At 39.5% G+C, this 72,089-nt stretch overlaps 1 long non-coding RNA gene across 1 annotated transcript; it reads left to right on the forward strand.

Moving 5' to 3' along the window:
* The first annotated feature begins 6,358 nt into the window (after positions 1–6,358).
* Positions 6,359–22,391, forward strand: LOC121987235. Its single transcript, XR_006113449.1, has 3 exons — positions 6,359–6,400; positions 7,330–7,331; positions 22,364–22,391. It is a non-coding gene; the product is annotated as an uncharacterized LOC121987235 (long non-coding RNA).
* Positions 22,392–72,089: the final 49,698 nt, after the last annotated feature.

The raw sequence follows: 72,089 nt of genomic DNA on the forward strand, positions 1-72,089 counted from the left end.
AGCCAAAGGTTAGACAGTTGGTGAAGGAAATAATAAGTTTAAGCATGCTTGTACTTAGGGGCTCTGATACCGGATCAAATCAAATCTTGACTCATGCTTGGACCTTAGGGCTCTGATACCTTACTAAAAAGAAATGACAATCTACTAAACATTAAGGTTATCGCTTCTCCTTTGCCTTAAGTATTTTTTTAAATTAAGCAGCTTTTCAAAAACTTTTTCAAATTTAAACTTTCAAATCTTTTCTATTAAATATATATATATATATAAAATTTCTGAAATTTGAAAATTTCTGAAGTTGAAATTTTTTTACCTAAAAAGTCTTGAATTTAGAAAATTTTTGATATTGAAAATTTATGAAGTTGGAAAATTTCTTGAAGTTGAAACTTTTTACCTAAGTTAGGCATTACTTTACACTTACTTCTTTTTTCCTCTGGCCTAAATTAGGATTTTCAAACAAGTTCTACTAAAATGAGTCTTAAAAAGTTAAGTTTTTTAAAGAAACTAGCTAATTTTTTGATATATGGCAAAGGGGGAGAGTAGAGAAATTCAAAAGAATAAAGAATAAATAAATCCAAGTGAATCAACCCGAAAGGTTAAAGGGGGAGTTCATATTAAGGGGGATATTATATTAAGGGGGAGCTATGCTATCACCGTCTTCATTGTGCTTTATTGATTTATTGCATATTTTTACTTGACCTTGAATTTCGGTACCATCATCAAAAAAGGGGAGATTGTTGGTGCGGGGAGCATCCGACGATCGAACCTTAGTTTTGATAATAGCAAAGGATTCAAAGTTAAGTTACTTTGTGATCTAACGTGTTGAGCAAGTGCTTCAGGAAAGTCCTAACTGCGGTTAGGCAAAGGAAAACCCTAGGGGGTGGTAACCCTAGGTCATAGGGGGTGGTAACCCTATGCGGAAAGTCTTGGCAGGACGACGGCTTCATGCAAAAGTCCTAGGGGATGATAACCCTTGGTGGAAAGTCCTGGTGTCGCGAACCAGGTGAAAGACTGGACTAGCCGGAAAGCGGATGTCCAGCAGAAAGTCCGGAAGCGTCGAGTGCTGAGCAAAAGTTCAGTCGATCTAGAGGATCGTACTGGCATCAGGTAAATCTCCTGAGTGGAGTAGGTGAGGGCGCGCTCCCTGTAGAGGGAACAGTAGGCGTCGGGTCGACCTAGGGTTTCCGGATAGAAATCCGAAGTCAGACCCGGACACTCCAATGACTGTCAAATTCATTTATATTATCTTTCGTGTTCTAACTTTGTTTTACAGGTAACTAACAATTTTATGCAGGGTTAGAACTGACCAGGATCGGTCGACCGAACCTTGGGATCGGTCGACCGAACCTCCAAGCTACAAGACCAGATCGCCAGAAGTTGGATCAGGTTCGACCAGGGATCGGTCGACCGGTCCTCGGGATCGATCGACCGGACCTGGAAAGGTATCGACTGGATCAAGCCGAGGTGTGTGGGTTAGAGGAGACTGATCGGTCGACCGAACCCAGGGATAAAGTTTGACCAGATCGAAGCGGAGCGATGGATGGATGGATCAGATGCGGTGGAGATTATCTGATCGGTCGACCGAACATCGGGATCGGTCGATCGATCCGCTTCGGGTCAAAACTGATCCCGAAAATTGGGATCTGGATCAGACCTCACTGAGCTATAAAAGGAGGCCTCGAGGTGCAGCTTAAATGATCAACTTCGAACAGAAAACTCTGCTCTTCCGTGTGCTGCTGCTAAACGCCTCGACAACGCTCTGCTACTCCAACGAATCACTCCAAAGTTCTTTATTCTCCTTTTTCATTGTCATAATTTCCTTACTGCACTTATTTGTACTTATTCAATTGTAAAGATTTGCGCTATATAGTTGTTGCCCACCGAAAGCGGTCAAGGACCGCGGGCTTTCGAGTAGGAGTCGAAATAGGCTCCGAACGAAGTAAATCAAGTGTGTCTTTGTATTTACTTTTCTTTTCATTTCCGCTGTGTTACTTTAAATTACTCGAACGATTTTCGAAAAACGCGAAATAGCCACGAGCGCTATTCACCCCCCTCCCCCATCTAGCGCTTTAGATCCATCAATTTTCATCATGAAAACACCCCATAAATGTATACAAATGTGGTCTAAAGGGTTTGGAATGGTTTCATAGACTAGAAATGATTTGGAATGCTGAAAATGAGCTTTCCTAGCCAAAATCAGCTTCCCCAATCGATTGGAGTTGGGTCCCAATCGATTGAACCTTCTTGAATCGATCCACTGATCGATTCAGCCAGTCTGGATCGATCGATGGATCGATCTAGAGAGTTTTTGTTCGTGAGAAACTTCTTCCCAATTGATCGTTTGATCGATTCAGACACTTCAATCGATCGGGTGATCGATTGAAGTTCTGAAAAAGCTGAAATTCCATTTTAGTCAATTTCAGAAACCCCTAAAAAAACTACAAAATTCCAAAAATCATGAAAATTAGTGTATACATTGTTTAGGGCATATATTATCATGGAAAAATAATTTTCTAAGAAAATACTTTATATTTTCAAAGATTGACACAAACTTGAAAACTTGTAAAAACTTTAGTGTTTTCTTCAAATTTGTGCTCAATTATTCAATGATGATTACTATCAAAAGATAGTCTTCATCAAGGTTTTTCAAAATCATTTTAAAATAATTTTCAAAACCAATATCCAACCATGTTCCTTGGGCTCAATGCACATGACTTGTACATTATCTTTCCCAATGATTGGAAAACACATAACTATGTGTTTTGATCAACATAAAACTCAAAAGAATGTACTAAATCAACATCTTGAGTTTTGTTCATCATCCTAACATTTCACTTGTATCTAATGTGAACTAAACCACATACATGCCACCTTATGGGTCTTTAGTGAGATCTAAACTTGGTTTTACCCTAATCTAGGGATCATGCATATCTACCTAGGCATTTTGAGGTTATGAACATCCACCAAGGATGTTACTTGTTAATGAATGCTATTTATCCTTAGTTTGCAAGTAATTAAAAACAATGCATGATGTGTTATGACATACATCAAAATAAGTAATTTTTAAAAGACAATTCGCTAGAACTACATGATGTATGAATGACATGACATGATATTTTTATATTTTTCATAATAAGGCATGAATGCAAGAATAAATATGATGTCATGACATATGATGGACAAACAAAGCATGACATGTTTTAGCATAATAAGATATACCTAGATTACCTATCTAAGTATCCTTAAACCTTAGCTAACTTAACCTTTAAGTCTTAGATTGCCCATTACTTCCCAAAAAAATGTCAAACCCCAATTTGACATTTCTTTGGCTTTTATTAATTTTTGTGCCAATTTAAATTAAGCATATTCCTCAAATTTTGGCACAATTTACTCTTCCAAAAGAGTAACAACTTTAAATTTTAAGCCCAGATTTGCCTTTAACTCCTTAAGAACATATCAAAATCCCAACTTGATAGTTCTTATGATTCTCCAAATTTGTACAAATTTAATTTAAACATAATTCCTTAAGGTTTTACACATTTTACTCTTACAAGAGTAACCAACTAATCCTTTTTCATTTTCAAAGGTTAATAATAACCTTGAAAATGCTCTCCGAGTGTCAATTTTATCAAAGTTGGGTTAACTACCCTTCCAATTAGAATTGACACTCTCTAACCCATCTAAGGGGTAGAGAAAATACTCCTAGGAACCCAAAACCTATTGGTGCTCCTTGGATGTTCTAGGTACTCGCTAGGGATAACCTCCCTAGATACCTTCCTAGTGACCTTGTTAGGCTTCTTAGACGCCTTGGTCATCTTTTCTAGTTCAACTCTAGGGATTTCTTCCCTTGTGACCTTTTTGTGACTTTCTTAGACTTCTTAGAAGTCTTAGTCACATTTGTTGTTGCAAAAATACTTCTAGGGATACCTTCCCTTGTATTTTTGACTTGACCACTAGGACTAGGGTTAGTTCCATAGCTATATGGAACTCTATGGTAAGAACGCACATCCTTTTTGGTTTTAGGTTTGTATCCCAAACCTCTATTACCCTTGGATGACACTTGTTTTCCAAAACCTAAGTTTTGCTCATTTTGCCCTTTTAGGATATTTTCTGTCACGCCCCCAGAGGAGTCCTTATCGAAAAATTTTGGCAGCATCTCCCCTGTACGGGTGACAATCTGAGGCAAACAAACATACAAAATACATCAGCCACATACGGCTGGAATATATATACACAACCACGCAGTTATATAATCAGCCCACTCGACTGAAACAGAAATAAACACAACCACGCAGTTATATAATATATATTAATCAGCCCACACGGTTGGAACAGAAATCAACACAGCGAAAATCACAAACAACGATCACAAAACACAAATCAACTGACTGCGAGTCGGCTCGGCTTGACACAATAATATCAATCCAAATACAAGAGAATACAAATACATAAACAAGTACAAAACCCAAAATACAAATAACGTAAGAAATACCGAAATCGTAAGGTCGTCCTCGAATGTGACGTGGAATTGGCAGACAGGATCTCCAGGCGACTCCATAAATCCTTTACCTGCTACCTGGTGAAATTACCAATATACGGGGTGGGGAGTATAAAGACTCAGCTGGTAATAGACAGATAGTGCATGAGTATAGTAAAGAACTAGAGATGCAAAGGTATACAGTCTCGTATGGAAATAGCAGATACTACAGTGATATCATAATAAGTGTCCATACCTGAAACCATATCCTAGGCTAGTGGTAGAAGGTAAAGTGTAGCAAAGTCCTGCTACAGTACTGCTCATAACTACATGGTATCATGTGAGTTATATACATGTCAACAGTAAGTAGGCCAGTGTCTAAACACATACCACAGGTATAAATCTCAACCTATGTAAGCATAACAGCATAAATAAACAACAACAGTATAATCTAGCAACAGCAGCATAGATAAGCAACAACAGCATAAGTAAACAACCAGCAGATATAATAACAACAGCGTATGTACGAATGGTCACCCCGCCCACCTCTCTGCACCACGACCCCTGTATGGTCGAGAGGTCGGATCGATGACAAACTGTACCACCCAAAGGCAGCCACTACTCTCGAGTGACCGGATGGACAGGTGCATAGTAGCTGAATAGCTACGTCTACGACGGGGGTCCCTGCTGCCGCAACTCCAGCCGGCACTACCCATGAGTGGCCGAGTGTGGCACGACAGGACAAGCGGCACGCTCCAGCTACCACTACCCATGAGCGGTCGAGCGTGCGGCTCTAGCCAACGACCCTCTCAACCACAAGGGAGACATGGTCGACGGCATGCATGCAATGACATGATGCGAATAATGCAACAGTCATCATATATATATAAACATAAACAGGTATGCTACATGAAGCCAGCATGCTCAGCAAGGTGTGTAAATAAACAGAAATCAAAGCAGGTAAACAAGGTATCAGGTGCCCATATATCCAATACCTACTATCTAATGTCTGGTATATGGTATCCAATACCTAATACTATAGTATCTGCTAAATATCATGAATAGCAACGAGAGACTGTATAGATACAGAAACGAGTAGCTCAAAGATTGAGTGGAAGTATCAAGCGCTGGAAAAATACGAGTGGAGTCAAGATAAATACAGTATCTATCTGAATATAAAGCTCATGCACTAGGATCAAAATACTAAAGAGATAAGACAACAAGTACTCGCCTTTTTATGTCGATCATATCAAACGATCTCACGTTAAGACGTTCATCTCGTATCGAAATCCTGCAAATCACACGATGTACAGTTTAGCTAATCACATATGTAATATCTAGCTAAACTCTCAAAACTCAAACTAACTAGGGAAAACCCTAGTCGAAATGATTACCCTCCAAGATCAAATAAGGTTCAGCCCACTGTCAACCCTAGTTTAATCCATCCAATTGATTAAATCAATTTAGGTCATCCATTAATTAAATTGAATCTCTATTATCAATAGATTATTAAAATCCCAAATCTGATACTCATCAAATAAATCCATATCTCCCTCACAAGATTAGATTTATACATAAATCATCCCTATTCCAAAACCAAGCCTCAACAGATTCCCAATCCATCACCGCCAAGAATCAAATCTCCCTTAATTATATAATATGTACAACTCATCCATTCTATAATCAAATAATCAATTTATTACAGAAATGAAACAAACACTCAAAATAATCAACCTCTGATCAGATTTTTACCCCAATGTCATCCATCCACATACTTCTATGGGTTAGTAACAATTAAGCATCCAACTAACTAGGTAAAGAAAATCATCCAAACAATCTATTAATTTCTCTATTCCAATCCTCTTACCTCTTCTTATTCAGCAGCCAGAAATTGACACGGATCAGACGGAGTCAGCCACAAACCATGTTGGGTTTTTCGGGCTGCGAAAACCGCTTTTCGCGTCGCGGAAACCCCGAATCACCCAAAGCCGTAGATCCGTGCAAGGAAAAACAAACGAAAATACGAGTACGAGTTTCATAGACTCTAGATCTACACTAGATAAGAGTTATACCTTCGAAGCGTGCCCTTCGCTTATCCCGCTCGTCCAAGGAGTTGCCGGATCTCTAGACCGTCAAGCACCGGTCCTCTAGAAGTATCCACATGGACATGTAGGTGGAGAAAACCTCACACAAAGGTGTGCTAGCACCTTGGTGAGATTCGGCCAAGCAAGGAGGAGAGGGAGAGGGAGAGGGAGAGCTTGAGAGGAAGAAGGAAGAAGATGCACACCTTGAATGAAAAATGAATTCACATTCAAAAATCAAAGTGTCCGGCCACTATCTCTTCAAGTGTAACTCCCCATTAAATGCAATTAATGTGAAGTTAATAAGAAAATGGCTTTGTAACTTCCATGAGGTGGCACCCATGATGATGTGGAATATCATCATTGGTCCACCTAATGCCAACTCACCAATGAGGTGGCAAAAGGTCAAGTCAAATTGACCTTTGGTCTTCCTTCTCAAGTCAAGTCAAACTTGACCCAATCTCTACCATGGTTGATCTAATCTAACCATTTGATTCGAGCCAACTTAATATAATGAATCTAATTCATTAAATTAAATTAATTCAATGAGTCAAAATCTAAATTATACTCATTGAACACATGAATCAACTTGAGTCGAACTCAAGTTAGCCCAATTAGGATTACTCTTAATCCAATTTGATTCATCAAATGAATCAAATCCTCTTGGTTCATCATATGAACCTAATCTCCATCTAATTGTCCTAAGTGTGTGACCCTATAGGTTCTTGTAACGTTGGCAATGCCCTAAACCCATTTAGGAGCATAAGTAATGAGCGGTATCTAGCAACACATAATTACTACCCAAGTTATAAGAATGTCGAGATCCGACATCACCTTGTGACTACTAATTGTGACTCCTCACAATATGTGACATTGTCCTTCTATCCTAGACATTTAGATAGATCAATGTGAGGCATAGACCGTGTCATCCTCTAATCAATCTAAATCTTGAACTCCAAGTAGACTCACTTGATCAAATGAGCTCAACATCTAATGTTGACTCATTTGGGCATGGCCATGCACTTAGTGGTCTCACTCTATCAAGAATACCGATGTCGCTCCCGTCATAAGGGAGGGATAGATCCCATCTACATCACTCACATCCCTTCGCATAATTTGTTACATACCCAGTAATCGCCTTTATAGTCCACCCAGTTACGGGTGACGTTTGACGAAACTAAAGTACATAACTCCTTATGTAGGGATCTATGGTGACTTCAGGTCTAAGGACTAGTAGTCATACTAATAGCCACATGAGAAAGTATATGACACTCATATAACGATCCATGATACTTTCTCATGGCGGGTCATTCAGTATACATTCTCTAATGCATACCCATGTGTCAGCTTGATATCTCTATATCCATGACTTGAGATCAAGTCATCGAGCTGACCTACATGCTAGTCTTATTGTATTAAAATTGTCCCTGAATGTTAATACTCGACTAGGAATGATTTAGAGTAGTGTTCCCTATATCATCTCACTATCGATTCAACTAATCGATTGATATAGGTATGAACCTTCTACTCAAGGACGCTATTACACTTATTCTATTTGGCACTAATACAAATAAGTATAATAACCAAACAAATGCATTTATTAATATACAAGAATATGATACAATGAGTCCATACAATCATCAAATGATTGGCTCTAGGGCTCTAACCAACAATCTCCCACTAGCACTAGTGCCAATCAGTATAGGCTCTAAGGCCTAATGACCTAGTGTGACCATCATGCTTTCTTTGTGCCAAAGCCTTGGTCAAGGGATCTGCGATGTTAGCCTCTGAAGGTACTCTGCAAATCATCACATCTCCTCTATCGATAATCTCTCGAATGAGATGGAAGCGCCGTAGTATGTGCTTGGTCCGCTGGTGTGAGCCAGGTTCCTTCGCCTGTGCTATAGCTCCATTGTTGTCACAATAGAGCTCAACTGGATCAGCGATGCTAGGAACCACCCCAAGTTCAGTGATGAACTTGCGGATCCAAACTGCCTCCTTTGCTGCCTCTGATGCAGCAATATACTCGGCCTCTGTTGTAGAATCAGCTACTGTGTCCTACTTCGAACTCTTCCAGCTCACAGCACCACCATTTAAGCAAAACACGAACCCTGACTGCGATCGGTAATCATCCTGATCGGTAATCATCCTGATCGGTCTGGAAGCTGGCATCACTGTAACCCTTTACAGTTAGCTCATCATTGCCTCCATATATCAAGAAATATTCTTTAGTCCTTCTTAAGTACTTAAGAATATTCTTGACCGCTATCCAGTGACTTTCACCTGGATCTGACTGGTATCTGCTCGTCATGCTCAAAGCATACGAGACATCAGGTCGAGTACATAGCATGGCGTACATGATCGATCCTATGGCTGAGGCATAAGGGATCTGATCCATGCGGTCTCTCTCCTCTCTAGAAGAGGGACCTTGAGTCTTCGAAAGACTCACGCCATGTGACATCGGCAGAAATCCCTTCTTGGAATTCTGCATGGCAAACCGAAGAAGTACCTTGTCAATATATGTACTCTGACTTAGGCCAAGCAATCTCTTAGATCTATCTCTATAGATCTGTATCCCTAGAATGCGGGATGCCTCACCTAAGTCCTTCATTGAGAAGCAACTCCCTAGCCAGGTCTTGACAGACTGAAGCATAGGGATGTCCTTCCCAATGAGTAGTATGTCATCCACATAGAATATGAGGAAGACAACTATGTCCCCTACAACCTTCTTGTAGACACATGGCTCATCTTCATTCTTGATAAAACCAAACTGTTTGATCGCATCATCGAATCGAAGATTCCAGCTCCGAGAAGCTTGCTTTAGTCCATAAATGGACCTATGCAGCTTGCATACTCTGCTAGTATGCTTTGGATCTACAAAACCCTTAGGTTGTGTCATGTACACATCCTCGAGTAGGTTTCCATTCAAAAACGCGGTTTTGACATCCATCTGCCATATCTCATAGTCATGGTAGGCTGCAATAGCAAGCATGATCCGAATGGACTTAAACATCGCTACTGGAGAAAAGGTTTCATCATAGTCAATACCATGAATCTGCTTGAAACCATTAGCTACCAAGCGACCCTTATAGATAGGTCCATCCATGTCAGTCTTTCTCTTAAAGACCCACTTACACCCAATGGGTTTTACCCCTTCAGGTGGATCAACCAAAGTCCATACTTGATTGGTGTACATGGATTCCATTTCGGATCTCATGGCCTCTAGCCATTTCTCGGAATCTGGTCTCATCACAGCTTCCTGATAGGTGGTAGGCTCATCCTCTATAAGCACAATGTTATCATGGTCAGACAAGAGAAATGAGTATCTCTCAGGCTGACTACGTACCCTATCAGACCTGCGAAGAGGTATGTCTACTTGGACTGGTTGTTGTTCCTCAACTCCTTGTTGAACAACATCATCCACAACACTTTGTGGTTCCAGTTCAACTTCCATCGAGGCATCAGTGCTATTGTTCGGATCTTGAACTTCTTCAAGATCGAACGTGCTCCCACTAATCTTTCTAGAAACAAAGTCCCTTTCTAGAAAGACCCCAGTCTTTGCCACAACTACCTTGTGCTGACTGGGAATGTAGAAGTAATTGTTAGGATCCTTCGTACGGAGGCTAGAGAGGGGGGTGTGAATAGCCGCCCCCAAATTCGCGTTTCTTCCTACACTTAGGGTTAGTGCAGCGGAAATAAAATGGTAGAAAGAAAATGAAGAAGACAAACCTCAAACAAACCGATGTAACGAGGTTCGGAGATTAGGGCTCCTACTCCTCGGCGTGTCCGTAAGGTGGACGAGTCCAGTCAATCCGTCGGTGGATGAGTCCCCGGAGAACCGGCTAATACAAACTCCTTCTGGGTGGAGAAACCTCGCCACAACTCACTCTTGCAACAGCAAGTAAGGAGAGTACAAGGAAAGACAGCAAGAAATACACCAGTAAGAAAACTGTTGCTTGCCTTCTCTTCGACTGGAAGAAGCAGCAGCTCCAAGCGCCTACAACAGCAGGTGACCTAGCCAAAGGGAAGCTCACGCGAAGCTTCAACGCTTCAAGAACTCAGCAGAGCTCAACAGCAGAAAGAAGAAGAAGCAGTAGTACTGTAGAAGACCTCAGCCTCTTTTATACCTGCATCCACCTGCGAAGAACAGAGGCCAAAAACAGCAGAAGAACCTAGCCGTTGTCTCTCAACGGCTAGTGGCCAGACCGATCAGGCATCACCCTGATCGGTCTGGGGCTGATCTGATCGGTCGTGGGGACCGATCAGGCTCTATGCTGATCGGTCCCCAGACCGATCAGAATGCTCCACAGAGAGCTGCCGCGTACCCTGATCGGTCCCGGGATCGATCAGCACCCTTTTCTCCCGAGCTTCTTGCCTTCTGATCGTTGTTTCCTAATCAGTCTGCAAACCGATCAGATAACACTCAGTAGGCTACTGTTTGATTACTGATCGGTCACCAGACCGATCCAGATACCCAGTGTATCACTGGATCGATCCACTGATCGATCCAGAGCTTGGTTTTTGCCCAAACCAAGTCCCATGCCTTCCAAACCAATATCCGGTCAACCTTGACCTATTGGTATCTCATGCTTAGCATCTGGTCACTCCCTTGACCTGCTAAGACTCCCCACCAAGTGTCCGGTCAATCCCTTTGACTCACTTGGACTTTTCTCTTCGTGTCAAGTATCCGGTCACTCCCTTGACCTACTTGACCTTCTCAACACCAGATGTCCGATCACCCTTGATCCATCTGGATTTTCCCCTGCCCGGCTTCACTCACCAGGACTTTCACCTAGCTTCACTCACTAGGTTTTTCACCTGGTTTCACTTACCAGGATTTCCAATCTGCCTGGCTTCACTCACCAGGACTTCCACTTTCACCTAGCTTCACTCGCTAGGATTTTCACCTGGCTTCACTCACCAGGACTTTCCACATCCGGTCCAGAGAACGAGCTACTGAGCCCTCTCTGACCACAGTTCAGAGAACGAGCTACCGAGCCCTCTCCGACTTCCCATGCCAAGTTTCCATACTTGGACTTCTCCGTGCCAAGTCTCCATACTTGGACTTTTCCCGTTTCCCGTGCCAAGCTCCCTGCTTGGACTTTTCACCATGCCAAACTCCCTGCTTGGACTTTTCCCATGCCAAGCTCCCTGCTTGGACTTTTCCCGTGCCAAGCTCCCTGCTTGGACTTTTCCGAGTCAGGTCAACTCACCTCGGGTCAACCAGGTCATCCTTGACCTAAGATTGCACTTACAATCTTCCATCAAAATACAACTCTTCTGTTTTCGTCAAACATCAAAATACAACTCGAGTCAGGTCAACTCGAGTCGGGTCAACCAGGTCAACCTTGACCTAAGATTGCACCAACAATCTCCCCCTTTTTGATGTTTGACAAAACCATAACCTAACTTAGGTTTTCTAATGTTCTTCCTTGAACATTCTCCCCAAACCTACACTCTCCATTCTCCCCCTTTTTAACACACATCAAAAAGAGTGAATCAAAGTCAAGAGTTTCTTCCTAGTGAAAGTCCCATACCTTTCATTGAAACCCTTAATTTCTCCCTTGATACTAAAGTCAATAGTCGATTTAGTGATAATTCCATATCACTCATGACAACTCCCCCTAAAGGTCAACTCCCCTTGACCAATAGGTAAAACTCCCCTTAAAGGTCAACTCCCCCTTGACCATTGCACCAACAATGTCTTAGAGAGTTTCAAGCCGTTAGAAATCCAAACCACCAACTTCCCGAGCTGAAATTTCAGACAACCAGTCGAATTTCAGCAAGTTGGCACGCCCTGATCGGTCACCGGACCGATCAGGCCTTCACTGGATCGGTCCCAATGACCGATCCAGTCCTCCCTGGATCGGTCCAATGACCGATCCATACTCTGATAGTTGACTTCTGAAATTTCTTCTCCCGAAATTCAGAAACCCTTAATAAATTCCAGAAAATTCTGAAAATTGTAAAACTTTGAGGATACATTCCTCATACCATATACTATCATGGAAAAATAGTTTTAGATGAAAATAACTTCCATTTTCAAATCTTGATACAAAGTTTGAAAACTTTGAAATAGTTCAAGTTTAACTCAATCTTTGTATCAACTTTCTCAATGATGAATGCTATCATAAGACAAGCTTCATCAAGGTTTTTCAAATCAATTTTTAAAATGATTTTAAACCCTTTAATTTAGGACCATAATCTTAGGGCTAAATGTACATGACTTGTACATAAGCTTTCCCTATGATCCCCTTTTAGAGTTAGGCTCATCTAGGTACAAGAACTATGCACCTTGATCCTAACTCATAATCCTAATATCTCACACACATCTAAAGTGTATCAAACACATCCAAGTCAATTTTGACGTGAGATATGGGCTTAGGTTTCCTTAGGCTATGTTCTCATGCATTTTCTAAACACCAATTTGATCTTCATATCAAATTGTGTTGTTTATCCTTAAATCAATTCAATTGATTATTAATGCAAGAGATGATGACATGACATATAATGATATCATAAGTAAAACATGTGCCAATGTCATGATGTCATGGCATAAAGTATGAAACTTAAGTAAAGCATGACATATAACTCAACTAAGCATTATCATGACATTTTAGATGATCATAAAATAAATATGATGTCATGACATGGCATATGGCAAACAATATATGGCAATCAACATATAAAGGTATAGAAATACCTAATTCTAGCTTTAGTTGCCATTTTTGATACTTTTGATCATTTTGCCATAAGTTCTATATTCCTAAGTATGATAGACCTAAAATCATATCCTCAAGACTTTTAGATCACTATGTGCCAATTAAATTGACTCTAGACAACTCCTCAAATATGATTGGCACATCCTAATCACTTTAGGAATATTTTTCAATTTCATTTTCAAGGCTTGATTGCACCTTGAAACTTCCTAAAGTGCCACCTTTTGCCATGATTAGGTTAACTACCTATTCAAGTAAGGTTGGCACACCCTAACTCATCTAGCGTGATGAAATCACGCTCCTAGGAACCCAATACCTATTTGAGCTCATTGGGTTTACTAAATATTCACTAGGGATGACTTCCCTAGCAACCCTCCTAATGACCCTCTTAGGCTTTAAAGCCTTGATCATTTGGGACTCATCAAGATCAACTCTAGGGGTGACTCCCCTTGTGACCTTGGTGTTGTTCTTCCTAGCCCTAGGTTTTGTTCCATAATCGAATGGAACATTATGATAGGTGGGCTTGACCATTTGGGACTTAGGTTTGTGACCCAAACCTTTCTTGTCCTTGGGCTTTGAAATTTGACCCTTAGACCCTAGAGTTGACTTCTCTAAATTCTTTAGGGCCTTTTCTAGAGTGTTAAGTCTTGACCTCAAGACTTGATTTTCTTTCTCTAAAACCTCAAGTTTTAATTTATCATTCTTTCTTGAGGTGTTCCTAGGCATATGTCTAGTTGTCTTGGGGTTTCTACCTAGGTTCTCCTTAGCCTTAGATGAGTTAATCCTAGGGTTGGCCTTCCTAGTATTGTTCTTATCTAGGCTAAGATGTTTAGCACCTAAGCACACATGTTGATTTCTATGATTATCATGCTTATCATTCTTGACAATTGCAATAAGACTACTAGCATGTATCTTATTAGAAGTGCAAGAATGAACCTTAGAGGATACCTTAGGGTTTGCCTTCGCTCCCCCTTTACACGTGCTTGGTCTTTTGTCCTTGTGAGATTGCCTCCCCCTTGGACATTGATTCCTATAGTGTCCCCGTTGCTTGCATTGGAAGCACACCACGTGCTCCTTGCCCTTGCGTGTTGGGACTCCGGCCTCCTTAGGCGCCGGTGGAGTCTTCCTTACCCTCTTTGGACACTTACTCTTGTAATGTCCAAATTCCCTACACTCAAAGCATAATATATGCAATTTATTTGAAATTGGATGGCTTGAGTTACCTAGGGTTGGAGGTGGATGTAGACTCTCTTCTTCATCCCTTCCGGAGGTAGAAACTACTTCTTCTTGGTCCAATCTTGAAGATGAGCTCTCCTCCTCTTCCTCCTTAGATGTTGAGTGGCCCTCAACCTCTAATTCTTCTCCTTTATGAAGTGAGCCACTTGACTCACTTGACTCCTCCTCATGACTTGAGTTGGAGCTCTCCTCATGAAACTTGGCCAAGTTGTTCCACAACTCCTTGGCGTTGTTGTAGCCCCCTATCTTACACAAAATGTCATTAGGTAAAGAGAATTCAATGATTTTCGTTACCTCATCATTGATGGTTGATTGGTGGATTTGCTCCTTGGTCCACTCCTTCTTCTCTAGAGTTTTTCCTTTCTTGTCCATCGGAGACTTGAAACCTAATTGAACATAACTCCAATTTTCAAGGTTAGTCATAAGAAAATACCTCATTCTTACCTTCCAATACGCGAAGTCGCAGCACTCGTAGAATGGTGGAAACGTGATGTCTTCTCCGAGTCGATCCATTCTCTAGCTTGTGCTCCCCCGGGTGTTAATCCGACGAAGAGCAACCTCGCTCTGATACCACTTGTTAGGATCCTTCGTACGGAGGCTAGAGAGGGGGGGGGGTGTGAATAGCCGCCCCCAAATTCGCGTTTCTTCCTACACTTAGGGTTAGTGCAGCGGAAATAAAATGGTAGAAAGAAAATGAAGAAGACAAACCTCAAACAAACCGATGTAACGAGGTTCGGAGATTAGGGCTCCTACTCCTCGGCGTGTCAGTAAGGTGGACGAATCCAGTCAATCCGTCGGTGGATGAGTCCCCGGAGAACCGGCTAATACAAACTCCTTCTGGGTGGAGAAACCTCGCCACAACTCACTCTTGCAACAGCAAGTAAGGAGAGTACAAGGAAAGACAACAAGAAATACACCAGTAAGAAAACTGTTGCTTGCCTTCTCTTCGACTGGAAGAAGCAGCAGCTCCAAGTCCCTACAACAGCAGGTGACCCAGCCAAAGGGAAGCTCACGCGAAGCTTCAACGCTTCAAGAACTCAGCAGAGCTCAGCAGCAGAAAGAAGAAGAAGCAGTAGTACTGTAGAAGCCCTCAGCCTCTTTTATACCTGCATCCACCTGCGAAGAACAGAGGCCAAAAACAGCAGAAGAACCTAGCCGTTGTCTCTCAACGGCTAGTGGCCAGACCGATCAGGCATCACCCTGATCGGTCTGGGGCTGATCTGATCGGTCGTGGGGACCGATCAGGCTCTATGCTGATCGGTCCCCAGACCGATCAGAATGCTCCACAGAGAGCTGCCGCGTACCCTGATCGGTCCCGAGACCGATCAGCACCCTTTTCTCCCGAGCTTCTTGCCTTCTGATCGTTGTTTCCTGATCGGTCTGCAAACCGATTAGATACCACTCAGTAGGCTACTGTTTGATGTGTATCACTGGATCGATCCACTGATCGATCCAGAGCTTGGTTTTTGCCCAAACCAAGTCCCACGCCTTCCAAACCAATATCCGGTCAACCTTGACCTATTGGTATCTCATGCTTAGCATCTGGTCACTCCCTTGACCTGCTAAGACTCCCCACCAAGTGTCCGGTCAATCCCTTTGACTCACTTGGACTTTTCTCTTCGTGTCAAGTATCCGGTCACTCCCTTGACCTACTTGACCTTCTCAACACCAGATGTCCGATCACCCTTGATTCATCTGGATTTTCCCCTGCCCGGCTTCACTCACCAGGACTTTCACCTAGCTTCACTCACTAGGATTTTCACCTGGCTTCACTTACCAGGATTTCCAATCTGCCTGGCTTCACTCACCAGGACTTCCACTTTCACCTAGCTTCACTCGCTAGGATTTTCACCTGGCTTCACTCACCAGGACTTTCCACATCCGGTCCAGAGAACGAGCTACCGAGCCCTCTCTGACCACAGTTCGGAGAACGAGCTACCGAGCCCTCTTCGACTTCCCATGCCAAGTTTCCATACTTGGACTTCTCCGTGCCAAGTCTCCATACTTGGACTTTTCCCGTTTCCCGTGCCAAGCTCCCTGCTTGGACTTTTCACCATGCCAAACTCCCTGCTTGGACTTTTCCCATACCAAGCTCCCTGCTTGGACTTTTCTCGTGCCAAGCTCCCTGCTTGGACTTTTCCGAGTCAGGTCAACTCACCTCGGGTCAACCAGGTCATCCTTGACCTAAGATTGCACTTACAATCTTCCATCAAAATATAACTCTTCTGTTTTCGTCAAACATCAAAATACAACTCGAGTCAGGTCAACTCGAGTCGGGTCAACCAGGTCAACCTTGACCTAAGATTGCACCAACAGTAATATCCCTTAGTTTCCTTAGGATATCCAATAAAATATCACTTGTCGGATTTGGGTCCTAATTTGTCTGAGACTTGACGTCAAACGTAAGCCTCACAACCCCAAATCCTCATGAAAGATACCTGGGCATCTCTCCCAGCCCATATCCTATATGGTGTCTTTATCACGGCCTTTGATGGAACTCGGTTGAGAATGAAAGCTGCCATGTCTAAAGCATGTCCCTATAGATATGTCGGAAGATCTGTGTGACTCATCATAGATCGTACCATAATAGAGTACGATTCCTCCTTTCGGATACACCATTCCACTGTGGTGTTCCAGGAGGAGTGAGTTGGGATAGAATCCCACACTTAGCTAGGTAGTCACGAAACTCATGGCTAAGGTATTCTCCACCTCGATCTGATCGAAGTATCTTAATACTCTTGCCAAGCTGGTTCTGTACTTCATTCTTGAATTCTTTGAACTTTTCAAAGGATTCAGACTTATGTGACAACATCAGATCACTGAAATCTCTAATTAGTGCATGTGCCACTGCCTCTAGCAGCAACATTGAAAGGGCCACATACATCACTATGTATGAGTCCTAACAAATCAGTTGCTCTCTCGCTATGCCCACTAAAGGGCGTCTTGGTCATCTTGCCTCGAAGGCATGACTCGCATATCTCATATGATTCAAAATCAAATGAGTCCAGGAAACCATCCTTATGGAGCTGGGATAAGCGCTTGTCATTTATATGACCTAAGCGACAGTGCCAGAGGTATGTTTGGTTCATGTCATTTGACTTGAATCTCTTGGTACTAATGTTATAGATAGGGCTCTCAAGGTCTAGAATATAGAGTCCGTTTATTAGAGGTGCACTACAATAGAACATATCTTTTAAATAAGCAGAACAACATTTGTCTTTTATTATAAAGAGTATCCTTTCTTGTCTAAACAAGCTGAAACTATGTTCTTAGTAAGAGCGGACACATAACAATAATCATCTAAGTCTAGTACAAGCCCAGAGGGTAGTAAGTTCCTACAGTAACAGCGACAACCGTGCTCCATTGCCTACTCGTGGGTCCACCTCGCCCTTTGCCAATGCTCTGCTATCTCCCGCACATCAGTACAAATGTGAGAAGCACATCCAGTATCTAATACCCATGATGTAGAAATAGATAGATTGACTTCTATAACATATATACCTGAAGTGGAAGTCTCACTTCTCTTCTTCTTAAGATCCTCCAAGTATACCTTGCAGTTCCTCTTCCAGTGCCCGGTCTGACCGCAGTGGAAGCATCCTTGGCGACTCCTCCTTTAGGCTTCAGAGCCTTGCCTTTGCCCTTGGTTTGGGACTTTCCCTTACCTTTGGGCTTGCCCTTGCCCTTGTGCTTCTGGATCATCAGAATGGGCTTAACCTTCTTAAGGTTAACCTCAGCAGTTCGTAACATACTAAGGAGCTCGGGCAGTGGCTTGTCAATCTAATTCATGTTATAGTTGAGAACGAATTGACTATAGCTATCCGACAAGGACTGCAAGATCAAGTCAGTGGCCAGCTCTTGGCCAAGTGGGAACCCCAGTCTTTGTAGGTTCTCTATGTACCCAATCATCTTGAGTACATAAGGACCTACAGGAGCCCCGTCTGACATCTTGCACTGAAATAGTGCCTTCGAGATCTCAAATCTCTCATGCCTCACTTGTCCCTGATATAGTTGGCGAAGATGCTCAACCACATCGTAAGCGCCCATCAACTCATGTTGCTTCTGAAGCTCTGAGTTCATGGTCGCGAGCATTAGACAGGACACATCTAATGCGTCATCTTGATGCTTCTTATAAGCATCTTTGTCGGCTCGCGGGGCATTGGAAGGAGGAGCCTCTGGAATGGGCTGCTCCAGAACGTATAGTTTACGTTCTTGGGTGAGAACTATTCTCAAGTTCCTGTACCAGTCCATGAAATTCGCTCCGTTGAGCTTGTCCTTCTCAAGGACAGATCGCAGGGAGAAGGAATTCGTGTTCGACGTCATGGTTATCTACAACAGAAAATTTGCAAAAATAAATATCATATTCTTTTAAAATCATTTAATTAGGCCTTTAACTAAATGATGCTCCCACTGAATACTATAATTCTTGTGGGACAAGATCCACATCATACTAACCCTTGAGTTAGCTTTGGCTAATACGCCCAAAGCTTAGTATGATCGGTAGGTAACGATTACCAATTACATCTCTATGCAACTCTTGTTTATAGAATAAAATCCGCATTTATATTAAAACTCGAGTTAGCTTTGGCTAATACGCCCGAGAATTAATATAAACGTGATTTTGTCCTACCTTTCCAACTATTGGAAGAATGCCTATAGTTGACTCGATCCAACCGAGTAACTATGAATACTCAATCTAATTGAGTTTGTATTCACCCATGCGTTGATAGACGGGACCAAGATTGTCCCTCCGTACCCTGCCAAGATAATATGTATTGCTCTGCTTTGGCAGATTCAACAATACATGTGATCGAGGTAGTGATAGGTATCACGGCATGGTTAGGCATTTAGAGTTGAGTCGATTGAGATCTAATCTAATCGAAAAAGGGTACATCTTGTGCATGACTTAGATCTAATCTAATCGCAAGGGTGCATCATGTGCACGACTTAGATCTAATCTAATCGTAAGGCACTAATTAATTAATTACTTATTAAACATGCATCATATACATAAGCAATTAACTAATTACTTTATTTGTGATTTAGTCATGGCCCTACTACGATCTTCTCAAGCCAATGAGAAGATCAAATAGTCAACCTAGGGTCAACAGCTTCTCCTAGCTCCTCCCTTTGACCACCTTGTGTTGCTCGTGCCCGCCTCGAAACTCTGTCTCGTGTGGACCCTCCACCGCTCCAATTTGTACATTACAATTTGAAAACTCGAGTTACATTCGAGTCTAAATCTAATTTACAATCAGAATATAAGAGAAAGGCACGACGCGCAGGTCGTGAAATTAAAATAAAAATTAAATTACAAGCACGCACATCACATAATGGCACGCAGGTCGTATTATGAATTACAACACATTGTCCAATCAAATTGGGTCTTTGGGCCATGACTATCACAAATTTAATATATAATCAAAATTATATATTTTCCATAATTTTTCTGTAATTTTAAAATAAATTTTTATAATTTTTATGAGTAAATTTTTCGGCGGACCCGTTTAGCGGTTTCGAGCGCAATCGCGGAACGGATCCCCTTGCAGGGCCAGGGGCAGCGCCCCTACCCGCGATCTAACCATCGCGAGGGTTCCTTTGCAATCCAATAGCGCCCAAACCCGCTGCCCCAAAACAATTTGGGCCGAGACATTGCCGTTTCGGAAAAATTTTCCCGGCGGGTTCATTTTTAGCGATTTCGGGTGCAATCGCGGAGCAAATCCCCTTGCGGGGTTAGGGGCAGTACCCCTACCCGTGATCTAACCATCGCGAGTTGCTCCTAAGCGATCTAATGGCACCCAAGCCCGCTGTCCCAAATGGATTTGGGGCAAAACGAAGCCGTTTAAGGAAAAACTTCCCGGTAGCCGAAGCCTACAAGTGCCGAGACACTTGTGCTTCGCTTCTACGGAAAAATTACCCATAAAAACATAAAAAACTAATTTTTACAGAAAATCACAGAAGGTTTAGTTTTCAGAAAACCAAAAATTAAACTCGTACAAGCCTTGCACGTGGCTCTGATACCACTGTTGGGTTTTTCGGGCCGCGAAAACCGCTTTTCGCATCGCGGAAACCTCGAATCACCCAAAGCCGTAGATCCGTGCAAGGAAAAACAAACGAAAATACGAGTACGAGTTTCATAGACTCTAGATCTACACTAGATAAGAGTTATACCTTCGAAGCGTGCCCTTCGCTTATCCCGCTCGTCCAAGGAGTTGCCGGATCTCTAGACCGTCAAGCGCCGGTCCTCTAGAAGTATCCACACGGACACGTAGGTGGAGAAAACCTCACACAAAGGTGTGCTAGCACCTTGGTGAGATTCGGCCAAGCAAGGAGGAGAGGGAGAGGGAGAGCTTGAGAGGAAGAAGGAAGAAGATGCACACCTTGAATGAAAAATGAATTCACATTCAAAAATCAAAGTGGCCGGCCACTATCTCTTCAAGTTTAACTCCCCATTAAATGCAATTAATGTGAAGTTAATAAGAAAATGGCTTTGTAACTTCCATGAGGTGGCACCCATGATGATGTGGAATATCATCATTGGTCCACCTAATGCCAACTCACCAATGAGGTGGCAAAAGGTCAAGTCAAATTGACCTTTGGTCTTCCTTCTCAAGTCAAGTCAAACTTGACCCAATCTCTACCATGGTTGATCTAATCTAACCATTTGATTCGAGCCAACTTAATATAATGAATCTAATTCATTAAATTAAATTAATTCAATGAGTCAAAATCTAAATTATACTCATTGAACACATGAATCAACTTGAGTCGAACTCAAGTTAGCCCAATTAGGATTACTCTTAATCCAATTTGATTCATCAAATGAATCAAATCCTCTTGGTTCATCATATGAACCTAATCTCCATCTAATTGTCCTAAGTGTGTGACCCTATAGGTTCTTGTAACGTTGGCAATGCCCTAAACCCATTTAGGAGCATAAGTAATGAGCGGTATCTAGCAACACATAATTACTACCCAAGTTACAAGAATGTCGAGATCCGACATCACCTTGTGACTACTAATTGTGACTCCTCATAATATGTGACATTGTCCTTCTATCCTAGACATCTAGATTGATCAATGTGAGGCATAGACCGTGTCATCCTCTAATCAATCTAAATCTTGAACTCCAAGTAGACTCGCTCGATCAAATGAGCTCAACATCTAATGTTGACTCATTTGGGCATGGCCATGTACTTAGTGGTCTCACTCTATCAAGAATACCGATGTCGCTCCCATCATAAGGGAGGGATAGATCCCATCTACATCACTCACATCCCTCCGCATAATTTGTTACATACCCAGTAATAGCCTTTATAGTCCACCCAGTTACGGGTGACGTTTGACGAAACTAAAGTACATAACTCCTTATGTAAGGATCTATGGTGACTTCAGGTCTAAGGACTAATAGTCATACTAATAGCCACATGAGAAAGTATATGACACTCATATAACGATCCATGATACTTTCTCATGGCGGGTCATTCAGTATACATTCTCTAATGCATACCCATGTGTCAGCTTGATATCTCTATATCCATGACTTGTGAGATCAAGTCATCGAGCTGACCTACATGCTAGTCTTATTGTATTAACATTGTCCCTGAATGTTAATACTCGACTAGGAATGATTTAGAGTAGTGTTCCCTATATCATCTCACTATCGATTTAACTAATCGATTGATATAGGTATGAACCTTCTACTCAAGGACGCTATTACACTTATTCTATTTGGCACTAATACAAATAAGTATAATAACCAAACAAATGCCTTTATTAATATACAAGAATATGATACAATGAGTCCATACAATCATCAAATGATTGGCTTTAGGGCTCTAACTAACAAACCATAGGCGATGTGAAGAGCGAAGCCAAGCGAAGCCACTGCCTACCAAACATCTACCCCCAATCAACACTACATAAAGATCAAATGTCCAAATCTTTTGCCAAGTTTAACTAATTACCTTCAAGAATCAATCCAATTCCATAAACTCCTCTCGGATGAATGCTACTGCTGTGATGATGAGCAAAAGTGGTAATGAATAGTAGCGTGTTGCTGGCCTAGGCTAGGGCACAACCAAGGGGCACAGCGTCGGTGATGGCATCACGTGGTATGGGAGAAGAGAAATTGACTCACGGACACAACCCCACTGCCTCCTGCTCGTGGCCGAAGAGGGAAAACGACGGCGGCATCAGGTGTCCTTCGAGGCGACAGAGAATCGGCGATCTGGCGGTGAGGATGGCCAGGCACGAGCTGCAACTCAGAGAGAAGGACAACTGTAGCAAACGTCCGGCGATCCGTGGAGATGGCAAGTCCGGCCAACGGTGGGAAGATCAGTGACGGCGACATTCGGCGGAGAGGGCACAAGATAGGGGATAGGAGGAGGTGTGCGGCGGTGGAGTGAATCAGGGCTGGGGGTGGTCGTCAGCGATGGAGGGCAGCTGGGCGAGGGAGAGGCGGCGGTGAGATCTCGGCGACAGAGAGCAAGAGGGAGGAAGGGAATCTGCGTCTTCATATGGTTAGGGCTCGGTGAGTAAAAATAATAGGTTAAAAACTTAGGTTAAATCAATTAAACCCTAAGTTGGTTTCCTCAATCAACTCCCACTAAAGGGTATTCCAAACAGGCTTCCTCTAAACCCAATAATTGATCCCCTTAAAATACGTCATACGAGCTCCGATTAAATCCCAGAAAATTTCTAAAAATATCTGAAAAATCCAATAAGATTATTTGTCAAATAACCTTATTATTTAACTACTATTTAGGTATCGTATTTTACATTCTCCCCCACTAATAAAAATTTGGTCCCCAAATTTACTGCTCACCTCAGGGATCCACATCCAAGTGTAACAATCCAACAACACACTCATGAACAACTCTATCCAAATATCCTTAACAAACCTCTAACTGCAAGGGATGATTTTATGGGTTATGAGCTCATCCTGCTTCCGCTACTCTCACACTGTAGTCTAACCAACTATGAATAAATCAATCATCTCCAAAATCCACAACCCCCAGTATCAGCAAATCCTCTAACATCCACATTATGCTCTCAGTCTGTTCATCTATCAAAAGATGTAAAGCGGTTCTAAAATAGAATTTTATACTCATGGTCTGCTATAAAATCTACCACTATCGTGATATGTATCTTGAATCTCCATTCAGTTCAATACTCATAGATATACCCTGAGTTTCAGTAATCTCTCTACCATATAATCATGCTACTGGATCTAAAGAATCCATCCTACAAATCAATAACTAGGAAGCAAATTCATCAACCAATCACTGATTTCCCAACACATCCTATCTTCTTTATGTCTTGGTAATCCCACAATAAAGTCCATTATAACATGCGCTCAACTCCATTCCAGTATCTGAATCTACTGAAATAATCTCACTAACCACCGATGTTCAACCTCCACTTGCTGACATACTAGACATCAAGCTACAAAATCCGCGATGTCTTTTTCATGTCATTCCACCAGTAGAAACGCTCTAAGTCCCTATACATCGGGTGTCACCCGGATGTATCACAAATCCATATCGAGGTGTTTTCCTACAAACACTCCTCCCGGATAAGAAGTGGCTCAGGATCACACTTAACCTCCTACAGATATAAAGTATCTTGTAAGTGTTAAGCAACTAGCTCCACACTTTTCCACGTCAATGGGGGTCATCTATCCAAATGTACCCTCAGGTCATCCTACTATGTACATACAGTCCATGGCTAAAGTCTCCATAGAATAGGATACATCGATCCTCTACAGACTAGTCAAGCCAGCAATGGTATGCAGCTAACTCAGTCAACTCTCCGTCTGTACAAGTCCTGAACTCAAACGTAACTTTTAGGTTATCTAACCAACACACATAACCCGAGGATCCGAATCTCTATAAAATAGAGTGAGTCGGTCTCCTACAACCGAACTAGTAAAATTAACTCAGTACTCTACCATCTACACCGACAAGAACAGATCAATCTTCTACTGATCAAGTCAACAACGGTAAATCGAACCTACTAAGCAAGTCAACAAGGGTACATCGGTCCTCTACTACCCAAAGCAACAAGAGTAAATTGGTCCTCTATAAACCGAACCCACTAGGATAAATCAATCCTCTACTACCGAAGTCAATAAGAGTAAATCGGTTCTCTACGAATCAAGGCAATACGAGTAAATTGGTTCTCCACGAACCGAAGCAATATGATATCTAGCAGATATTGGTTCTCTACGAACCGAAGCGATGATATTTAGCAGATACTAACCACTACTAAACTAGTGATAACAAAAATTAATAACACTAGTGGTATGGTAAAAGAAGTCATATGAGACTGTATACCTTGATCTCTAGTAAGGTCAACCGTGATAGTGATTGACCCAACACATGTGATGTATGCTACAAACAACTGGACAGGTACTAATAAAAGCATACTAACATATAACATAACTAACATAACAACTATGCATGCACTAACCGAAATGTAAGATAACAATATGCAAACATATCTCCTATAGCTTGGAGAATCATGTCGCTGCCTGGTCCCAAAACCTGAAAAGTCACATCGATAAACCAAATCACGAAAAACCAAACGAAAATAGGCCTCGTAAAACCTATAGTTCTGATACCAATAAATTATCACGCCCCCAGAGGAGTCCTTACCGAAAAATTTCGGCAGCATCTCCCCTGTACAGGTGACAATCTGAGGCAAACATACATACAAAATACATCAGCCACATACGGCTGGAATATATATACACAACCACGCAGTTATATAATCAGCCCACTCGGCTGGAACAGAAATAAACACAACCACGCAGTTATATAATATATATTAATCATCCCACACGGCTGGAACAGAAATCAACACAGCGGAAATCACAAACAACGATCACAAAACACAAATCAACTGACTGTGAGTCGGCTCGGCTTGACACAATAATATCAATCCAAATACAAGAGAATACAAATACATAAACAAGTACAAAACCCAAAATACAAATAACGTAAGAAATACCGAAATCGTAAGGTCGTCCTCGAATGTGACGTGGAACTGGCAGACAGGATCTTCAGGCGACTCCATAAATCCTTTACCTGCTACCTGGTGAAATTACCAATATACGGGGTGGTGAGTATAAAGACTCAGCGGGTAATAGACAGATAGTGCATGAGTATAGTAAAGAACTAGAGATGCAAAGGTATACAGTCTCGTATGGAAATAGCAGATACTACAGTGATATCATAATAAGTGTCCATACCTGAAACCATATCCTAGGCTAGTGGTAGAAGGTAAAGTGTAGCAAAGTCCTGCTACAGTACTGCTCATAACTACATGGTATCATGTGAGTTATATACATGTCAACAGTAAGTAGGCCAGTGTCTAAACACATACCACAGGTATAAATCTCAACCTATGTAAGCATAACAGCATAAATAAACAACAACAGTATAATCTAGCAATAGCAGCATAGATAAGCAACAACAGCATAAGTAAACAACCAGCAGATATAATAACAACAGCGTATGTACGAATGGTCACCCCGCCCACCTCTCTGCACCACGACCCCTGTATGGTCGAGAGGCCGGATCGATGACAAACTGTACCACCCAAAGGCCGCCGCTACTCTCGAGTGACCGGATGGACAGGTGCATAGTAGCTGAATAGCTACGTCTACGACGGGGGTCCATGCTGCCGCAACTCCAGCAGCCACTACCCATTAGTGGCCGAGTGTGGCACGACAGGATAAGCGGCACGCTCCAGCTACCACTACCCATGAGCGGCCGAGCGTGCGGCTCTAGCCAACAACCCTCTCAACCACAAGGGAGACATGGTCGACGGCATGCATGCAATGACATGATGCGAATAATGCAACAGTCATCATATATATATAAACATAAACAGGTATGCTACATGAAACCAGCATGCTCAGCAAGGTGTGTAAATAAACAGAAATCAAAGCAGGTAAACATGGTATCAGGTGTCCATATATCCAATACCTACTATCTAATGTCTGGTATCTGGTATCTAATACCTAATACTATAGTATCTGCTAAATATCATGAATAGCAACGAGAGACTGTATAGATACAGAAACGAGTAGCTCAAAGATTGAGTGGAAGTATCAAGCGCGGGAAAAATACGAGTGGAGTCAAGATAAATACAGTATCTATCTGAATATAAAGCTCATGCACTAGGATCAAAATACTAAAGAGATAAGACAAGAAGTACCCGCCTTTATATGTCGATCATATCAAATGATCTCACGTCAAGACGTTCATCTCGTATCGAAATCCTGCAAATCACACGATGTACAGTTTAGCTAATCACATATGTAATATCTAGCTAAACTCTCAAAACTCAAACTAACTAGGGAAAACCCTAATCGAAATGATTACCCTCCAAGATCAAATAAGGTTCAGCCCACTGTCAACCCTAGTTTAATCCATCCAATTGATTAAATCAATTTAGGTCATCCATTAATTAAATTGAATCTCTATTATCAACAGATTATTAAAATCCCCAATCTGATACTCATCAAATAAATCCATATCTCCCTCACAAGATTAGATTTATACATAAACCATCCCTATTCCAAAACCAAGCCTCAACAGATTCCCAATCCATCACCGCCAAGAATCAAATCTCCCTTAATCATATAATATATACAACTCATCCATTCTATAATCAAATAATCAATTTATTACAGAAATGAAACAAACACTCAAAATAATCAACCTCTGATCAGATTTTTACCCCAATGTCATCCATCCACATACTTCTATGGGTTAGTAACAATTAAGCATCCAACTAACTAGGTAAAGAAAATCATCCAAACAATCTATTAATTTCTCCATTCTAATCCTCTTACCTCTTCTTCTTCAGCAGCCAGAAATTGACACGAATCAGACGGAGTCAGCCACAAACCATAGGCGATGTGAAGAGCGAAGCCAAGCGAAGCTAAGCGAAGCCACTGCCTACCAAACATCTACCCCCAATCAACACTACATAAAGATTAAATGTCCAAATCTATTGCCAAGTTTAACTAATTACCTTCAAGAATCAATCCAATTCCATAAACTCCTCTCGGATGAATGCTACTGCTGTGATCATGAGCAAAAGTGGTAATGAATAGCAGCGTGTTGCTGGCCTAGGCTAGGGCACAACCAAGGGGCACAGCGTCGGTGATGGCATCACGTGGTATGGGAGAAGAGAAATTGACTCACGGACACAACCCCACTGCCTCCTGCTCGTGGCCGAAGAGGGAAAACGACGGCGGCATCAGGTGTCCTTCGAGGCGACAGAGAATCGGCGATCTGGCAGTGAGGATGGCCAGGCACGAGTTGCAACTCAGAGAGAAGGACAACCGTAGCAAACTTCCGGCGATCCGTGGAGATGGCAAGTCCGGCCAACGGTGGGAAGATCAGTGCCGGCGACATTCGGCGGAGAGGGCACAAGATAGGGGATAGGAGGAGGTGTGCGGCGGTGGAGTGAATCAGGGCAGGGGGTGGTCGTCAGCGATGGAGGGCAGCTGGGCGAGGGAGAGGCGGCGGTGAGATCTCGGTGACAGAGAGCAAGAGGGAGGAAGGGAATCGACGTCTTCATATGGTTAGGGCACGGTGAGTAAAAATAATAGGTTAAAAACTTAGGTTAAATCAATTAAACCCTAAGTTGGTTTCCTCAATCAACTCCCACTAAAGGGTATTCCAAACAGGCTTCCTCTAAACCCAATAATTGATCCCCTTAAAATACGTCATACGAGCTCCGATTAAATCCCAGAAAATTTCTAAAAATTTCTGAAAAATCCAATAAGATTATTTATCAAATAACCTTATTATTTAACTACTATTTAGGTACCGTATTTTACATTTTCTATCCTTTTTAGGGTATTTTCTAATTTATCAAGTCTTGACCTCAAGACTTGATTTTCCATCATTAAGATCTTAGTTTTTGGTTTTTCATTAAATCCATGAGCCATTTTGTTTCTAGGCTTATAACTATGGTCCTTAGAGTTATTTGCTAAACTTTTACCTACCTTCCTAATCCTAGGTGTGGTAGTCTTAGCATGGAAAGCCATATGTTTTTCTTTAATGCTATCATGCTCCCTATTTTTGTGGTAAATAGCATTAAAATGATAAAAATTTGAACTAGCATGCTTTTTACCATTTTTCAAGGGGATAGGCTCAATAAATGAAGCCTTTCGTTTTACCTTGGAGGCTCCCCCTTGACTTGTGCTTTCTCCCTTAGCCTTGACCGCCTTCTTCTCCTTAAGACATTGACTTTTATAATGTCCCTTTTGGTTGCACAACAAGCACACAATGTGCTCCTTCCTCCTTTTTGTTGTGGGAGCGGTCTCCTTGGGCTTCTTCTTGCCTTTTGGTGCCACTTGACCCTTCTTCTTGGCCAATTTAGGACATTTACTTTTGTAGTGCCCATGTTCCCTACACTCAAAACATACAATGTGATTTTTATTTTTAATTGAATTAGTTATACCTGTTGGTTGCTACTCGGAAAGCCTAATGGTTCCACTGTACAAAAATTTTGTACAAAGGTCTGAACCTTTTCCTAGCTACCATGTGTTCTTTTAAATTAAACTTGGATCATCTGCGGAACTTAACACGTTTGATCCAAAGTTTAATCTATTTGTTCTTTTAGGTTTAGACTTGGATCTCCTGCGGAACTTAACACTTTCGATCCAAATCACCTAGGTTATTAATTCTATTAAATATTAATTTCCAAAATTTGCTTCCAGTACTGACGTGGTGAGGCACATGACCTTCTTGGATATGGGAGCAACCACCACCAACTAGACAAAGCCTTTTAAGGAAAGCTAATATTTAATTTCCTTAAATAACTTTAGGTCAACCGAAAAGAATAGTCAAATCACAAGAAAAAAGAAAAACAAAAGAACACAACATCGAAAATAAATTCAAAATTCTAGAATCGCATGCCTCTTGTATTTGGTATTTTTACAAAGAAATAAAACTAGCATGATGCGGAAAAACATTACTAGTTATACCTTTCTTTTGAAGACAAAGACCTCTTAATCTTCTACCGTATTTCTTTTCTAATCCCGGACGTTGTGTGGGCAACGATCTTCCGAGATGAGAACCACCATGCACCTTCTTCTTCCTTGCAAGTTTCGGCCATCAAAACTTCTCCTAGGATGAAGAGGTTCGGCCACCACCACCATGCTCCAAGGGATGCTAGAAACAAAGCTTTCTTTCTCTCCTTCTTCTTCTTCTTCTTCTTCTCTAAACTTGATCTGGCCACCATATGAATCTCCACAAGAAGGATGAGGTTCGGCCATCAAGAGAAGAGAGGAGGAGAGGATGGCCGGCCACACCAAGGAAGAAAAAGAGGGAGAAAATAGAATAGAGTTCTAAGTCATGAAGGCACTTTTACCTCCTCTTTTATATTCCTTGGTATTGGCAAATAAGGGAATTTAATTAAAAACTTCCTTAATTCTTTTGCCATGAAAAGGAAAATTTTATTTAATTAAAAACAATTTTCCTTTTCTCAATTTACATGGTCGGCCACCATCAAGCTATAAACAAGGAGAGTTTTAAATAATTAAAACTTCCTAATTTGTCTCCAGAAATTTATAAAAAATTTCTCCAATAATTTTCCCTTCATGGTGGATTATAAAAAGGAAATTTTATAAATTAAAATAATTCTTTTAAACATGTGGATAATTTTCAAAAGGAAAGTTATCTCTAAAAATTAAAATCTCCTTTCAATCTACAAATAAGGAAAGATATCAAATCTTTTCTTAATCTTTTGTAGAAAGAGATATTTAATTTGTAAACACTCTTTTAAATTATGAATATGGTTAAAAAGGAAAGTTTTCTTAAAATTAAAATCCACCTTTCAATCTACAAATAAGGAAAGATTTCAAATCTTTTCTTTATCTTTTGTAGAAAGCTATAAAAGGAAAGATTTAAATTTTAAACTTTCTTTTAAAACTATGATATCCACATAAGAAATAATTTTAATAAAAAACCTTTTTAAATATGATGTGGCCGGCCACCTAAGCTTGTGCTCCAAGCTATTGGCCAGCCACCTTAAGGCTCAACCTTTAGGCTTGGCCGGCCCTAAGCTTGGCCGACCCCTATAGGTTGGGTAAGAAGGTGGGTATGTGGTGGGTATAAATCTCTATATACAAGAGGCTACGATAGGGACCGAGAGGAGGAATTGGTTTTGGTCTCCCGATGAAATTAAGCTTCCCGTGTTCGCCCCGAACACACAACTTAACTTCATCAATAATAATTCATACCACTAAAGAATTATAATTGAACTACCGCACCAATTCTAAATTATATTTTTGGGCTCCTTCTTATTATGAGTGTGTTAGTCTCCCTGTGTTTAAGATGTTGAATGTCCACTAATTAAGTGAGTTACTGACAACTCATTTAATTAATATCTTAGTCCAAGAGTAGTACCACTCAACCTTATCGTCATGTCGGACTATGTCCACCTGTAGGGTTTAACATGACAATCCTTATGAGCTCCTCTTAGGGACATTCTCAACCTAGATTACTAGGACACAGTTTCCTTCTATAATCAACAACACACGCTATAAGTGATATCATTTCCCAACTTATCAGGGTATTGATTTATCGAACTAAATCTCACCCATTGATAAATTAAAGAAATAAATATCAAATATATGTGCTTGTTATTATATTAGGATTAAGACCACACACTTTCATAATAACTGAGGTCTTTGTTCCTTTATAAAGTCAGTATAAAAGAAACGACCTCTAATGGTCCTACTCAATACACTCTAAGTGTACTAGTGTAATTATATAGTTAAGATAAACTAATACCTAATTACACTACGACCTTTCAATGGTTTGTTCCTTTCCATCATGGTCGTGAGCTACTGTTTATAATTTATAAGGTACTGATAACATGATTCTCTGTGTATGACACCACACACCATGTTTTCTACAATATAAATTAATTGAACAACTACATTTATCATAAATGTAGACATTTGACCAATGTGATTCTTATTTCTAGATAAATATTTATACCAAAAGCTAGGCTTTTAGTATACATTCTAACAATCTCCCACTTATACTAAAAGACTAAGCTGCTATATCTGCTGCCATACATCCGATTCCCAATCCTTCAACATGTCCATCAAAAGCTCTTGCTTTAAGGACCTTTGTGTAAGGATCTATAGGTCATCACCTGATGCAATCTAGGCGGCAACAACTTCTCCTTGTTTATACGATTTCTCGTATTGGGTGGTACTTGCGCTCTATTGTGTTTACTTGCCTTATAGACTTATGGTTTCTTTGAGTTTGCTACTGCACCAATATTATTACAATAAATTGTAATAATCTTTGGACAAACCAGAAATCATATCTAAGTCTATCTTGAGGTTATTGAGTCATTCAGCTTTTATGGCTACCTCAGAGGCTTGCCATATATTAAGCTTCTATGGTGGAGTCCAAAAAAATACCTATGCTTATCACTCTTCCATAGTTATGACTTTACCTCCTAAAGTAAACACAAAACCCCGAGGTTGACTTATTATTGTCCCTATCCGATTGGAAGTCCAAATCCATGCAACCCACAGGGACCAAATTAACTACCTTGTAAGCTAGCATATAATCTCTAGTCTCTCTAAGGTACTTTAATATATGCTTTACTACAGTCTACTATCCTTGTCCAGGGTTACTTTGATATCTGCTAACTATGCCCTTGGTAAAACAGATTTCTGATCTCGTGCATAGCATACTTTAGGCTTCCGACAGCCAAAGCATAAAGAACTACCTTCATTTCCTCTATCTCCTTTGATGTCTATGGAGACATTTCTTTAGATAAAGTTGCTCCATGCTAAAAAGGTAAGAAACCTTTCTTGGAGTTTTGCATGCTTAAAACGAGCAAGGTTTTTTTTCAATATATAAAGCTTGGGATAAGTAAACTATTCTTATCTTGCGATCCCTTATTACTTTGATCTCAAGAATATTTACATTCTCCCAAGTCCTTTATATCGAATTGTTTGGACAACCATACCCTTACTTCTGACAATATTTTGATATTGTTTCCAACTACCAAAAATGTTATCTATGTATAGTACAAGAAATACCACCACGTTTCCATCACACCTTTTGTATACACAAGACTTATCTGGTTACTAAATAAATCCATAGGTCTAGATTACTTTGATAAACCGGATGTTCCAAGACCTTGAAGCTTTGCCTCAGTCCATAGACTGATTGAGCTTGCACACAAGATGCTCTTAGCCCTTTGCAATGAACCCTTCTGGTTGCTTTATATGGATGCTTTCTTTAAGACTTCCATTAAGGAATGTTGTCTTGACATCCACTTGCCAAATAGATAAAAGAATCTGGATAGACTTAAGCATGACTACCAGTGAAAAAGTTTCCTTTTTCATCAAGCCTTGCTTTGAAAGTTTCTACCTTCCTGTCTATCCCTCTTTTCCTATTATAGACCTTTTTACACCCAAAGGCTTTTACACCATTTGGTGGTTCTACAAGCTTCCAGATTTTATTAGAATATATATATTCTAATTCTATTATTCATTACTCTTTGCCAAGATGCTACATCTTTATCTTGGAGTGCTTCGTCATATGTCCGGAGATCAGGTTCATGTCCTCGAGTCCAAAAACTCTCCCAAAACATGAATCTTTTTAGGTTGCCTAACAACCCTCCCACTACGACGAGGCACTTTCTGCAATTGTGTATCATTTGTGATACGTGTTGCAGTTTCCTTGTGGTATCTCATCTTGTACAGTTGGTACTAGATTAGACATGTCTTTTATTATTTCCATAAGAACAAATTTACTTATGGGCACGTGGTTTTATTACATAGTCCTTTTCTAAAAATCGATCATTGATGCTAACAATGACCTTCTGATTTTTAAGACTATAAACCTACTTTCATTTCTCTAGGATAACCCACAAACAAGTGAATTCCTGTCTAAACTATCATTGTCTCTCTTCAGCATATATGCTGGACTACCCGAATCTGAATATGCTTCAAAATAGGCTTACGCCTATTCAGCAATTCTATATGAGTAGAGAGTTCTGATTTTGGAAGGTACTATGTTCACTTCCATTTCCAGAGTATATCCTCAAAATGAATTTGGTAATAACTCATCATCAATCTACTTATTTCCATAAGAATCCTATACCTTCCTTTTTCTACACCATTCTGTTGGGGTGTACCAGGTGCAGTTAGTTGGGATTGAATCCCTTCTTCTGATAAGTGACTCCTAAATTCTCCTAAGAGGTACTTGCCACTACGATCTCACCGTAGTGTCTTGATACTTTTACTTTAACGTTTCTCCACATCAGCCTCGTACTCTTTGAACTAATCAAAGCACTTAGACTTGCGGCACATCAAGTGAATGTATCCATATCTCAAATAGTTGTCAATAAAATAGACGAAATATTTGAAATAATCTCTTGCTTGGATAGTCAAAGGTCTTCACAAATCAGAATGAACCTATTCCTATATATCTTTGGCTCCAAACCCCTTAGATTTAAAAGCTTCTTGGTTATTTTTCCTTCCAAGTAAAACTTGCCGGTTGGAAAATTTTCCTCTACCAATGAACCCAAGAGTTCATCGATTATTATCCTTTGAATCCAACTCAAGTTAATATAACCTAGCTTTAGATGCCAAAGATATAACTGGTTCATTTCCGAAGGTTGCTTTCTCTTAAAGTTAGAAGATGTGTTACTAATTTCCATTTGTTGCATCGAGGGAGTTATTGGATTATAAATTGTCAACCAACATACCAAAATAGATAACTTCCCTATTTTTCTTGATAACAACTTTGTTATCAAAATAGATACAATATCTATTCTATAATAGTTTAGAAGCTGAAATCAGGTTCTTTCTAAACTTAGTATGTAAAGACAATTTCTAATAATCCAAATTTTATTCCTATTAGAGAATAAACCTCTCCCACTGCAATAGTTGTTATTTTTACAGTAGTGCCCATGTGGACGATATTTTTATTTTCATTTAGTTGTCGGGTTTCCTAGAATCCTGCAATGAATTGCAAACATGATTAATGGCATCTGTATCTACACTCCAGGTTCTGGTAGATAACACCACTAGACATGTTTCAACTAATGAATTAAATACACCTAAATTGTTCTTAGTTCTAAGAAGACAGTCTACCTTAATGCCCAAGTCCTATTTTCAATCATTACAATTGGGACTACTAAGTCTTTTCTATAGTATAACAGCTAGGGGATTGACAAACATTTTAAATCCTAAGAATCACAAAAATATTTGGTCAAGATCAATTCTTTAAAATCTCTATGAATTTTGTATGCCACGATAGTGTGGACGTATACAAAATCAAAGAGGAGATTTTATCCATTAATTTTATTATCTCGTCAACTTTACTTTATGACGAATAAAATTAATAGTTAATCTTTCTTTGATCAAATATTTGGTCAAAACTTTTGAATTTATAATAACATTGATTCCTCAAACAATATTATTTAAATTCACCAACACCTCAAACACCGTGAACTTTGCATGCCACGATAGTGTGGACGTATACAAAATTAAACATTTATAAGAGGAGGGGTTTACCCATTAATTATCTTATCAATAAATCTTTATGACAAATAAAAATTACCTCAAACACCGTGAATTTTATATGCCACGATAGTGTGGATGTATACAAAATCAAACATTTGTAAGAGGGTTTTTTTAATTTTATTATCTTGTCAACCTATTTATTTGACAAATTAATAGTTGGTTTTCTTCGGTCACAAAAATAATAGTAGTGACTCCGATGGGGAGGATACTATTAGACGTGCCTAAGTGTATACCATTACTTGACACTAAGTCCATTAATAAGATTGTGCCCCTTCCGATGGGGAAGATCACACGCTCTTAATTAACTTCCTATAGTCATCCAAAATGGAAGTTTAAGCTAGTGATCCACAAACAAGCTCATCCGATATGGAGGAAAGCACTCAGAGCCAACGCGCAAGCTTGTTGCATCACTTATAAACCAGTAATGGAGACCGTGGAATTTATTTAAAATAAATCCATCTCCCACTTAGTTATTTAAAGTGAGGAATTTTGACTATGCTAGCCTACTTAGCATGCATACTAACAAGCACACACAACACAGCATAAAAAAGCAATAAATAGAAAAACTAATTTTCAACTATTATGGCTTTTATCTATTGATGTCCTCCGTGTGTCGCCAACCCTAGCTGCTGCCATCTTTGGCCACTGTCACAGGGTCTAGTTGTCACATCCATCTTGCTCCTAGTTCCGCTGTGCCTCTGGTCCTCAAAAGGTTCCACGCCTTGCAAGATTCGATCCGCGATATAAATAGAATTTTACATTTTTCGATCCTATATTTCTCGAAGGAATGTACATGTAAACTAGATCGAACATAAAATAAAATTTACATCCATCGATCCTATATTCCATAAAAGGAAGGTATATATAAACTAGATCAAAAAATAAAATCCTAATAAAACTAAATACAACTCCTGCTGTATTTTATAATACAATCATGCACACACAATAAAATGCCCTTGACATGTCCAAGGGTCCAATCACACACATAATAACTATAAGCCATAATAGTTGGATCCTGCATCCACAAAGTTAGCACATCCTACTATTAACCTGCCTAAATTATGTATGACATGTGCATAATTAAACTAATACCAAATACACAGAGGCAAAACCCTAGCTCTAATACCAATTGTTGATTGCTACTCGGAAAGCCTAATGGTTCCACTGTACAAAAATTTTGTACAAAGGTCTGAACCTTTTCCTAGCTACCATATGTTCTTTTAAATTAAACTTGGATCGCCTGCGGAACTTAACACGTTTGATCCAAAGTTTAATCTATTTGTTCTTTTAGGTTTAGACTTGGATCTCCTGCGGAACTTAACACTTTTGATCCAAATCACCTAGGTTATTAATTCTATTAAATATTAATTTCCAAAATTAGCTTCCAGTACTGACGTGGCGAGGCACATGACCTTCTTGGATATGGGAGCAACCACCACCGACTAGACAAAGCCTTTTAAGGAAAGCTAATATTTAATTTCCTTAAATAACTTTAGGTCAACCGAAAAGAATAATCAAATCACAAGGAAAAAGAAAAAAAAAAGAACACAACATCGAAAATAAATTCGAAATTCTAGAATCGCATGCCTCTTGTATTTGCTATTTTTACAAAGAAATAAAACTAGCATGATGCGGAAAAATATTACTAGTTATACCTTTCTTTTGAAGACAAAGACCTCTTAATCTTCTACCGTATTTCTCTTCTAATCCCGGACGTTGTGTGGGCAACGATCTTCCGAGACGAGAACCACCATGCACCTTCTTCTTCCTTGCAAGTTTCGGCCATCAAAACTTCTCCTAGGATGAAGAGGTTCGGCCACCACCACCATGCTCCAAGGGATGCTAGAAACAAAGCTTTCTTTCTCTCCTTCTTCTTCTTCTTCTCTAAACTTGATCCGGCCACCATATGAATCTCCACAAGAAGGATGAGGTTCGGCCATCAAAGAGAAGAGAGGAGGAGAGGATGGCCGGCCACACCAAGGAAGAAAAAGAGGGAGAAAATAGAATAGAGTTCTAAGTCATGAAGGCACCTCTACCTCCTCTTTTATATTCCTTGGTCTTGGCAAATAAGATAATTTAATTAAAAACTTCCTTAATTCTTTTTCCATGAAAAGGAAAAATTTATTTAATTAAAAATAATTTTCCTTTTCTCAATTTACATGGTCGGCCACCATCAAGCTATAAACAAGGAGAGTTTTAAATAATTAAAACTTCCTAATTTGTCTCCAGAAATTTATAAAAAAATTCTCCAATAATTTTCCCTTCATGGTGGATTATAAAAAGGAAATTTTATAAATTAAAATCATTCTTTTAAATATGTGGATAATTTTCAAAAGGAAAGTTATCTCTAAAAATTAAAATCTCTTTTCAATCTACAAATAAGGAAAGATATCAAATCTTTTCTTAATTTTTTGTAGAAAGAGATATTTAATTTTTAAACTCTCTTTTAAATTATGAACATGGTTAAAAAAAGGAAAGCTTTCTTAAAATTAAAATCCACCTTTCAATCTACAAATAAGGAAAGATTTCAAATCTTTTCTTAATCTTTTGTAGAAAACTATAAAAGGAAAGATTTAAATTTCAAACTTTCTTTTAAAACTATGATATCCACATAAGAAATAATTTTAATAAAAAACCTTTTTAAATATGATGTGGTCGGCCACCTAAATTTGTGCTCCAAGCTATTGGTCGGCCACCTTAAGGCTCAACCTTTAGGCTTGGCCGGCCCTAAGCTTGAGCTTCAAGCTTAGCTTGGTCGGCCCCTATAGGTTGGGTAAGAAGGTGGGTATGTGGTGGGTATAAATCTCTATATACAAGAGGCTACGATAGGGACCGAGAGGAGGAATTGGTTTTGGTCTCCCGATGAAATTAAGCTTCCCGTGTTCGCCCCGAACACACAACTTAACTTCATCAATAATAATTCATACCACTAAAGAATTATTATTGAACTACCGCACCAATCCCAAATTACATTTTTGGGCTCCTTCTTATTATGAGTGTGTTAGTCTCCCTGTGTTTAAGATGTCGAATGTCCACTAATTAAGTGAGTTACTGACAACTCATTTAATTAATATCTTAGTCCAAGAGTAGTACCACTCAACCTTATCGTCATGTCGGACTAAGTCCACCTGCAGGGTTTAACATGACAATCCTTATGAGCTCCTCTTGGGGACATTCTCAACCTAGATTACTAGGACACAGTTTCCTTCTATAATCAACAATACACACTATAAGTGATATCATTTCCCAACTTATCGGGGTATTGATTTATCGAACTAAATCTCACCCATTGATAAATTAAAGAAATAAATATCAAATATATGTGCTTGTTATTATATTAGGATTAAGAGCACACACTTCCATAATAACTGAGGTCTTTGTTCCTTTATAAAGTCAGTATAAAAGAAACGACCTCTAATGGTCCTACTCAATACACTCTAAGTGTACTAGTGTAATTATATAGTTAAGATAAACTAATACCTAATTACACTACGACCTTCCAATGGTTTGTTCGTTTCCATCATGGTCGTGAGCTACTGTTTATAATTTATAAGGTACTGATAACATGATCCTCTGTGTATGACACCACACACCATGTTATCTACAATATAAATTAATTGAACAACTACATTTATCATAAATGTAGACATTTGACCAATGTGATTCTTATTTCTAGATAAATGTTTATACCAAAAGCTAGGATTTTAGTATATATTCTAACAATACCTTCATGTGTAGGGATGTCACATAATCCTCCATTTGATGTTTCTTGATTTTTGGAAGATACATCATCTTCTTTTCCATTTGACCCGGATGTAGAAGCTTCTCCTTCTTCTTGATCCGGCGTCACCAAAGGTTGCTCCCCCTCAATCCTAGAGGTGGAGGCTTCTTCATCTTCATCTTGTATGTGAAACAAAGAGTATGATCCCTCTTTGCCCTTTTCATTGAATTCCTTTGAAAATGAAGCTTCTTGGACTTCTTCTTCGGAAGTTGAGCATCTCTCAACCTCGGAGTCCTCTTCCTCTTGGTCTTGATCTAACGAGTCACCCTCTTTGGATTCTTATTGGTTTGGTATAGTGGAGAGGACTTTATGAATCTTTGCCAATTTTCTCCAAAGCTCCTTGGCATATTTGAATTCTCCGATTTGAGCCCAAATATTGCTTGGCAATAAATTGACCAATAGCTTGGTCACTTTATCATTTGTCTCGCTCCTTTGAATTTGCTCTTGGCTCCATTTGCTCCTCTTGAGAATTTTTCCTTTGGAATTTGTTGGAGCTTCAAAACCTTCCATTAGAGTAAACCATTGCTCTATGTCCATTATCAAGAAATTTTCGATTCTTGATCTCCAAGAATCGAAGCTTGTCATTGTGAATGGTGGAGGCACCCTCGTATCGAATCCAAGTCTATCTTGGAATTCCATGTTGAAGTTGAGCCTTTTGATGAAGTCTTTGACTTATAGAATTGCTCCAACTTCTTCACCCTCTAGCTTTTTGCCCCTTCCGGCGATAATTCCGGTGAAGAGCAATCTCGCTCTGATACCAATTGTTGGGACCGAAAAGTAACTAGAGGGGGAGGGGGTGAATAGCTCGACGCGATCTCATGCTCGTCGTTGCTTGTTTCTTCAAAGATATGCAGCGGAAATACAAGAAACAAACACTACAGCGCTAACAAGAGGATTTACTTGGTTTCCACCTCACTAAAGGTGACTAATCCAAGGATCAACACACTCACGCACCCTCCAATAATAAAATACTCCTTTATGGTAACTACCAAAGGCGGAGAAGCCCTACAAGTTCACACTACAAGAAGAAAGGGAAAGGGAACAAAATACAAGCAAAATCTTACAAGTTTGCACAAGAAAACCCTAACCCTAGCTTTCTTCTTCTTGCTGTAGATCCACCTCTTAACTTAGAAAAACCTCCAAGAACTTCAAGAACTGGCGGTGAGAACTCTGCAAAGAAGCTCTGGAAGCGCTGTGAAGATCTGAGATGAAAAATTGAGAGCTCTGTTGAGAGAATAGCTCGCCAGCAGCTAAATACGACGCCAATGGTCAAATCCCAATCGATTGAATTGCTCCCGATCAATTGGGGAGGCTTTGGATCGACCGACCGATCGATCCAGAGTGCCTCTGTGCTCTTGGAAATCGCCTGGATCGATCAGCTGATCGATCCAGTGCCTATCGCGTGAAAACAAGACCTCCCAATCGATCAGCCGATCAATTGGAGGCTCCCAATCGATCGGTCGATCGATTGGGAGGTTTTCTGTGCGATCAGCGTCAACTTCCCAATCGATCCACTGATCGATTGGGAAGAGGACTTCTCGCGGGCGCTCTCCCAATCGATCAACCGATCGATTGGGCATGAGCCAATCGATCGGTTGATCGATCCAGCTCCTGTGGACTTGCCCAATCAAGTCCAAAGTCCCTTAAAACCAACATCCGATCAATTTATGACCTGTTGGTTCTCGTGCCTAGCATCCGGTCACCCTTGGCCTGCTAAGACTCGCTCACCAAGTGTCCGGTCAATTCCTTTGACCCACTTGGACTCTTCCTCCTCGTGCCAAGTATCCAGTCAATCCCTTTGACCTACTTGGTCTTTCCAACACCAAATGTCCGATCAACCTTGATCCATCTGGATTTCCTCATGCCTGGCTTCACTCACCAGGACTTTCCCAATTGCCTGGCTTCACTCACCAGGACTTCCAACTGTCTACCTTCACTTACTAGGACTTTCCCAATTACATGGCTTCACTCACCAGGACTTTCCCAATTGCTTGGCTTCACTCACCAGGACTTCCAACTACCTAGCTTCACTCACTAGGACTTTCCATCTACCTGGCTTCACTCACTAGGACTTTCACCTAGCTTCACTCACTAGGATTTTCATCTGTCTGGTTTCACTCACCAGGACTTTCACCTAACTTCACTCACTAGGATTTCCCATCTGCCTGACTTCACTCACCAAGATTTCCTTCTGCCTAGCTTCACTCACCAGGACTTTCCAAACTGCCTAGCTTCACTCACTAGGCCTTTCACTTGGCTTCACTCATCAGGATTTTTCAGTCGAGTATCCAGTCAACCTTGACCTACTTAATTCTCCATCACAATCCCCTCACATAAACAATCGCACCTGCAATCTCCATGTGTTGTTTACATGTATTGTCAAACATCAAAACCCAAACATCATGACTTGAGCTTGACTCAGTTCAAGCTCAGTCAACCTGGTCAACCTTGACCTGGGGAATATTGCATCAACATATTTATCCTCTCTAGTGGAACCAACTAGCAATCAAATACCAGCCAAGGATTCAACTCTCTCTCTCCACCTGAATCGATGGTTTAAATATCTTAGTAAGATATATCGGTTCAGCCAGCTAGCTGCATGCCATATCGGGAAGCGCTGATTCATTCCCCCGATTGTGGAATTTTGACATGTTTGTGGTGAACGAGGAGCGGACCTACGTTTAGAAGAGAATATCGGCTAGGGTGTGAGAACTTTGATACTACGGAAATAACAGGCATACCAACTTGATCGTTACCTGTCATCAATTCAACCTCTCGTACGAGTTGGAGTGCTTGGTCTTCTACTTGAGCGATGGGCTAGAAGCCCGAGCGAGACCTTATATAATTAAGAATCTAGAATGAGAAAATCCTGGGGTATGTATGGATCCGTGATCCTAATATGAATGGAGGAAGTGCGCCTGATAAGTAGGAATGGCAGGGTTAATAGCAATGGCTGGTTAAAGAGTCTTTGATGCAAAAAAAGTGCTTCTCCTCAGAATCTTTTTGGAGGAAGAATGAATGGATTGGTTCATGCACAACCTCAACCTCTAATCGCTCCTCTGTATAAGGAGTGTTCGATTCTTATCTTTGTGGGAGTGACTCTGATAATGAACAGAATGATGTTTACTCATTGAGCACTCCCGGATGTAAGACATATGCCTTCTCGTAGAGCACTCCCAGAAGCTACCCTGAAGCCTGATCGTGCTTGGAAAAGGCATTTCATTGACCGAACCCGACCCATCCCATCGAGAGTGCGAACTGCGCTTTGTTCGCTTCATAGCTAGCTTTGCCCCGTCGTTCTCACTCGGCCCTCTGATTGAGCCCACGGAGTCGCCTTACTGCTTGAGTAAGCATTCCAGATTTTTGAGCTTGGCTTGGCTCACTTCAGCTTCAGAGCTGACTATTGCTTGCTTAGAGGAGGAAGCAGGCATTGGTACAAAAGCGACATATGGTGCTTCCCGCAATGGAGCTAACACCCTTATCTTCCTCTCTATACCCAAGGAGATTGGAAAGACTCTGTGGAACTGAAAGTGGCGTATTGGAGACTGCACAGCAAGTGGCGTAGTGGAGTGAGCGAGCATCTTATTTGCCCAAGAAGATGGGATAGAGGAACGAGCAACAGCTACGTCTCTGTAAACATAAAGGGAAGTTGTGCCCAATGACTGGAATAAGCTAGTACCATAGATTATTAGCTATGGACTACTCCTTAAGCTAGAGGAGATTGTCTGGGAAAAATAGTCATTCTAGACCCGATGGGAAAGATTGAATTGAAAGCAAGAACATAGACCTTACGAGAAAGACCCACATTTATAATATTAACTTATGAGAATCCAAGGGAAGAAGTCTGTAGGAAGCTATCTGAAGATAGGACATTCTTTCCTCTAAGGCAACCAAAGCCTTTAGCTACTCAACTACTTGAGCTCATTCGATACCAGACAAGCACTCATTGGCTACCAGAACTACTCAGATCAGATCTTGGCTTCCTAACTCCTTGGAGTTAGCATTTTCCTTCTGCTAATATTTTATAAGAAAAATTAAAGAAGTTAAGCAAATATCCTACTGATCCTTTCTTAGGATTAATTAGTACCAATCAACTGAGCTATCGGGGAGGCATTTCATTCTTCCTTTCTTCCTTTCTATTCCCTAAAGATGGTACGTTTTAATTGGGGCATTTCAACTGAGCTATCGGGGGGTTCTTTTCTTTATTAATACATAATGAAGAGGCTGGCTTAGCTTCTCACCATTTCCTACCTCTTTCTATTCCCAAATAGTATGAGTTAAGGGGTTGAATTAGTTTCTTTTCCCTAAAGATGGTACGTGATGGGGAAGGCATAAACTTGAGGGTTAATATACGCCAGCTTCTCTTTCTCCTTTAAATGAGGAACGAGTGATAACGGTAGATCTTTGGTCGTTTTGAATATGTTAAACCTCTTGCCGTGATACCATATATTACTAGCGATGTGGCGAGAAAACAGAAAGGACAAAAACACCAGAAATTTCTCGGGGTCGGGACGGAATCCAACTGCTACAGAGGACTCATACGGCACAGAATGAAACCAACCGCATAACTTCTCGTGAATGGAATATGATTTAAGTTAATACTTATTCGACTCCTTACTTGCTTGAGTTTAGCTTAGTACTAGACCTACGTACGAGGAAAGAAGGAATGAGTGAGAAAATATTCGACATGTGAATGGAGAACGAAAGATCAAAGAAAAGATCTATTGAAAGAGCTGACTCGGGATATTAACTTCTAGAACCAGGTGCCCTAACTGCCGCTGCCCTGGAGAGTTCTTCAGTGATTACCATAGTAGTTGAATCAAGAACATAGTGACGTGCACGCTCTCGCTCGTCCCTCTTGTAGTGATAGCGACGTGGCATGCGCGGGTACCCTTGAACTATAATATAAGTATACTCGTTTGGGTCGTTTGGGACTAATTACTCAAAGGGGCCGGATGGGACTTCTTACACTTATGCAAGGACTGGTCAAATGCATCCAACAAGAAATCCCATTGCCTAGCCTAGTCCTATGCAACAGTTGATCTCAGTAAGGCCTAAAACTAGCCACGCTCGGAAAGTAGGTTCTTTTTGCAAGAATTTCGATCTTTGAAAGGCCTAAAATCAGTGCCGCTCGTAAAGGAGTAGAAAAAAGAGAAAAAAGCTATTGATACGGTATATGAATATGGGGTTTGTGAGATGATCTGGTAAGGAGTCAAAGCTACAGAGGAGTTAAAAGTCATGTCAGTCTGGAGGTCAAAAGTCTAGCCCTCGTGGCTAGTCAAAAGTCACGCCAGTTTGGAGGTCAAAAGTCTAGCCCTCGTGGCTAGTCAAAAGTCACACCATCCTGGAGGTCGGAAGTTTAGCCTCTGGGGCAACGCCATCGTGAAGGTCAGGGATCAGAAGTACCAGGGTGGTCAGAGTTGACCCCAAAGGGAATCGAAAATGGATCCGACCCATAGGACCAAGGTCAATCGAGGATCAGACCCAGGGGTCAGATATAATCAAGGATTATGTGCGACCAAGGAATTAGCTTACGGATCGGACGGATATATCGAATACGATTGCCGTCATGGAGACAGGTCAGGGATCTGACCCAACATGCAGGTCAGGATGATCATACGTACAGGTCGGGACGTTCATACCATGGATAACAACATGCACATACGGGTCAGGAATCCGACCCAACATGCAGGTCAAGAAGATCATACGTGCAGGTCGGGATGTTCATGCCATGGATAACAACATGCGCATACGGGTCAGGAATCCGACCCAACATGCAGGTCAGGATGATCATACGTGCAGGTCGGGATGTTCATACCATGGATAACAACAGGCGCATACGGGTCAGGGATCCAACCCAACATGCAGGTCAGGATGATCATACGTGCAGGTCGGGATGTTCATACCATGGATAACAACAAGCACATACAGGTCAAGGATCCAACCCAACATGCAGGTCAGGATGATCATACGTGCAGGTCGGGACGTTCATGCCATGGATAACAACATACGCATACAGGTCAGGGATCCGATCCAGCGTGCAGGTCGGGACGGTCATGCCATGGATAGCAACAGACAGATTTGGGTCATGGAGCGAACTCAACGTGCAGGTCGGAGAGCCGACCCAGGGTGCAGGTCGGGCATTAGTAGATTGTTGAGAAGTACACACTTCGAATGACACAGACGAAGGTGGGTCAGGAGGCCAGACGCTACATGACAAATAGGCCTGCAAGGAATCGTAACCACCTGTCAGAGAATAGTCGTCACTGTTGGAGTGTATACTGAAAGCCTAAGCTTTTGTAAACATTTGTTTTGAATAAAGAATCACATTTGGTCAAATTATCTACATTTGTTTGTAGTTGTTCAATTAATTTATATTGTAGATAACATAGTATGTGGTGTCACATGCAGAAGATGATGTTATCAGTATCTTATAAATTATAAATAGTAGCTCACGACCAAAATGGAAAGGAACAAACCATTAGAAGGTCGTAATGTAATTAGGTATCAGTTTATCTTGACTGTATAATTACACTAGTACACTTAGAGTGTATTGAGTAGGACCATTTGAGGTCGTTTCTTTTATACTGACTTTATAAAGGAACAAAGACCTCAGTTATTATGGAAGTGTGTGCTCTTAATCCTAATATAATAACAAGCACATATATTTGATATTTATTTCTTTAATTTATCAATGGGTGAGATTTAGTTCGATGAATCAATAAGCCCGATAAGTTGGGAAATGATATCACTTATAGTGTGTGTTGTTGATTATAGAAGGAAACTGTGTCCTAGAGATACTAGGTTGATAATGTCCCCAAGAGGAGCTCATAAGGATTGTCATGTTAAACCTTGCAGGTGGACTTAGTCCGACATGATGATAAGGTTGAGTGGTACTACTCTTGGACTAAGATATTAATTAAATGAGTTGTCAGTAACTCACTTAATTAGTGGACATTCGATATCTTAAACACAGGGAGACTAACACACTTATAATAAGGAGCCCAAAAATGTAATTTGGGATTGGTGCGGTAGTTCAATAATAGTTCTCTAGTGGAATGAATTATTACTGATAAAATTAAGTTGTGTGTTCGGGGCGAACATGGGATGCTTAATTTTATCGGGAGACCAAAACCAATTCCTCCTCTCGGTCCCTATCGTAGCCTCTTATTTATAGAGTACTATACCCACCTTCTATACCCACCTAAAGGGGGCCGGCCAAGCTAGCTTGGAATCAAGCTAGGGCCTAAGCTTGGTCTATGGGTGGCCGGCCCTAGCTTGAACCCAAGCTAGAGGGGGCCGGCCATAATAAATTAAAAAAGAATTTTAATTTTAATTTTTATTATGTGGAAGATATAATTTATTAAAGAGAATTAAAATTAAAATATCTCTTCTACAAAAGATTAAGAAAAGAGATTAGATCTCTTTCCTTATTTGTAGATTGGAAAGATATTTTATTTTCTCTTTGTAAAATTATTCACATGTTGAAAAATTAAAATTATAGAAATTTCTTTTTATCAACCATGAAGGGATTTTGAAGAGAAATTTTAATTTTAAAATTTCCAGAAACAAATTAGGAAGTTTTAATTTGTTGATTGAAACTCTCCTAATTTGCCCCTTTTGATGTGGCCGGCCAAGACATGGAGTTTTAAGAAATTTTGTTTAATTTTTCTTAATTAATTCATGTCAAGGAAAATTAAGGAAATTTTATTGTAATTAAATTTCCTAATTTACCAAGGCTAGAAATATAAAAGAGGGGGTTGGGGTGCCTTCAAGAGATACAACCTCTATTATTTTTCTCCCTCTCTTATTCCTTGGTGTGGCCGACCATCCTCTCCCTCTCTTCCTCTTTGTGGTGGCCGAATCTTTCATCTCCCTTGGAGCTCTTGTGATGGCCAGATACTACTTGGAGAAGAAGAAGAAGAAGGAGAGAAAGCTTGCATCCCTTGGAGCTTGGTTGGTGTTTTTTCTTCTTCCTTGGTAAAGCTCTTGTTTTGGCCGAACCTAGCTAGGAGGAGAAGAAGGTGCTTTGGTGGTTTCTCATCTCGGAAGATCGTTGCCCACACAACGTCCGAGGTTAGAAGAGGAATACGGTAGAAGATCAAGAGGTTTTTCTAAAAGGTATAACTAGTAATTTTTCCTTTCCGCATCATACTAGTTATTTTTGGAAATAATACAAAATACAAGAGACATGCGATTCTAGTATTTCGAATATATTTTTCAATTTTGTGTTCTTTTGTTTTATTTTTCCTTGTGATTTGATTGTTCTTTTCGGTTAACCTAAAGTAATTTTAGGAAATTAAATATTAGCTTTCCATAAAAGGTTTTGTCTAATCGGTGGTGGTTGCTCTCATATCCAAGAAGGCCATGTGCCTCGCCACGTCAGTACTAGGAACCAATTATGGAAATTAATATTTAATGGAATTAATAACTTAAGGTGATTTAGGTCAAACGTGTTAAGTTCTGCAGGAGATCCAAGTCAAAACTTAAAAGAACAAATAGATTAAGTTTTGGATCAAACGTGTTAAGTTCCGCAGGCGATCCAAAATTTAATTTAAAAGAACACATGGTAGCTAGGAAAAGGTTCAGACCTTTGTACAAAATTTTTGTACAGTGGAACCACTAGGTTTTTCGAGTAACAACCAACAGTCACATGTCAGGGAATATTCTAACACTAAGAGACTCGTATTCCTCTTGGTTCCTCCGCCAGCCTATGAGAGAAAGCCACGTGTCAACCACCGCCAGACAGAGCCTGACACCCGACATTCCCTGACACTCGCCAGGTTCCAGAAGCCTCAGTTGCAGTATAAAAAGGGATGCTTTGTCCCTTACACAAGTACGCTCACTAGTCATTTCTTACAAGTCTCTTACTTTTCTTTCCGTCCTTACTCTGTGATTTCTGGGGAAAAAGTACCTGACTTGGCATCGGAGGGCCTGACCCGGGGACTTTTTCCCTAGTTTTTGGGTCTCTAACGACCAGTGGACTTGTCTGAGTGTGTGCATAGCAATAGCGTCGTCATCCTGATCCTTTCTCTTCGTAGAACCGCCCGCGCAAACCTCTCTAGGGGATACCTTGCTGACTCAGCATCTCAACGACTTTCCGTCAACATTTAGCATAGCAAGGCCCGCCCTCATCCGACTCAGCTTCCGGACGGGATCAAATTTGGTGCCGTCTGTGGGAACACAACAACCTGATCCGGAACGTGACGATGGAGGAGTCTGGCCGCATTCACGTTACTATGACCGCTGGGGAGTATGAACTCTTCAAGGAAGCCAAAAGATTGGCGGCCTCATTGTAACACCCATAGGGTACTTAGCAAGATTTTAGATATTTTTATCATGAATAAAAAATAAATAGGCCTTATATGTAAAAATTTCAAAAGCAATAAAATAAGAGAACCAAAAAGAGATGACCAAGGTTTGAACCTTGGATCTCTTACTAGATACATGTATGTGTTAACCAATAGACCAAGAGTAATTATTGTTAGAAAGGAGAGGGAAATCATAGTTAAAGCTAAGGAAGTGAAGGCTCTCTTCACTTAGAAGGAGAAATTGGAGTTGCTTTCTTCCTCTCAAATGAAAAGATGAGTCTTGCTTCTTCTTTTCATTTAGAGTGAGTAAAAGAAAGGGGAAGGAAAAATGTAATTTCCCTTCCTCCTCTCATGTAGAATAAAAGGAGAAATTTAAGAAGAGAGTTCATTTTTTTTTTCTCTCTTCCTCCCTTCCTCCTCCTTCTCACCGTGACCAAGAACTCTTCCCCTCATCATTGCCGAACCCAAGAAAAGGAAAACTTCCCTCTAGGAAAGCTCCACAAATCAAGGTTACTTCCCTAAGGAAATCAAGCGAAAGATGTGAGTATCCCCTCACTGCAGTACAAGTAGTTTCGATTGTGTTGTATGAAAACGCTTTTGAAATCTTATGAAATTCCTTGAAAGTTTTTGACAAGATAGATTGGTAGTCACTTAGGATTTACAAGTTACAAGTTATGCTTTATGTTGTAGAAAAAAATATATATATATTCACCTCATCTTGAAGTTTCGGCCAAGACAAAAAGGGAAGATCTAGAGCAAAGTTTCTTTTGGTATCATGCTTATCCATGCTCTTATATGATGTTGGATCTTTCATGTATTGATAGTTTAAGTTTTAAGACCTTATATGCCAATAAAAGAATTAGAAACCCTAATCTAATGGTTCGGCCAAGATGAATCATAGAGTTTAGGGCAAGATTTTGAGAAAAAAATATGTTGTTATGCTCCTTCATGATATATGAAATTTTTATATGTTGATAGCTTAGGTTTTATGCTTTATGTGATAATAAAAATGATGGAAACCTTAGTGTAAAGTTTCGGCCAAGACATGATACCAAGCTTAGGGTCAAAATTTGAAACCCAATCATGCTTATTTATGCTTGTTCATGAGGTATGATATCTTGTATATGGTGATGTTAAAGCATTATGTTACATGTTGCATTAGAAAAAAAAAATTAAACCCTAAATATAGGTTCGGCCAAGAGGGAATGCCAAACCTAGGGTAGAGTTTTGCAACCCAATCATGCTTAATTATGCTTGTTCATGAGGTATGATATCTTGTATATGGTGATGTTAAAGCATTATGTTACATGTTGCATTAGGAAAATTTTAAACCCTAAATATAGGTTCGGCCAAGAGGGAATGCCAAACCTAGGGTAGAGTTTTGAAACCCAATCATGCTTATTTATGCTTGTTCATGAAGTATGATATCTTGTATATGGTAAGGTTAAAGCACTATGTTACATGTTGAATTAGAAAACCTAAAACCCTAAATGAAGGTCTCGGCCAAGAAGGTATGCCAAGCCTAGGGTAAAGTTTTGAAACCTAATCATGATCTTTTATGGTTAGATAAGTTTTATGCTGCATGTTACACAAATGGAACCTAGCACTTCACTTTAGGGTTCAGCCAAGCAAGTGTAGAGACTTAGAGCCATGCCTTGCAAACTAACTATTGGTTAATCCTAGGAAAACGTACCGGTTCCACTGTACAAAAATTTTTGTACAAGTGTCGAACCTTTCCTTAAATAACCTATTGTGTTCTTTAGAAGTTAAATTAGGAATCGCAGACGGAACTTAACATCATTGATTCCAAATTTAACTTATCTGTTCTTAATGGTTTAGATTTGAATCGCAAGCGGAACTTAACACTATTGATTCAAACCTACCTAGATTATTAATTCCATAAATATTAATTTCCAAAATTGGCTTCCAGGACTGCATGGCGAGGCACATGGCCTTCTTGGATATGGGAGCAACCACCACCGCCTAGGCAAAGCCTTTTAAGGAAAGCTAATATTTATTTCCTTAAATAACTCTAGGTCAACCAAAAGGAACAATCGAAACACAAGTTCGAAAAAGAAGAAAACACAAACTCGAAAAACTATTTCGAAAAACTAGATCTAATTGCCTCTTGTATTTAGAATTCTTACAAAGAGAAAAACTAGCATGATGCGGAAAACAATTGCTAATTATACCTTCTCTTTGTATGCTAATGACCTCGAGATCTTCTGCCGTATTCCTCGCGTCGCCTTGGACGACGTGTGGGCGATGAACCTTCAAGATGAACACCACCCAAAAGAGAACTTCTCCTCCTTGCAATATTCGGCCACCACCACCACAAAGGAGAAGAGAGCAAAGGGAGAGGAAAAAGGGAGAGGGTCGGCCACCAAGAGATCACCCAAGCAATAGAATAAGAGTTATGTCTCATGAAGCCCCCTTACCCCTTCTTTTATATTACTTGCCCAAGGCAAATAAGGAAAGATTTTAATAATTTTCCTTTTCCCTTTTTAATTTCCTTTTCCTTCCTCTTGATTGAATTAATCATCAATCAATGGTTGAGATCAATCATATTTGGTTTAGGATTGGGATTGATTTAATCCTATTGGCCGGCCCTTGCTTGGGCACCAAGCAAGGTGGCCGACCACATTAAAAGGAAAGGAAAAAATTTTTTTATATAAAATTTTACAACATAAACTCTTATAAAATTTTACAAGCTTTCTTTCCTAAAGTAGGAGTTAAAAAAGGAAAGTTTCTAAAAATTAAAACCATGTTTTAAAATTTAAAAACTCTCTTAAAAATTTTCTTTTTTAACATGATGATAGAAAATTTTAATTTTAAAACTTATCTCCCTTTTTTTCTAAACCATGAGGATGGTTAAAAAAGGAAAGTTTTAAAACTTTAAAACTCTCTATTAAAACATGTGGCCAAATTCAAATTAGGAAAGTTTTTAAAAATTAAAATCTCTCTTTTAAAACTTATAGTTTTCTACAAAGAGAAGATTTTAAAAATTCAAAACAACCCTCCCTTTTTGAATTATTGTGGCTGGCCCCTACAAGCTTGGTCACCAAGCTATAGGGCCGGCCCATTTAAGAGGATGTGGCCGGCCATTGCTTGGTCACCAAGCAATGGTCCGGCCCCCTTCTTGGACACCAAGAAGAGCCTTACATTTGGATGGACTTGAGGCTATAATGAGGCTACGACAGGGATCTAGAGGAGAAATTGGTTTTGGCCTTCCGATGAGCTTAAGTATCCCGTGTTCGCCCTGAACACACAACTCAAGTTCATCGATAATAACTCATTCCACTAAAGAGTTATTACTGCACTACCGCACCAATCCCAAATTACATTATGGGCTCCTTCTTATCATGAGTGTGTTAATCTCCCTGTGTTTAAGATTGCGAATGTCCACTAATTAAGTAAATTACTGACAACTCACTTAATTAATATCTAGATCCAAGAATAGTACCACTCAACTTCATTGTCATGTCGAACTTAGTCCACCTGCAGGGTTTAACATGACAATCCTTATGAGCTCCTCTTGGGGACATTCTCAACCTAGATAACTAGGACACAGATTCCTTCTATAATCAACAACACACACTATAAGTAATATCATTTCCCAACTTATCGGACATATTGATTTATCGAGCTAAACCTCACCCTTTGATAAATCAAAGAAATAAATATTAAATATATATGCTTGTTATTATATTAGGATTAAGAGCACACACTTCCATAATAACTAAGGTTTAGTTCTTTTACTAAGTCAGTACAAAAAGAACTTACCTAAATGATCCCGCTCAATACACTTAAAGTGTATCAGTGTAATTTATTAGTTAAGATAAACTAATACTTAATTACATTGCGACTATACTGATAGTTTGTTCCTTTCTATCTTAGTCGCGAGCAACTGTTTATAATTTATAGAGAACCGACAACATGATCTTCTAAGTGTGACACCACACTTCATGTTGTCTACTATATAAATTAATTGAACAATTACATTTAATAAATAAATGCAGATATTGACCAATGTGATTCTTTTATTTTAGCAAATAAATGTTTACAAAAGCTAGGCTTTTAGTATACACTCTAACACTAACCATGCTTGTTTATGCCCATTTATGATATATGGTTACTTATCTATAGGTGGCTTTAGTTTCATGCTTCTTATAGTGGAAAAAAAAATGGGAAACCCAATTAGTAGGGTTTCGGCCAAGATGGATAAATGGGTCTAGAGTGAATCTAACCAAGCATGCTTATGTTTTCTCATGATGTATGGTCTTTGATAAGTGATTAGTTTAAGTTCCATGTTCATGATATAATATGTTATGCCTTATGTTATGAGATAAGCTATGTTCCATGATATGATATGTTATGCTCATGATAAGATATGCTATGCTTATGATATGATATGATATGTTATGCCTTATGTTATGAGATAAGTTATGTTCCATGATATGATATGCTATACTCATGATATGATATGCTATGCTTATGATATGATATGCCATGCTCATGACATGATATGCTATGCTTATGATATGATATGCCATGCCCATGATATGATATGCTATGCTTCATGATATGATATGCCATGCTTAGTGCTATGAAGATCACATGATATGTTTTATGTTATGATACAAACATGTTATGTTTCATGATATATGTATGAAAGGCTTATGTAAGAAGAAAAGCCTTAGTACGCCCCTAGGTCGACGGACTATGAACGGACCTAGATCCCTAGTAGGTTCGGGGCTAGCTACCCTGTCCTAGGGATTGAGTGCATTTATGTATGTATGTGGTACAAGTCGGGCCCTCATGATGATTATGTTATGTTCAAGTATGTATAAGATATGTTTTAAAAAGAGACATGATGCATATGTGCATTCCATGATACATGTTTTGAAAATATACATCTTGCATTTACATGCATATGTTTTATGAATTATTGGTTATGCATTATTATGAACATGTATGAGTTATGATACATGATTACAGGATATGATATGTACTCACATGCTATGCCATGCTATGTTATGCTTCTTATATGACAAACTATGTTCTATGTTATGATTCTCCATGCTATGTTATGCTATGCTATGTTTCACATGCTATGTGGTATTACGTGCTTTATGTTTTATGAGTAGGAAAGGAGCTCATTAAGCCTTTGGGCTTATAGTTTTATGTTTCTTTGTACTGTAGATAAGGGCAAGGATGGATGAACTAAGGGGAGCAGCAGGAAGGGCGATGATGATGTGTGTGGAAGTGGCATGGTGGATAGATCAATTAAGTTTAAATTTATTTTGACTAAATTGTGCATGTGAACCAAGTTTGAACCCTATGTTGATGATGATGGTTGAGCTAGTATGTTATGCTCTCATGATAGTTTACCGTGTTAGACTTATTATGATATGGTAAAAGTCAAATAAGTTATGATTCACATGCCATGTTTAAGACAATCAAATGCATATGATAAAATTTTTAAGCATGTCTTCCGCTGCCATGAGTTCATATGCATTAGTATGTTAGGTGAATGTAAGTAACCCCGTCCCTCTAAGGGCAGTCAGAGTGCCCCTGGAAGGGCGGGCATTACACTCAGAGAGACAGGCAACTGTCTCGCGACCATGACAAGCCCCTGCTGAGGCTTCCAAGGAGCCCTTGCCTGTGTCAGATCGGGGTTCCAAAAGAAAGAAGCCTGAGGTGTTTCCTCAACATCCTTATCGTGAGCCGAGTGATAACCATGATTTTACTGCATTATTTTGATTCATATATGCATGATTTGATGTTGATTTCATAGGTTAAAATCATGGTTACATTACATTTTGTGTATTGTGTGTATTTTTGGACCTAATTGCAAATTATCTTATTTTTGGTGTTATTTGGTGCTAATATTTAATTCTTATTTTGTAGGCATCAAAGGATCTTGGATTTGGATCTATTTGGACTGAAATTGGGCTCGAATCGGAGTTCAAATAAGAAGATCAAGCTTTGGGTCATTTTGGGCCGTTCATCAAGAATAGGATAGATCTGGACCATCCGTTGAAGATCTGGCCGATCTAACTTAATGGAGAGCAGATCTGAGCCATTGATGAAGATCCAGAAATTTTGATGCAGATCTGAGTTCATCTAGCTATTGATCCAGCCTGACTTAATCTGGACCGTTTATTGAAGACTAGTCGGATCTGGGCCATCCAGTGATGATCTGATCGATCCGACCTACAGGAAAGTAGATCCAGATCCTAGATCAACATCAGTACATTCAGATCAGATTTTGGATGACTTTTCACCGTTGATTTAGCCCAAAAATCATCTCAGCCGTCCGATCAAATCTGAGATCTGTTTTAAATCTGAGAAGCTACAGTACAGCTCCTTCGTCGATTCTCCTGTGCTTCGCGTCGCGGCGTTTCCATTGAGATTCCGACCACCATCCTCTTCCAGATCTACTTCTCAGTGAGTCTCATTGGCGTTGGAGCTTCCATCCGTTGGCTTCCAAGTCTTGATCATCTGCACGCACCGGCGAACATCTCTCCGGAGCTCAGATCTGTCCGTGAGTTTCCTCTGCTTCAGCCATCATCGGAGGAATTCTTCGGTGACAGTGGCTCGCCCTCCATCAGAGAGCATCGATTCAGAGGCTGCATACTTCAGATCTGCAGAATTTCGAGCTTGGCAGATTCATTCTTCACCAGCTTTTCCGGGAAGATTTTCTTCGGTGCTGGAGAATTCTGAACTGAGTTAAGTGTTTGAGAGCTTCTTCATTCATGTTCCTTGTGTGACGGCAAGGAAAGACTCATTAGAAGAGTAGATTTGATTAGAGATGGTTTAGATTTTAATTCTGCAGTTTGTTGTTTCTTCATCTTTGCTTCCTTTAGATCTTGCTGCCAATTTTCTTGTTCATTAATTCTGAATTGAGTAGTTGTAGTTCTGTTCCTTTATATTTCAATTCTGCAAATAGATTCTGTTCCATTTCATTTTCTAGCTGTGAATTTGCACTTTTGTTTTTTTTTTTGAACTTTCAATTTCAGCAATTGTAGTTTGTGACAAGTTTCTGCACATGTAATTTTAGTTTCTGTTACTTCTGCAATTTTAGTTTTCTTTGTTCTGTGCATCTGAATTGCTGTGATTGTGGATGAGTTTGAATATGAATGGGAATTTGAGCTTTTAATTGTTTACCTCTATTAAATCTTGTTGAATGAGGATGAGAGTTGAAGGCTTATTATTTGAGTTTGATTGTTTAAGTCAATTGTTTGTGAATTCGATGGAGTTCAATTTCTACAAGTGTGTTTGAGTTTTTGAGCTTACTTGTTACTGTAATTGTTAGTTGAAACAATTAATCCCATGATTCTTGATTAATGAAAATGCCTAATTAACTTTGTTGATATGAGGAATCAATTTGAATCAATTTTAGAACTCACATATTCGCTAGTAACCCTTGAAAAAAAATACGACTTGGGACTCGTTGCTACAACGATTGTATTAATTTTAATGAGTTTCAATTTTAATTAATTTGATGTGCCACGTGACATGAAAATGGCAAACACCAAATTTTGGCGCCGTTGCCGGGGAAGTAACTAGCAATGTGTGTTTATTTTAGATTGATCATTGAGTGATTTTATTTGTTAGCATATTTCTTGATTGATTTGATTGCTTATTTCTCTTTTGTATTTTCATGTTGGGTTGTTCTTGAAATGTTTAGTGATTTTACTGTTCATGTTTTCATGTGTATGAAACTTTATGCTCTTGAATCTTCTAATCTTGATATTTTAGTGTTGAATTGTAAGAACAGGAGATTTCTTTAGCATGGATCCATATTTTCAGAATTTTGGAGGTGGAATGGAGAGTTATCAGTGTTTTCAACCTGAGTATCAATTTTACCCAAATTTGGATCAACGAAATAGGTATGAGTCATTTTCAAATGGTTTTAATGCTAATTGGGTAGATAATTCATGTTTCAGGTATGAAAGTGCACAAGGACCATTTGTTGAACCATATCCAGTTTTCCAAAGTTCATATGGGTTCCAGGAAGTTTCAACCAATTTTATGCCAAATTTTTTTCAACAAAACGAATCTCAGATGGATGAGTCAACATGGAAACTCAAGGAGATTATGCAACAAATGAATGAACATCAAGAGGAACAATTTTCAAGGATTCAGAACATACAGAGTTAGATAGATCAAATTGCATCAACCATCAATCAACTGCAAGCACAAAACTCCAGTGGAGAGATGGAAAGTAGCGATTCTGTCAGGCCTGACCCTACTTCCATTAATTCACATGATTTTTCTAATATTTTTTGTGATGATTATGTGATTATGCAAATTTCTGATCCTAATGATTTTATTGTTGAAGATGTTGTGAGTGATTCAGGTTCTGAACATGTTTTTGAAGATGATTTAAGTGTAGGGGAGTGCTTACTGGAAGCATTACCTCAAGAATCACCTGGATTTGATGAAGATGAAGATGTAAGTGTAGGGACTTGTGCTATGGAGCCGAGCACCTAAGAATCACTACAAGAAGATGTACAGTCACTAGAACAAGAGCTTGAGCCATATCATGATGAAGAGGAGGTAACAATCACCACTCTAGGTACCTTTCAAGAAGAAAAGGTGAGTATTATTTGTGATTCATCAGAAAATTTAATAGAGGTACCGTTCATTGATTTCATTAGTTGTGATTCATTACTTGCTAAATTTTCTACCTACACTAATATTCTCCTATTTTCTTTTTACCCCGCATGCATGTGGGAGATGTTTTCTTTGATTGATGTTGTAGGAGAACATAAGCTTCCGGAGTGGATGCTTACACTGAACCGCCTCCGTCCTCCAGAAAAAGCTTTGGAAGGAAAAATGAAGAATAAAAAGAATTTTAGTGGAACCATAATTACACCTCTACCGGTGTGGATTTTATTGCTAAATCTTCTTCGACCTCCGGAATTAAAGGGGAGTTGGTTCTAATTTTGCTTTATCTTGCATTTTAATTCATGCTTAGTTAATAAATTCTTTTTATGCATTTCTTTAGTTTCATACTTTGCATTTTGCATTTTGTTTCTACATTTGCTTCCATATTTTGCATTTTGTTAGTACATAGCATTTTCATTTTGAATAAAAGTCTCCATGGGAATTTTCTAAGTAATATCTTTAAGATGGTAAAAGCTTCTTAAATTTGATCATCAATTTAGATCATTGGCATGATTGGATGTTTTTCTTACATGATATTAGTTAATTTGGTGGTGGATTCCAATTTGATTAGTTGAGCTTGTTTGCATAAATATTACCTAGAGAGGACCATCTTAAGCCTATATTCTATTATTTTCTTTGTGTGACATGCACTCATAGCAATTGAACTCTAGAACTTGCTTAATTTCTTTTCAAAGTCACAATAGCATATGTGTGCATGGAAATGAAGGAAATTTGTCATTCTCGCTTCATCATAATTTCTAATTTCTTTCTCCACAATTTTCTTGAAATATTCTCATCTAGCATTCTAAATCTTAATTCTCTTTGCTTGTCATATTTCTTTTATTTTATTGAGAGTTTTGGTTGATTATATTGATGAGTTAGATTGTTTAATGATGGTTGAATATTTTAAGTATGATGATAGTACACATGATCAAAGTTCATGGGAATTGGATGGCCGGAATATTGAATGTTCAAAGATAAGTTTGAATGCATTGGAGATCAATGTTAGATGCTATGGAGTTTACACAAGTTATAATTCAGGAAATGGTTTGAAGACAAGATGAATAGATAGCTTCCATAGTGAAGTTTCTGAAATTCTGATACAAGCTGAAATAACTTTGAATTCCAGCTAAATACAGGAATGGAAGGAATTGAAAGCTGAATCTACAAGATGAAGTACCAGAGAAAGGTTCACAGAATTTGATTCTTTGTTTATGATTCAAACTGGAAACTGGAATTCCATCAACTGGAAATTCTGAAGCTAAAATCAGGAAACTAAAACTAAGTGCTGTAATTGTCAGAAACTTACAAAATCTGTGTAACATGTTCTGTGCAAAATTCTGCAGAAATGAAGAGTTGGAGAAGTTGCAGAAATAAAAGGGAAACAAATTCAGCTAGTGTGGAAACAGTGGAGTATCAAAAACTAAGAAACAATTTCAAGAAATGGAAGGATATGATGAAGTTTGGTGATGCTGCTCATGATGTGTTAGACAATGAAATCAGGGGATGTTGGAATTGGAAATGCAGAGATATGGAAGAGAGCTATAAGACAAAAAATGTGCAGGAAGTGGATACAAGAAATGTTTGAGAATGCAGAGAAAAAAAATAAGGGACAAGTGCATTTTTCAAGCTGTTTAGGAGAGCTGGAAATTCTGTAAATGCAACAGAATACATGTGCCAAGTCTGATCTGAGAATCAAGTATAAGTGGTAAATTCAATTGGCAACTTCTGATTATTAGTCATATCAGAATTGAAATTGAAGGTCAGATTCTAGTTGTTTAGTGATTCTGTAATTTATTTCGTTGAAACTGATTAGTGAAGGAAATCTGATCTTCTGTGAACAAGACTGCTGTAGAGAATTGATAAATGAAAATCTTGCATCTCTTAGGAGCTGATAATGTGGATTCCAAAAGGCCAAGTGAGCTATTGCCATGTGCCAACTGATAATGCTTTCTTTCTCAGCATGATCTTAAGAGAAGCTTTAAGTATTCCAGACCTCAAAATTGAGTAATTTTGCTTCAGAATTGGAGTTCGAACAGAGAAAATGCTTGCTGTTAAGATAGGAATTAGGGAGCTGATCAAATGGTTTTAAAAATAACAGAAACAAGAATCTGAAAGTTGAATTCTGCATCTGCAGATTTCAGTTTCAGTAATTCAGAATTTGAGAAGTTGAAATGCTTAATTCCAGAATTATTTTCCTGTTGAAATGTCAGTTAAGAAACTTAATGGTTTCTGGAATTCAGGTGCAAGGAATCAGTAAGAAAAGTTGGATAGAGTTATAATTCTGGAAATGAATTCTGCTGGCTAGAGACTTTAAATCCAGTGTATTTCTTTTATATGTGTTTCTTTTACCTAAAAACTGGAAGTTTGCTTGAGTGAGACTTAAGATGTGTTCTTGGAGCTATGCTATGCTATGTACTGGCCATCTAAATTTTATAGGAAGAGAGAAATTGATCAAATTCAGAAGTGGATATTCATTGATTTTGAAATTCTGAAATTCAGAATGTGATTGGCACATTTAAAACCTTGAATCTGAGTCTTGAATGCTGAATGGAATTTCAAATTTTGTGCCAAGACCATTTGCTGTTTCTGGATTTGATGCTAGAAAGTTCAAAACACTTCAGTGATGAATGAGCCATTTCCCTATGCTTAGCTCTTAATGGTTCAATGGAGGTTTCTCTTCAGTAACGGTTCTTCTGGTAGCTGAATTTCTGTATAAGCTTTGAGCATCTCAAGAAGAAGGAAGAGAAGGAAAAAAAAAACATAGCTGCAGATGTATAAATTTGGATTGATCATGATGTATTCTATTGTCCGAGACGGACAATGCTATTAGGACAAATTTTTTGTGCCAACTCTTAATTTTGTTTATGCTATTCAGCACTTTGAATTATAGCATTCTAACAACTCTGTAGTGCAGAATCAGTAAACACATAAGGCTGAGAAACAAGACTGTGGAAACAATGTGGGATTCAGAGGATGCTATTGGTACAGAATTATCAAATTTCCATTTAAATCAGTTTTGTATCACATTAAGTTCAACAATCAAATTGGTGTTAAAAAAATCTGCTAGCCATTTTGAAATGGACATGACAGTAAAAAGATCAAGTGGAGCATTTGGTTTTGAGAGTTTCTGAAATTCTATTTCTTTGGTAGTTGTAATGATTGTAGCTCATACTGGAATTGAGGTTATGAATCAAATTGCTTGGTTACTTGAGTTCCAAAAGAATAGTATCAGTCTAGTAGAACCCGAAACCTGCAGACTCAATTCTGGAAATTTCTATTTCTGGTTCTATAAGATTAAATTCTGCAATTTCATATTATAGAGGCAAGGAAGACATATGGAATACGAGTAGAGATATGGAAATCAGTGTAGTGTTTAAACAGTTATGTGATTTGCTGGAAATCTGTTCGGCCCACAGAACTACAAATGTAGAAAATAAGGGAATGGATTACCTGATAAGCAAATTATTGGAAATGAAGCTCCTGCTATTTCATTGCTATTTGATATCCTTACATTTGAATTCCAGCAATGATTGCTAATTGCTATTTGGGTTACAGATTTCATAATCCAGAATGGAGATGTCAAAATGTTGTTTTTCAGTTCTGTTTTCAGTTCTGAATTTCTTGCTGTACTCAAGTTTTAATTCTGAAATGGCACAGCAAGACTACTAATCTTTGTATGTTATTGCTGATTAAGGTGTATATTCAGAATTTAAGTCAATTTTGAGCGGTAATAAGCTGTTGCTGCAGTAGGTAAACTCTGTTTTTGAAACTGTTAACAGTACATTCTTTATGCTGCCTAACCGCTGAAACCTTGAATTTATCTGCTGAAATTGTTGGAAACCTGAAACTGAATGAAAAACATAGAGAAAAAATAGAAACAGAGACAGAGAAAAAGAAGAAAAAAATCTGCAGTTTGGATACAAGAAATGTGTCTAGAAGAGTATCAAGATTGGATATTTATGTTGTGTCTCATTGTCTGAGACGGGCAATATTTTAAGTGTGGGGGAGGGAATTCTTCATAAGTTGAAGTGATATTATTTGAGCTTTCAAAGTGATGGAATGAAGTGAAAAAACAGTGAAGAAAGAAAAAATGGCACATTGAAGAGAGTATCAAAGTTGGAGATAAAGTATCAAGATTCTATGTTTGCATTCAAATTGAAGGAGAGGTTAGCTTGATATTTTGAAGTGGTAATAACAAATGGTATTCATCTCTTTATACATCAAATTGGTCAACTCATCAAGTATATTCCTCCAATACTCGTATCTTCTCATTTTCTTCATTAAATACTTTTCTTTTGTCATTTTCATTCACTTTCATTGTTCTTTTTGTTTCCATTTTAATTCTTCATGATAAATTCCTTTTGATTCATGTATGCAATGTTTTATAGTGGTGGAGAATTAGAAAATAAGCAAGCTTATGGTAGTGAAATGTTGTGAGTTGCATTGAGTGAGCTCCACTTATACACATACTTGAGTGTGAGAGATAGATTAGGTAAATCCCTTGTGAGATGCAACTTGCTAAAATTTTTCAATTGGATTGAAACTACCATACCTACTGATTATTGTTTGGATTGTATTCATGATTGTTTGTGATATTTAGATGGTCTTAGTTAAATTCTTTTTACTATCTTCTAGGTATTGCTAGGGAATTTTCTATGGAGATGATTTTGAGTTTTCTTTACTTTCACGGGACGTTCAAGATTAAGAGTGGGGGATTTGATAACCATGATTTTACTGCATTATTTTGATTCATATATGCATGATTTGATGTTGATTTCATAGGTTAAAATCATGGTTACATTACATTTTGTGTATTGTGTGTATTTTTGGACCTAATTGCAAATTATCTTATTTTTGGTGTTATTTGGTGCTAATATTTAATTCTTATTTTGTAGGCATCAAAGGATCTTGGATTTGGATCTATTTGGACTGAAATTGGGTTCGAATCGGAGTTCAAATAAGAAGATCAAGCTTTGGGTCATTTTGGGTCGTTCATCAAGAATAGGACAGATCTGGACCATCCGTTGAAGATCTGGCCGATCTAACTTAATGGAGAGCAGATCTGAGCCATTGATGAAGATCCAGATATTTTGATGCAGATCTGAGTTCATCTAGCTATTGATCCAGCCTGACTTAATCTGGACCGTTTATTGAAGACTAGTCGGATCTGGGCCATCCAGTGATGATCTGATCGATCCGACCTACAGGAGAGTAGATCCAGACCCTAGATCAACATCAGTACCTTTGGATCAGATTTTGGATGACTTTTCACTGTTGATTTAGCCCAAAAATCATCTCAGCCGTCCGATCAAATCTGAGATCTGTTTTAAATCTGAGAAGCTACAGTACAGCTCCTTCGTCGATTCTCCTGTGCTTCGCGTCGCGGCGTTTCCAGTGAGATTCCGACCACCATCCTCTTCCAGATCTACTTCTCAGTGAGTCTCATTGGCGTTGGAGCTTCCATCCGTTGGCTTCCAAGTCTTGATCATCTGCACGCACCGGCGAACATCTCTCCGGAGCTCAGATCTGTCCGTGAGTTTCCTCTGCTTCAGCCATCATCGGAGGAATTCTTCGGTGACAGTGGCTCGCCCTCCATTAGAGAGCATCGATTCAGAGGCTGCATACTTCAGATCTGCAGAATTTCGAGCTTGGCAGATTCATTCTTCACCAGCTTTTCCGGGAAGATTTTCTTCGGTGCTGGAGAATTCTGAACTGAGTTAAGTGTTTGAGAGCTTCTTCATTCATGTTCCTTGTGTGACGGCAAGGAAAGACTCATTAGAAGAGTAGATTTGATTAGAGATGGTTTAGATTTTAATTCTGCAGTTTGTTGTTTCTTCATCTTTGCTTCCTTTAGATCTTGCTGCCAATTTTCTTGTTCATTAATTCTGAATTGAGTAGTTGTAGTTCTGTTCCTTTATATTTCAATTCTGCAAATAGATTCTGTTCCATTTCATTTTCTAGCTGTGAATTTGCACTTTTGTTTTTTTTTTTGAACTTTCAATTTCAGCAATTGTAGTTTGTGACAAGTTTCTGCACATGTAATTTTAGTTTCTGTTACTTCTGCAATTTTAGTTTTCTTTGTTCTGTGCATCTGAATTGCTGTTATTGTGGATGAGTTTGAATATGAATGGGAATTTGAGCTTTTAATTGTTTACCTCTATTAAATCTTGTTGAATGAGGATGAGAGTTGAAGGCTTATTATTTGAGTTTGATTGTTTAAGTCAATTGTTTGTGAATTCGATGGAGTTCAATTTCTACAAGTGTGTTTGAGTTTTTGAGCTTACTTGTTACTGTAATTGTTAGTTGAAACAATTAATCCCATGATTCTTGATTAATGAAAATGCCTAATTAACTTTGTTGATATGAGGAATCAATTTGAATCAATTTTAGAACTCACATATTCGCTAGTAACCCTTGAAAAAAAATATGACTTGGGACTCGTTGCTACAACGCTTGTATTAATTTTAATGAGTTTCAATTTTAATTAATTTGATGTGCCACGTGACATGAAAATGGCAAACACCACCGAGCATAGGATACTATCAGCCAGAGCCCCAAGCGCAAAGCTTAAAGAAGGAGCAACCTCAAGCATCTGTAGCGGAGAGTTCACAGCCACGTGATTCAAAGAAGGGAAAGACCCTTGTCATACCTGAGGCACTCCCCGAAGATTCGGACGAGAAAGTACCTTTCTCAACCAGGATTCTAAATGAAAGATTGCCTAAGGGTTATAGAGATCCATCGATCGGAGAATATGATGGGAGCAAGGATCCAGAGGATCATTTGCAAAAGTTCAAAAATGCAGCCCTGCTGCATCAATATAGTGATGCTGTCAAATGCAGAGCTTTCCTGAATACTTTATCTGGTTCAGCCCTAAAATGGTTCGATGGGTTGCCTCAAGGGTCTATCACTTGTTTCTTGGATTTCAAGATAGCTTTTCTGCAATGATTTGCTAGCAGCAAGAAATATCAGAAGACAGATCATTGTCTTTTCGCTCTAAAGCAAGGGTTGACTGAGCCCCTGAGAAGTTATATCAACCGCTTTAATCAAGTAGCTCAAGATGTCCCTACTGCCACTTCGGAGATTCTGATGAGCGCTTTCTCTCATGGATTGGGAGAGGGAGAGTTCTTCAGAGATCTCATCAAAAATCCCACTCAGAATTTTGATGAAATGGTGGAAAAAGTGGCTTCCTACATCAAGGTGGAAGAGGCACAAGCAGCTCGAAGGAAGGCCGACAGACCACTTCCTTCCAATAACAATCAAGAAAGAAGAGCGCCTCAACCACCCCCTCAACCCCCTACCGCGAGTCCGGGAGGCCAGACCTGCCTTTCATCCCGGGCCGGAAATTCGACCTGCTCCTCGAGTTGTTGCTATACACATTCCCCGACCAGGGCCAGGGAATAATAGGTACTGTACCTATCATAGGTCGCGTACACATGATACTAACCGATGTTTTCAATTTGCTCGAGACTCTAAACGAGCTGCAGAGATAGGTTTGCCCCCGCCTGAGCTAGAGCCTCAATTGATTAAGATGATGGAAGAACAAAGGATGGCAGGGCATGCTGGATCATCTCGTCTTGACCTAGCGGGACCTAGCATTCATCAGCCTAGCCAGGGAAAAGAGCCGGAAGGATCACGAGAGGTCGAAAACAGAGGTAACGCAACTGTTAGAGAGATTGGCATGATTTCTGGAGGGTCGACCGACGGAGATTCAGGAAGAGCACGTAAGTCTCATGTTCGGCGATTGGAGGTTCATGTCGTCAAATGCAGTCAGGAGCAAGCTGCTGGTCCTGTTCTTAGCTTCGGGCCTGCAGACCTATGTTTCCTCAGTGCACCACCTGCGGAAAGAAGCATCCGGGAAAATGCCGTGTGGGCACGAATAAGTGCTACAGCTGCGGATTGGAAGGACACTTGGCCAGAAATTGTCCTACTCAGATGCAGACACCTCAGCAACAGAATATCCAGAACAGAGGTGCCCCCTCACAACTACACCTAATGCAAGCTGCACTAGAAGGCCTTCAGATTGGCCAAGGAAGACTGGAAGCCCCGCCAGCTATGACGAATGCCAGGATCCACTCCCTCGCCAAAGAAGATGGGACGTGTGCTTCGACAGTCATTACAGGTCAGATACCTATTATTAGTCATTATAAAAATATGTTATCGAATCCTAAATGCGAACCGAAGTATGAATTTATCGGGAAGCCGAGAAACATTACCGGGCAGAGGATCGAAAATGTGACCAGGCAACTCTCTACCCTGATCATAGCAACAACATTATTCGACAATGTATCAGAGAAACAAACCTGTGACCCCAGCATCCAAAGGATCAAGCAAGAAGTCTTAGAAGCGAAGGATAACGGATTTCGTATCGCTGATAGTGGAATACTGTACTTCAAGGATCGCCTATGTATTCCCGACGATTCAGAGATGCGGAAAAAGTTATTAGAGGAGGCACATGCGACACCATACGCAATGCATCCTGGATCCACCAAAATGTACCAAGACCTGAAGAAGAAATTCTGGTGGTTTGGTATGAAGAGGGATGTGGCTCAGCACGTCAGTACTTGCCTGACCTGCCAAAGAGTTAAAGCAGAACACCAGAGACATGGAGGTGTACTGCAGCCAATTCAGATTCCAGAATGGAAATGGGAGGATATTTCCATGGACTTCATTTCGGAACTTCCCAAAACGACGAATGGCTACGATGCTATATGGGTAATTGTGGACAGGTTGACAAAATCGGCCCATTTTATGGCAATCAAGATGACCTACTCGATCGAACAGCTAGCCCAATTATATGTCAAAGAGATTATCAGACTGCATGGGATCCCTAAGACCATCATCTCTGATAGAGATGGTCGTTTTGTTTCACATTTTTGGGAATGGGTTCAGAAAGCCCTGGGTACGAAATTATTGTTCAGCACTGCCTTTCATGCTCAGACTGACGGGTAAATAGAAAGGGTGAATCAAGTACTGGAAGATATGTTATGAGCTTGTGCCCTGGACTTCAAAGGGAGCTGGTGCCGATATCTATGCTTAGCGGAATTCGCCTATAACAATAGCTATCAAGCTACCATTGGTATGGCACCGTACGAGGCATTGTACGGGAGAAAATGTAGATCCCCTATATGCTGGTATGAAGGCGGTGAAAAGAAGGAAATGGGATTTCAAACCGATCTTATCGACAGCACCACCCGTGCAATACAGAAGATCCGCCAAAGAATAGAGACTGCTCAAAGTCGGCAGAAGAATTATGCAGATAAGCGACGTAGGCCGCTGGAATTCAGCGTCGGGGATTCAGTATTCCTCAAAGTAGCTCCTATGAAAGGAGTGATGAGATTCGGAAAGAAGGGAAAACTAAGTCCTCGATATGTAGGACCATATCAAATTCTGAAGAGAGTTGGCAAGGTGGCTTATGAACTAGAGCTACCACCAGAGATGTCGGCTATTCACAATGTGTTCCATGTCTCAATGCTCAAGAAGTACATGGGTGGCACAGATCAAGTGATCGAACCACAGATAGTTCAAGTTCAAGAGGACCTGAGCTACGAGAGCCGACCGATTCAGATATTAGATCGAGATATTAAAAGGCTAAGGAACAAGGAAATACCTTTAGTAAAGGTTCTGTGGCAAAATCAACGGTTCGAAGAAGCGACTTGGGAACGCGAAGACGATATGAGACAGAAGTACCCCGAGCTATTTTAAAGTTCAAGGACGAACTTTTATGAGGTATGGGAGACTGTAACACCCATAGGGTCCTTAGCAAAATTCTAGAATATTTTATCATGAATAAAGAAAAAATATATATATATGCTTTAGTTAAATTTTGCTCCTAGCCGAAACTTAAACAAATAAAATAAAAATAAAAATATATAAAAGGCTAAGGAACAAGGAAATACCTTTAGTAAAGGTTCTGTGGCAAAATCAACGGTTCGAAGAAGCGACTTGGGAACGCGAAGACGATATGAGACAGAAGTACCCCGAGCTATTTTAAAGTTCAAGGACGAACTTTTATGAGGTATGGGAGACTGTAACACCCATAGGGTCCTTAGCAAAATTCTAGAATATTTTATCATGAATAAAGAAAATATATATATATATATGCTTTAGTTAAATTTTGCTCCTAGCCGAAACTTAAACAAATAAAATAAAAATAAAAATATATAAGGTCTAGGACTTGAACTCTAGATCTCTCATTAGATGCCTGAATAAGATAACCACTAGACCAAGAGAAATTATTGTTAGAAAAGAGAGGGAAACCATAATTAAATGTAAGAAGAAAAGACTCTTCTCTTAGAAGGAGAAGTGAGAGTTGTCTTCTCCCTCTCTAATGAAGAGATGCTCTAGAATATTCTTTTCTTACTCACCAAGAAGGGATGTATCTAGACTTTTCTCTTAATTATGAAGAGAGTAAAAGAAAGGAGGAAGAAAAATATATTTTTCCTTCCTCCTCTCATGATGAATAAAAGGAGGAAATTAAAATGAGTTGGCATTTTTCCTCATTCACCTTCCTACTCCCTCCTCCTCCACCGTGACCTCTTCTTCACCATTTCCTCTTCTTGCCAAGACCAAGGAGCAAGGAAGCTTCCCCTCTCTAGGAAGGATCCACACAAAGGTTAAATCTCTAAGGAGAACAAGCGCAAGGATGTGAGTATCCCTTCACTGCAGTACAAGTAGCTTCGATTTAAAATGTTTTTCGAAACTCTAAAAATTTTCTTGCAAGAATGTGGTCAAGATAAAGAATAGGTAGTCACTTAGGGTTAACAAGTGATAAGAGATGCTTCATGTTATAGAAAAAGAAAAAGAGAAATTTAGAACCTTATTGCATGTTTCGGCCAAGGATGGAAGAGAGGACCTAGAACAAGTTTTCTTTGATCACATGCTTAATTTTCTACTCTATGATATATGAATTTCACATGTTGTTAGTTAAGTCTTCATTCTTCATGTTGTGAAAAAAAAAGAGATACCTATCGATATGGTTCGGCCAAGATTGATTATAAGGCCTTAGGTCAAGAATTTTAGATAGAAACCATACTAGTTGTACCTCTTTGGGATGTATGAATTTTTACATGTTTATAACCAAGGTTTTTATGCTTCTTATCGAATAAAATGGTATAAAACCCTACTGATATGTTTGGCCAAATTGAAATAAATGGGTTAGGGTTAAACTTTTGAACTCAAATATGCTTAGATCATGAAGTACAATACCTTGTATGCACTTAGATTAAATGGGCTTGTTATATGTTTAAGTTTTATGCTCCTTATGGAATAAAATGATATGAAACCCTACTGATATGTTTCGGCCAAATGAAAATAAATGGGTTAGGGTTAGAGTTTTGAACTCAAATAGGCTTATTCATGAAGTATAGTGCCTTGTAGGTACTTGTACAATACTCTATAAGTACTTAGATTAAATGTGCATGTTACATGTTTAAGTCTTATGCTTCCTATGGAATAAAAAGACATGAAACCCTACTGATATGTTTCGGACAAATGAAAATAAATGGGTTAGGGTTAGAGTTTTGAACTCAAATAGGCTTATTCATGAAGTATAGTGCCTTGTAGGTACTTGTACAATGCTCTATAGGTACTTAGACTAAATGTGCATGTTACATGTTTAAGTCTTATGCTTCTTATGGAATAAAATGATATGAAACCCTACTGATATGTTTCGGCCAAATTGAAATAAATGGGTTAGGGTTAGAGTTTTTGAACTCAAACATGCTTATTCATGAAGTATAATGCCTTGTATGTGCTTAGATCAAGTTTACATGTTATGTGGATAAGTTTTATGCTTTATATGGAACCAAATGATATAAGAACCCTACTGATATGTTTCGGCCAAATTGAAATAAATGGGTTTGGGTTAGAGTTTTTGAACTCAAACATGCTTATTCATGAAGTATAATGTCTTGTATGTGCTTAGATCAAGTTTACATGTTATGTGGATAAGTTCTATGCTTCATATGGAACCAAATGATACAAGAACCCTACTGATATGTTTCGGCCAAATTGAGATAAATGGGTTAAGGTTAGAGTTTTGAACTCAAACATGCTTATTCATGAAGTATAATGCCTTGTATGTGCTTAGATCAAGTTTACATGTTATGTGGATAAGTTCTATGCTTCATATGGAATGAAATGAGGATGAAACCTACTGATATGGTTCGGCCAAGATGGATTAATTGGGTTAGGAAAGAGTTTAAACCTAACCAAACATGCTTATGCATTTTCATGATATGTAGCCTTTGATATATAAGTAGATTAAGCTTTCATGCTTTATGATGTGATGAAAATATGCTTTACGATATGTTGCATTTCTATGTCTTATGATAAGATGTGCCATGTTTATGATATGATATGATAGACTTATGACATGATAGGCTACGGTCATGATATGATATGCTAGACTCATGATATGATATGCCATGTTCATGATATGTTATGCTAAGTTCATGAGATGATATGCCAAGTTTGATGATAAGAAAATAACATGTTATACTTTATGTTATGATAAGAACATGTTATATAATGCATGTGTGAATGGCTTATGTAAGAAGAAAAGCCTAAAGAGTTGCTTCCCTTAAGTTGGGACCAAGAGCACTCTTCATGTTATGAAAAAGAGTTGCTTCCCTTAAGTTGGGATCAAGAGCACTCTTCATGCTATGGTAAAGAGATGCTTCCCTTAAGTTGGGGATCAAGAGCTCTCTTCATGATATGACAAGAATTATGACATGTATGATATGATGATGATATGATATTCAAGTATGTATACTATATGTTTTGAAAGAAGCATGATGCATATGTGCATTCCATAATACATGTTTTAAAAATATACATATTGCATCTACATGCACATATTTATGAAATTATGTTTATGCACCCTTATGAACAGGTATGAGTTATGATACATGTTTACATGATATGATAGGCTTTATGATATGTGCTTACAGAATGTGATATGAATCATGATATACACTCACATGCTATACTCTGATATGTTATGCTCCTTATGTGATATGATATATTATGTTCTGTTTTCCCTCATGTTATGTTATGAGATGTTATGGTTTTTACATGATAAGATATATTCTATGTTATGATTCTCCATGCTATGTTATGCTATGCTATGGTTTCTACATGTTATGTTATGTTATGTGTTTCTCGGATTTATGGGTAGGCAAGGATCTCACTAAGCCTTTGGCTTATAGCTACACGTTTTCCTTGTACTGCAGATAAAGGCAAGGAATGGACTGTTTAAGGGGAGCAGAGCAGGAAAGGCAATGAGGATGTGTGTGGAAGTGCTGGTGGATAGATCTATTTAAGTTTTTGAATTATCTAAGTTATGCATGTGAACAATGTTGGACCTATGCTTATGATAATGTTCAGCTAGTATGATATCCTACTCATATTATGTTGGTACGTTTGACTTCACATGCCATGTTAAGAGAACTAGATGCATATGGTGTATGTTATGATAAGAAAAAAAAACAATTAATTATATATGACTTCTGCTGCCATGAATCCATATGCATTAGTATAATTGATGTCTATGTTTCAGTGACGTCCGTCCCTCTAGGGTGGCCCTAGTGCTACCTGGAAGGGCGAGCGTTACAAGAAACATGTAGAACTCTCCGATAGTATGGGCTGAAACTCAATCCCCTGAAATGCTTATTCGGGGCTAAAGGAGGAAAATTCTTGGGTTATCTGGTGACCGAGCGAGGAATAGAGGCCAATCCTGAAAAAGTTCAAGTGCTCAAGGATATGCAGTCGCCTCAGAATTTAAAAGAAACACAGAAGCTGGTCGGCAGGATAACAGCCCTGTCAAGATTCATTTCCAGATTTGCAGATCAGGCTGCTCCTTTTTTCAAAGTGTTAAGGAAGGCCTCCAAGTTCCAGTGGGATGCAGAATGCAATAAGGCCTTTGAAGAATTAAAGAAATATCTGGAGACCTTACCCTCTCTTTTTAAGCCTGTTGTAGGAGAGCCTTTATGGGTTTACTTGTCAGCCACCCCTGAGGCTGTAGGGGCAGTGCTTGTTAAAGAACAGGACCATGTACAACGACCAGTGTATTTTTTTAGCCATTTATTGAAGGGAGCCGAGTCCCGATACACGACACTCGAGAAGTTGGTTTATGGATTAGTTCTTATGGCTCGGCGGTTGCGACCTTACTTTTTATCACATCCAATCACAGTGTTAACCAACATCACCATGGGAAGAGCACTGACTAATGTGGAAGTTGCAGGTCGGCTTATTAAATGGGCCACAGAATTAGGAGAATATGACATACAGTACCAGTCGCGCACTACTATTAAAGCACAAGCCCTAGCAGATTTCTTAACAGAGATACATCAAATCAGCCCTGAAGAAACATGGAAGATCTATGTAGATGGATCCGCTAATCATCATGGAAGTGGGGTCGGGGTCTTAGTAATATCTCCTCAAGGAGATATACTCCAGGTGGCAGTACGATTGAATTTCCGAGCTACAAACAATGAAGCAGAGTATGAGGCTTTACTGGCTGAACTGCAAGCAGCTCGGCATGTCGGGGCAGCTCGTGTAATTATCTATTCAGATTCCCAGTTGGTGACTCAGCAGGTTGCAGGCAACTTTATTATAAATGGTGATAAATTGCAAATGTATCAAGAAGCTTATGAGAATATGAAGGCAGAATTTGCAGAGGTTACTATAACGAAGATACCCAGGTCGGAGAATAAGCGAGCAGATGAATTAGCAAAGATGGCCAGTTCCTTAACTACTTGGGTGCTAGATCGATCAATAGCACAAACCTTTCTGATAGCCCAGATAGATTTGCAAAATAATGCAGAAGTAACTATAGATTGGAGGGAACCCGTGATCAGTTATCTCCGGCAAGGTGTCTTGCCTTCAAATTCTGAAGAATCTCGATTGGTAAGGAGGCAGGCTCAGGCTTATGTCATGATTGGAGACCAGCTCTACAAGAGGTCTTTTTCTCGACCCTTACTTAAATGCTTGAGTAGGGAGGAAGCTGACCAGGCTTTGCGAGAAATACATCTAGGATGTTGTGGCAATCATGTAGGAGGTCGGACATTATCTCGCATGGTACTCTTGGCCGGCTATTTCTGACCTACTTTACAGAAGGATGCTCACAAACTGGTGAACACATGCCTGTCCTTCCAGAAACATCAAAACCTGACTCATAGACCTACATCCCTGTTAAGAACATCTATAGTGTCCTGTCC

This window comes from Zingiber officinale, chromosome 5B, assembly GCF_018446385.1.
Source record: "Zingiber officinale cultivar Zhangliang chromosome 5B, Zo_v1.1, whole genome shotgun sequence".
In the NCBI taxonomy this organism is placed as follows: Eukaryota; Viridiplantae; Streptophyta; class Magnoliopsida; order Zingiberales; family Zingiberaceae; genus Zingiber; species Zingiber officinale.